Below are 70,365 nucleotides of genomic sequence, written 5' to 3'. Positions count from 1 at the left end.
TTCTTAAATAGAGTGACAATTTCAGATCTAAGGTTTAACAACTTATCACACTCCCACCAAATGTGTATCATTGAGCCCAGTTCTAGTTTACATCTCCAACATTTGTTGGAGGTAGTATTATACATTTTATGGAGTAAGGTTGGAACATAGTACCATCTGTGAAGGAGTTTGTAATATTGTTCTTGAAGATTTATACAATGTATTGCTTTCCGTACTTTATTCCAGGAGTCACACCAAATATCAAAAGAGTAGGAGGCACCCAAATCTCTTTCCCATTTCAGAATAGTGTTTGGTTTATCTAACATTTCTTCTTGATCCAAAATGTTCCTTAATCGTGTAATTAAGTTTTTTTATGGTGAGCATGTATAAACCTATCTAAATTAGTGGAAGGAGTTAATGGGTTACTTTTAATGAAATTTCTAATTCTTAAATAAGAAAATAGTTCTTTACTTGATAAATTATACTTAATTTGAATTTCATTAAATGGAACCAACTGAGAAGTAGTGCATATATCTGAAATCGTATCTATACCCTGGAGAAACCAGGATTTCAGATCTATATCCTTGATCATGTTTTGCACAGCCATCAATGGAGAAGATAGCGAACAAAGTTCCGTATTACCAAATTTCCCCTTAAAAATAATCATATTGCTTAATACGTTAGAAACAATTGGGTTAAGAATATTAAGTCTGTTTATATCTTTTTTGTTAAACCAATATAAGAGGAATGGATCTAAATTTTGACATTTCCACCTCTCATAATTATACCAAGGTAGTTCCGAATTCCTTTTTATATCCCAAGCTAAAAAATGGTTAAATAAGCAAATTTGTTGTAAAGTACTCAAATTAGGAAAGTTAAGTCCAGAACTTGTAAGGTTTCTAATAAGAATAGCACGTGAAAGTCTAGGTTTTTTACCCATCCATACATATGATAAGAAAACTTTTTCGAATTGGTTTAGAATTTTCAATGGAACTGATAGAGGAATAGTTCTGAATAGATAGATCAATTTTGGCAAAATATATGCCTTTAATGTATTAAGTCTGCCCATCCAGGAAATTTCCAAATTCCTCCATTGAGTAAATTGATTTTTAAAGGAATCTAAAAGAATCAAATAATTATTAGTTATGATAGCTGAGAGGTTCTGATATATTTTAATTCCCAAATAATCAATATACTTTTGGTTCCAATGTATTGCAGATTTAGTCTTAAGAAACTCAAATCGAGAATTTTCCATATTAAACTCAATGATTTGTGATTTATCTAAGTTTAATTTATAATTAGAGTATAATGTATATTTATTAATGCATTCCAAAACCTCCAAAAGAGAGTTTTCAGGAGAAGCTAAAGTAAGTAAAATGTCATCAGCATACAAAGAAATCTTGTGCTCATACGGACCAGTATTTATTCCTATAATTTTATTTGATCGACGTATTAATGTCGCAAGAGACTCTATTGTGAGGACATATAATAAAGGAGCTAAAGGGCATCCCTGTCTTGTTCCATTATTAATGGGGAAACTCATGGAATTTAGATTAGGACCTGAGATTTTTGCGTACAAATTCTTATAAAGCGCCATAGTGAGAGTTAAAAATTGGCCAGTCAGACCAAAAGAAATTAAAGTTTGTTCTAAAAAGGGCCAACTCACGCGGTCAAACGCTTTTTCGGCGTCGAGCGCAAGAAAGATAGCTGGTGTTTTACTTAAGTGTATCTCATAAATTAAATTTAGTATTCTACGCGTGTTATCTTCCCCGTTTCTGCCCAATAAGAATCCTGTTTGGTCTGAATGAATTAACTCACCCATAACAGAACTAAGTCTGTCAGCTAAAACTTTGGAAAATATTTTGATATCTTGATTTATCAGTGATATCGGACGATAATTCGTGACTTTAGTTAAGTCTTTCCCACTTTTCGGGATAGGAGTAATTATGGTCTGTAACATTTCAGATGGAAAGTTATTCCCTAAGGATATTCCATTAAATAATCTCAGTAATAAAGGAGAGACAATGGGTTCCAAAATTTGAAAAAAACAAGACGAGAATCCATCTGGGCCTGGAGTTTTGTGCAAAGGTAAATGTTTTATAGTTTTATTTATCTCAAATAAATTAATCGGCGAGTTTAGTTCTTGTAATTTTATTTCAGAGATTTTCGGTAGATTGAGAGTATTAAGAAAACAATTAATTTGCGTTTTATCTTTCGATAATACTGGTAAATTGTATAGTGTGCAATAATACTCTCTGAAAGCTTCACTGATTAATTTTGGAGTTATTTTTTTACCGTTTAGCACTATCTTGTTTATTCTATTTTTGGCATTTTTGTTTTTAATTTTATTCGTTAGATGTTTACTAGCTCTATTACTGCTATAATACCATTCCTGTTTCAAAGATGTTAGGTTTCTGTTAATCTTCTCCGTTAGTCTTTCCTTAATCTTAAATTGGATTTCCTTAATCTCATCGTAAATCTACGAGGTAGAGGGTTTAGTTTATTGGCAGCCTCTAATTGTGCTAGTTTGATATAGAGATCAGTAAGAGGTGCCCCTTTTAATTTCTTAATATATGCACCTTGTTTTATAAGATGACCCCTCATAGTACTTTTAAAGGCGCACCACAAAGTTGCATCTGAGACCATACCGTTGTCGTTCATCTCTATGAATTCTATGGCTAGCTTTCGAAGTTGTTCTTTAAAATCTCTAGAGGACAAAAGAGATTCGTTTAGCCTCCAATTGGATCTTATATTAAAGTCCTCATTATTTTTGATTATTATAAAAATAGGAGAGACCAGGAGAGATTTCCTATGCTAGAGGATTCACAGCTTTCAATAGACTTAATATCTGACAAAAACATGTCAATTCTTGAGTAGGAATGATGCACAGCAGAATAATAAGTAAACTCCTTCACAGATGGATTTTGTGTCCTCCAAATGTCATATATTTTGTTTCGAGCAAGACAAAGAGAGAAGGATCTAGCCAAAGATTTCAAAGTTGAATTTGGATAAAAACCATACGGGAAACTTTTATCTAGTTTAACATCTGAAATGCAATTCATATCTCCACCTATCAATAAAGAACCTTTTGAGATATTTTGAACTCTCAAAAATCTTTTCCAAAAATTTTACTGTATGTACATTAGGAGCGTATATGTTAACGAGTGTATATAGTACATCGTTCAGTCTACAAAGAAGAATATTATATCTTGCCTCATGATCATTTTCCAAATATATCTGTTCAAATTTGATTTTTTGGTTTATCAAAATTGCAACACCTCTTTTCTTTATCCCGCATAAGCTAGCTTGGGCAATAATGGGGAATCTCTTATATTTCCAGCAGTAAGAATCATCCTTCTTCCAATGGGTTTCTTGCGCTAGACATATATCCACTTGCTCTCGAATTAACATATCATATAGGAAACCTCTTTTATATGGAGAGTTTAATCCTTGGCAATTGATAGATACTAATTTAAGTGTCATACATATTAAATACAATTAGTCCCTCCTTCTCCCCCCCTAGATCTGGTCTACCGTCAAGACATAAACATCTACATACACAAAAAAACATAAACATTACATTTACATTCGTACTATTTACACAAGAAAACATACCATGTGTTTGTTGCCCCATATAGTGTATTGGGCTATATCATGCGTAAGTGCCGACGGGTGGAGACGCCGCAAACATAAGAATAAATTAAATATACTTTGAATATATAATAATATTAATAAAATTATAAAAATAAAAATAAAAAAAAAATAAAAAAAAAAAGAAAGAAAATTAAATAAATATTTAAATAAATTATTTCATAATAATGGGAATGCCATTTCCAAAAATATGCGTGCGACGTAACTACGCCTGCGGCTAGTGCCGGCCTTTGGAGACGCAGCAGCTACTGACTGATGCTACTTACCGCGAACGGGGGAATTTGATGAATCCAAAACGCATAACAGCGTCTTTTTGCTCCTGTGAATCCCTTCGTCTCTGACTGCAATTGGATTACTTATCCCCCCCCATCCTTACCGGACTCCCTCTCTCCTGCTACTCATCCTAATGATGATGGATTCTATGCTCTCATATTGGGCAAAGAGAGTTTGACTCCTAGAAATTCTTCGAAGCCTCCACGCCATGGAGAATTCAGAAATACGGACCGTCTGTACACGTGGCTTTTTACCAAGATAAGTGATTTCAGTGACTTTATTTATAACTCTATTTATTATTTGGATCCTTATCGTTTGATTGGTATAATATATCAGCTCACATAGCTAACACGTGATTGTATGGTTAAATATCATCTATTGGAGATATTCTGATGACTATTGGCTTTATTGGCTATATAACTATACAAAATATACAAAACAATAAAGCTGAGAAGGAAAATAAGATACAAGATACAAGATAAGACAAATATCTCTCAAAGAGGGGACGGATTGTAGATTGGAGGGAGATTGGAGGGAGGATAGGAGAAGGAGTGGAGTGAAGTAGACGAAGATACACAGAACATAGAAGAAATATAATTGGAAATACACATAAAGAGCCCTAGAAGAGGCTTAGTAGAGGCGAAGTTCATATTTAAAGGACAAGCCACGACGTCCTAAGTCATATCAGAAATAATGCCGCCCAAAAAAGAAAAAGATCGAGAAAAGGAAAGAGAAAAGGAAAGGAGGATAAGCTTGGACAAATCTAAAGCCTTGACAACATATTATTCTCCTAAATCTGTAACTTCCACCGCTTCCCATATAACTAAACGCCCTTCAAAGGACTCTTCGGATGTTTCAGTAGATCTCTCTTTGGACATTTGTCCAGATACTATACAATCCGATTTAATTCATCCTACCAAAATTGAAAATATAAATGATTTATATTTAAAACTCACGGCAGAAATGAAATCTAACACAGTTTCTTTGAAACAGGATATTGCCTCCATTTTTGCTACACTCACTTCTCAGGCAAATTCCATTCAGACATTACAGCTTGAATTGGGAACTGCTAGGAACGAGACTAAGGTCTTGAAAGACAAAATTCAAGCTATGGAAACGAAACTTACATACTTGGAGGACAGATCAAGGTGTAAAAATCTTAGGATAAGAGGGATTCCTGAAAATATTATTAATTTAGGCGAATATTTAAATGGTCTTGTATCCACCTTTGTAAAACAAGACTGTCCACCCAACCATTTGTTCGACAATTATCATAGGATCCCGAAGCCGAAAGACCTGAATACTGAGACCCCTAGGGATGTAATGCTTCGTTTTAATAATATGTATTTTAAGAATCTCTTTATAAGAGAATTTAACAAAAGTAAGCCACAAATGGAACAATATAAGGAACTGAGATTGCTTCCAGATTTCTCCATAGTAACACGCAACTTCAGGCAACAATTTTCTACAGGTGTCAAGAAACTCCGCGATTTGAATATAAGATATAAATGGGGTTCCCCCTCTAAACTGATTGTGTTTAAGGAGGGTGGACCGCACATAATTAACAATCCTTTGGAACTTGACGACCTTCTAAATAATCTAATCTCAACTGAAAGCCAATAATGGACTGAGTAGCTAATTTATTATATAATTTATCTGTACTGTATGTTTGGTTTTTTTTTGTTTTTTTTTTTGTATTGAATATTAATTATTTTGCACTAAGTTCACTTTATTTGTGGAAATTGCACTTCAGTGCTGGTTGATGAGTTCTTATTTATTTATTTATTTATTTATTTATTTTTTCTGTACTTTTGCATTTTATATTATGTGATTTTATACACTAATTTATGTAAAATGGGAATCTTTATTTATTTTATTTATTAATAATTATATACAGAATACCAATTGTTTTGCACTAAAGCCACTTTATTTGTGGAAATGGCACTTTAATATTGGTTGATTAGCACAATTTACTACTATGGAACAGATTTTCTTTTTTTTTTTTTTTTGTATTGAATATTAATTATTTTGCACTAAGTTCACTTTATTTGTGGAAATTGCACTTCAGTGCTGGTTGATGAGTTCTCATTTATTTATTTATTTATGTTTTTTTTTTTTTATATATTTTTGCATTTTATATTATGTGATTTTATATACTAATTCATGTACAATGGGAATCTTTATTTACTTAATTTATTTATTAATAATTAGATATATAGTCCAAATATTGCACTTATATATATATAGAATACTGTCACGCCACCGGCAGGGAGACCCGCTGGGTCCCCCGGCCGGCAACAGCAACCGCCGCGAGGCAGGGGGAGACCCCCCGCTTCGGTCCGGCAGCCGCAGCTGCCGCGAAGAAGAGGGAGACCCCCCGCTTCTGAACGGCAGCAGCAGCCGCCGCGAGGTAGGGGAAGACCCCCTGCTCCCGCACGGCAACCTCGGTCCCCGCGCAGAAGGGGGAGACCCCCCACTTCTGCACAGCAGACGCGGCCGCCGCGGAGAAGGGGGAGACCCCCCGCTTCTGCAGGGCAGGCGCAGCCGCCGCGGAGAAGGGGGAGACCCCCCGCTTCTGCAGGGCAGGCGCAGCCGCCGCGGAGAAGGGGGAGACCCCCCGCTTCTGCGCAGCAGAGACAGCCGCTGCAGATGGAAGGGGAACTTACCTCTTCCACGTCGCGTTCCCAGCAGCTTCACAGGTCCAGCTCTGGTGTCCGGACGCGTTCTTCTTCACGCCACCTAGTGGCGCCCGAGGAAACTGCACCTGCTTATATAGGACGATTACGCAATCGCCAACCACAAGATGGCCGCGCAGGAAGTGACGTAACGGCACTTTGAAATTTTGGCGGGAGATCTCCAATTAGTGCCTAACTTCCTGTGCCTACTTAAGAGACTTCAGAACACTAAGACCTTGCCTTCTGATGGTCGTCTATGCCCTGTGCTAGCACCCAGATAGCGTTCCTCTGCTTGATTCCTGTATTTGACCTCGGCTTGTTTTTGACTATTCTGATCTCTGGTATCCTGACCTCGGCTTGCTCCTCGTTTATCCTGCTCTCCGGTATCCTGACCTCGGCTTGCTCCTCGTTTTTCCTGCTCTCCGGTATCCTGACCTCGGCTCTCTGGACCATCCCTGCAGTCCTACCTGACTACGGAGTCTCCTCTGTACGCTGTGCCGTGACAGAATCAGAAGGCCATCATGAGACCCGCTTCGGTAGGACAAGGGTCCACTGAGGCTCGACTTGACGAGATGGATCATCGTCTGGATCAATTTGCTCAAGCTCTTCAGACCTTGCTTCAGCGTACTGATCCTTCGCAGCAAGCACCTCAACCTGTGGCGGCTCCTACTCCACCGCCGTTACCAGTGGCCACGGTTCCTGCTCACCTGCCTCCACCCCAACGCTACAATGGGGATCCAGCAACCTGTCGAGGTTTTTTGAACCAGTGTGAGATACACTTTGAACTGTCTCCTTATGCCTTTCCCACTGAACGTGCCAAGGTGGGATACGTCATTTCACTCCTTACGGATAAAGCCTTGGCATGGGCTTCACCGCTTTGGGAGAGAAACGTCTCTACAGTGCGCTCCTATGCTGAATTTGTTTCCAGTCTACGTGCCGCATTTGATACTCCGGGTAGAAGGGCCACTGCTTCTAATTCGCTCTTTACCATCCGTCAGGGTTCCCGTCCGCTTCTGGAATACGCTATAGAGTTCCGGACCCTGATGGGAGAGGTGAACTGGACTAATGAGGCATTAGTGGCTGCCTTTCTGAATGGACTTTCTGAGACCCTCAAAGACGAGACTGCTGCCAGAGAATTGCCCACAGAACTAGACTCCGTGATTTCGTATATTTCTCAAATTGATCTGCGTCTCCGCCAAAGGCAAGCACAACGGGAGAGTTTGAAGTTACGTGACAAGGGTGAGAGATCTACTACACGCTTCTTACCACAGTTTTCTTCTGCCGATCCCTCGAACGAACCATCTGAGGAACCCATGCAGTTGGGAGCCACTCGACTCTCTGATCGAGAGAGGAACAGACGGAGACGGGAGGGATTATGCTTTTACTGTGGACTCTCGGGTCACTTTATCGGACACTGTCCTAGCAGGCCGGGAAACGCCCGCACCTAGGTAGGCCAGGGGAACCTACCATAGGTGTGGTGAACTATTCCCCTAACCTGTTCACCACTCGAATGACTGTTCCGGTTCGTCTAGTCTGGGATTCTGGATTCATTGACACTGAGGCTTTCCTGGATTCCGGCGCTGCCGGCAACTTTATTGATTCTGTGTTTTGTGAGCAGCAACGCATTCCCACCCTATCCCTGCCCGTACCGTTAGCTATTGAAGCTATTGATGGTAGACCGCTTCGTCCTGATCAGATTTCTCGTTCTACAGCTCCACTCAACCTTGCCGTCGGGATTGTACACAAGGAACGTTTACAACTACTCGTCATCCGCTCGCCCTCCATTCCCATTATATTGGGATTTCCGTGGCTACAGGTACATAATCCTGTTATTGATTGGACTACGACTCAGATCACGTCCTGGAGTGCGTCCTGTAAGGCACATTGCCTCACTCCTCTAAAGCTTGCCACGGTTACAGCCTCTTCGAGGGAGGCCTCTTCCCTGCCGAAACAGTACCAGGACTTCGCGGACGTATTTGATAAGAAAGAGGCTGAGAAACTACCACCACACAGACCGTACGATTGCCCGATTGACTTGCTTCCGGGGACCATGCCACCCCGGGGGCGGGTTTACCCACTCTCCATTCCGGAGACCCAAGCTATGGAATCGTACATAGAGGAGAATCTTCGCCGAGGATTTATCCGCCGGTCTGTATCACCCGCTGGCGCAGGGTTCTTCTTCGTGAAAAAGAAGAATGGGGAGCTTCGTCCATGCATCGATTATCGGGGCCTGAACAAGATTACCAGGCGTAACACTTACCCTATTCCACTGATTTCCGAACTTTTCGACAGGCTACGTGGGGCTACTATCTACACCAAGCTGGATCTCCGGGGAGCGTACAATCTTGTCCGAATCCGTGCTGACGATGAATGGAAGACCGCCTTCAATACTCGTTCAGGACACTATGAATATACCGTTATGCCATTTGGGCTATGCAACGCCCCGGCGGTCTTCCAGGAGTTCATTAATGACTGCCTTCGAGACTTCCTTCAACAGTTTGTGGTGGTGTACCTCGACGACATTCTGATATACTCTTCCGATTTGCAGTCACACCGCACCCATGTTAAGCGCGTTTTGTCCCGACTACGGCTCCATGGACTATACGCTAAACTCGAGAAGTGCGAATTTGAGATCCAGAGGGTGATATTTCTTGGATACGTTATTACGCCCTCAGGCTTTGAGATGGACCCATCCAAGGTGCAGGCCATCAGAGACTGGCCTCAACCACTGGGCCTCAAACCCCTACAGCGTTTTTTGGGGTTTGCTAATTATTATAGACGTTTCATCCGTGACTACTCCAAGGTCGCTGCTCCCCTGACGGCCCTTACTAAGAAAGGGGCCAATACCCTGGAGTGGTCTCCCGAAGCCATTTCCGCTTTTTCCCGACTCAAGACCAAGTTTACCACCGCGCCTGTGTTACGTCATCCTGATCCTCGGTTACCGTTTGTTTTGGAGGTCGATGCATCTGAGTCTGGAGTCGGGGCTGTGCTTTCACAGAGGGCTTCCTATAGTGGTCCTCTCCATCCTTGCGGGTACTTCTCCAGGAGATTCTCCCCGGCGGAGAGGAACTATGATGTGGGAAACAAGGAACTTCTGGCTGTCATCCTCGCGCTGGAGGAGTGGCGTCATCTTCTGGAGGGTGTTCCTATTCCCACGCTGATTTTGACAGATCATAAGAATCTTCAGTATATAGAGACTGCCAAGTGCCTGAATCCCCGGCAGGCCAGATGGGCCTTGTTTCTTTCCCGCTTCTCGTTTGTCCTGACCTATCGTCCAGGCTCCAAGAACGTCAAGGCGGACGCTCTCTCCCGTATGCATGTGTCCCCCGAGGAGGAGGGTCGTGCGCCCGAACCCATCATACCTGCTACCAAGGTCCTGGCGGCTCTACATACTTGTTGCCGAACTCCCTTGCTTGACCGGATCGCTGGTTTTCAAGCCCGAGCTCCAGCCTCCTTGCCAGCTGGGAGACTGTTTGTTCCCGCGCACCTCCGTACCCGCGTGCTTCGCCTGTCCCATGGGTCCAGAACCGCCGGCCACCCTGGGCTAGCACGTACCAAGGACCTTGTTTCGAGGACATTTTGGTGGCCAGAATGGACTAAGGATACTGCCCTGTTTGTCCGCTCCTGTCTCAAGTGCGCCGCCAATAAGTCCTCCAGGAGACACCCTGCCGGGTTGCTTCTCCCATTGCCCCGTCCTTCAAGGCCTTGGACTCACCTTGCCATGGACTTTATAGTGGACTTGCCCAACTCTAAGGGGCATACCGTGATTCTGATGATCATTGATCGTTTTTCAAAGATGGCGCACATGATACCTTTGAGGAAACTTCCCACGGCATCAGTATTGGCGGACATATTCTTGCGGGAGATAGTCCGTCTTCATGGAGTACCCACCGAGATCGTCTCCGACCGCGGTACCCAATTTATTGCACGTTTTTGGCGCGAGTTCACGAGGGCATTGGGTGTTACACTAGCGTTTTCATCGGCCTATCACCCACAGTCTAACGGCGCTGCAGAGAGGGCTAACCAGCACCTTGAACAATATCTGCGCATTTTCATCAACCAACATCAGGATGATTGGGTTGACCTGCTTCCTTTGGCGGAGTTTGCTCGGAACAATGCGGTACAAGAGTCTACGGGAGAGTCCGCCTTCTATTGTGTCTACGGTCTTCATCCGCAACCCTTCCCTGGAGCCTTTCCGAATTCTACTGATCCTGCTTTGGAGGAACGACTGACTAATATACAGTCCACCTGGGCTTCGGTGCAGAGAACTCTGGAACTGGCTGGTAGACGACAGGAACTCCAAGCCAACAAGAGACGTTCCGGTACTCCTGCGTATTCTCCGGGGGACCGCGTTTGGTTGTCTACGAGATACCTGCGACTCCGCGTGCCCAGCATGAAGCTGGCACCGCGTTTCATCGGTCCCTTTTCGATCGTCCGTCGGGTGAATCCTGTTGCCTACGAACTTTCTCTGCCTAGGACACTCCGTATCCCTCGAGTCTTTCATGTGTCCCTATTGAAGCCACTGGTCTGCAACCGTTTTTCTACTAGACCCCCTGTCGCGGGGACTTCAGGGCGTATTCCTCAAGCCATCCTGGACTGTCGCAGACAACAAGGGAGTCTTCAGTATCTTGTTCATTGGAGAGGACATGGCCCAGAGGATCGTTCCTGGGTTCCTGAAGCTCGCTTCCACGCCCCTCATCTCGTGCGTGCATTCCATGCTAAGAGGCAGCGTGGTTCGGGCAGGGGTCGCCCTGAGGTCGCCCCTTTAAGGAGGGGTACTGTCACGCCACCGGCAGGGAGACCCGCTGGGTCCCCCGGCCGGCAACAGCAACCGCCGCGAGGCAGGGGGAGACCCCCCGCTTCGGTCCGGCAGCCGCAGCTGCCGCGAAGAAGAGGGAGACCCCCCGCTTCTGAACGGCAGCAGCAGCCGCCGCGAGGTAGGGGAAGACCCCCTGCTCCCGCACGGCAACCTCGGTCCCCGCGCAGAAGGGGGAGACCCCCCACTTCTGCACAGCAGACGCGGCCGCCGCGGAGAAGGGGGAGACCCCCCGCTTCTGCAGGGCAGGCGCAGCCGCCGCGGAGAAGGGGGAGACCCCCCGCTTCTGCAGGGCAGGCGCAGCCGCCGCGGAGAAGGGGGAGACCCCCCGCTTCTGCGCAGCAGAGACAGCCGCTGCAGATGGAAGGGGAACTTACCTCTTCCACGTCGCGTTCCCAGCAGCTTCACAGGTCCAGCTCTGGTGTCCGGACGCGTTCTTCTTCACGCCACCTAGTGGCGCCCGAGGAAACTGCACCTGCTTATATAGGACGATTACGCAATCGCCAACCACAAGATGGCCGCGCAGGAAGTGACGTAACGGCACTTTGAAATTTTGGCGGGAGATCTCCAATTAGTGCCTAACTTCCTGTGCCTACTTAAGAGACTTCAGAACACTAAGACCTTGCCTTCTGATGGTCGTCTATGCCCTGTGCTAGCACCCAGATAGCGTTCCTCTGCTTGATTCCTGTATTTGACCTCGGCTTGTTTTTGACTATTCTGATCTCTGGTATCCTGACCTCGGCTTGCTCCTCGTTTATCCTGCTCTCCGGTATCCTGACCTCGGCTTGCTCCTCGTTTTTCCTGCTCTCCGGTATCCTGACCTCGGCTCTCTGGACCATCCCTGCAGTCCTACCTGACTACGGAGTCTCCTCTGTACGCTGTGCCGTGACAAATACCAATTGTTTCGCAATAAAGCCACTTTATTTGTGGAAATGGCACTTTAATATTGGTTGATTAGCACAATTTACTACTATGGAACAGATTTTTTTTTTTCCCTTTTCATTATACTATGCGATTTTGCACATTAATTTATGTAAATTATTAGCACATTTTATTGTGAAATAGTTTTCATTATACTATGCGATTTTGCACATTAATTTATGTAAATGATTAGCACATTTTATTGTGAAATAGGTTTTTTTTTTTTTCCTCTATTTTAACACTTTATGCGATTTTGCACAGTAATTTAGGTACAATGGACTTAATTTATATATTATTAATTATATATATTGTGCAATTATTACACTTACAGGTATTGAATACCAATTGTTTCACACTAATGTCACTTTATCTGTGGAAATAGTACTTTAATATTGGTCGATTAGTACACATTTATTATTATTATTATTTTTTTTTTTTCTCTTTTTCCGTTTAGATACTTTACATTATATACTATGTGACTCTGTACACTAATCTATTAACTTTTTTATTTAATTATTTATTTATCTACTTCATTCTCCTTTTATATATGTATAATGGGAATCTTTATCTACTTAATCTTTATTTAATTTTTATATTATTAATTAGATATATACTAAGGTATTGAATACCAATTGTCTTGCACCATGTTATTTTATTTTTGGAAATGGCAAAGGGGTTTTTCAAATGATTGATTAGCCTTTTAAAGTTAAACTTGGATTAGCAAACACAACGTGCCGTTGGAACGCAGGAATGATGGGAGTGATAAAGAGCCTCTGAAAAATCAGCCGTTTTCAGCTACAATCATTCAGTCATTTATAACATTAATTATGCCTGTGCTGTATTTCTGATGCATTTCATGTCATTTTAATAGACAACATTTGTTTTCAGAGACAGTTCTATGTGACCTCATACTTTTGGATGGTGGAGTTAGATATGTATATATATATATATATATATATATATATATATATATATATATATATATATATATATATATAGAGAGAGAGAGAGAGAGAGAGAGAGAGAGATAGATAGATAGATAGATAGATAGATAGATAGATAGATATAATGCCAAGTATTTCATAAGTGGTAATATAAACAAAACTCTTGGGGACTCTTATCAAGAGAATCTAAGAGTAATAAAGTAACAGAGTAATAAAGTGACATTTAAAGAAGGGACCTGATTAAGGGTTAAAAATTGTGTAGAAAGGGCACGAGAAGACAAGCAGTCGCAGGGTCAACCCTTGAACACTGAACAAGATGGCTCCGGATATAAAAACATCAAATCCATGGCATGTAGCTGTATGTCCTAGCTAGGTCTTGGGATAAGAACGGGATCGGCATATTGTTATCCCGACGACTGAGTGAAGATGCGACCAAGGACTGATTAAGGTCGGAGTCTGCAGTCAAACTCTATTCCTATGTTTCCTGTACAAAATTAAATATGATTTAATGATCTCTTTTTTTTCCCAGTGTGATACAGTGTTAGCTAATGCATACACACATATATAACCCTGGGGACGGTCACCTGTGGGATCCACAAGGTCCTCCATGATGACCTAATTTTAATGAGAATATACACTAACATTAATCTAAATGCCTATATTATGTGTTTCAATCGTCAACGTGTGCATGCCCAAAGCGCTTTTCATAGGAGTGTGTACTTATGCAGGTTCTGGTACCCTAAACACCTACTTAATGAGTAGACCATCAGGCTACGAGTTATTCTTTTTCTGCTTGTAACAAATACGTGTTTTTTTTCTTGCAAGGGTTCAAAAACCTACTTTCTTGTTTGTTATAAATATAAAAACGTGTCTGTATTTTATGAATCTTACTATAATTATTGAATAACATTTACTGTATGAATATATATATATTTACACTGTTATGCTATCAATAACTACTATCGAGTGTAAAGTCAGAGTCCACACTCCTTGTTTTCTGCAATTAACAATATTTATTAAGAGAGGCTAAACAAACTAACAATACATATACAAATTACTATAAGTTAGTATATGCTGTTACCAAACTAACTATTCATTGATTGAATGGAAATAACAAAGAAACAGCAGGATAAGCCTGTAAACACGTGATACAATTACCACTCCCTTGTGATCATCTCCACGCAGACTCAGAGAGAGAGAGAGAGAGAGAGAGAGAGAGAGAGAGAGAGTTGGCAGGACTTTATAAACACAATAAGTCCTCCTTCTGCTGGACACTCCCCTGGTAACCTATCTTCTCCAGTGACCCTTAGAGACCAAGGTGATAGAAAAGGGAAAGGACATTGCACTGGGGGAGGGAGTGGAAGGTGACCAAATGTCCTAACTGATTTGCCATGTGCTCTGCAGAGAAGAATCTCCATTAATGTTTGAGACCATTTTAAGGTCTTGTATAGAGAGGCTTTGCCCATTGGATCTCTGCATCATAACACCATTACACTTCATTGGCATACAGTTGGTTGTCAATCATGCCTTCCTTTTTACATTGTTACCATCCGGTTTCAGCTCAGTCATTTTGTGACATAACATTGTAACAGCAGCGGCTCCAGACATACCGTGAACTCCTTGTGGATGATCGCAATGTAGGGGACACATTTTGTGTTATCCCAATGGGCAATAAAACCACCGTACATAACTATCACACTATGCAATGAAGAGATGCATACAACATACATCATACACTGCGCATCAGGCAAGCCCCAACTCTTCAACCAGCGACATCATTAATTAAGAGACATAATCAGAAGCTTTGGGAAGAAAAAGGTACAACCAGGGTTCATGGAATTTTATTAAGAAGAAAAACGACACAAAATCCTGATCCGTTTCATACATTTATAATACATCTATAATAACACAAGACAGGTGGAATTAATATAATCATTGAAAACTGTTCATCGGACTTTTAGTCACAAGCCACGTATTGATAGCCAAGTCACTATAAAAACAAAGGGGTAAACTAGCAGTTTTAATGGGTTAACAACTTCCATGTCTGCTTACGGTGAATACTTCACTCGCACACACATAGCTCTTTTAAGTAGCTCCTCACTAATTTCCCTTTAGGTGCCCCTCTAAAAACTATATTGGGATGTTCTTCCAAAATATCTCTTAAGTCATCATCCTTCCTCAGGAGATGCCAACGACGCTTAATAATCCTTTTCATTTTCTCACCTGCTCCGTTATAATTTCAAACAAGAGGAATGCTTCTCATTCTCCACTGATCTTTTTTCTTGCGTTCAACATATAAAAGATCTTTCTGGATCATACTTCTTTTCAATAAAAGAATTCTTAATTGTTTGGGCTTGTTTGACATATTGTTTTTTATTCGTACAGTTTCTTTTTTTTTACTATAATTAATGTAACTATTTACATCGACTGATTTCAAGGTCTTTACATTAGAATTTACAACATAAATGTTTAGGTCCAAAAAACCAACTTCATCACCACAAAAGATAGAAGTTAACTTATTTGGTGTAGACAAAGAGATGTTCCCCGAGCGACTGTCCTGTATATGTATATATTGATCCAAATCTAGTTACCTATAAAAGATATATTGATTACATGTTCTTTATGACTATTAATGAACTTAACATCTTTTAGTTTTTTTTTTACCATCCTTAAAAACAATAATAAAATACGTCCATTAGGAACAGTATAAGATTTTGAGGTTTTTATTATACCCCAGCAAGGGATATCTAAATGCCTCAATTCCTTTAATAATTTGTATCTTTAAATTATTTTCAAGAAATTCATTTCCATCAGATTTTCTGTAAACGTTATACCTAAATATCATCTATGTTTTTAGTTTGTACGACTGATTTATTTGTGCTTAATTTATATTTTGTGATTTTCCTATAATCTTCAATCTCTTTCAATAAATAAGGCAAAAGATGATGATGCATGAAGATCATTTTTTACACTCTCTTTACTGTTTGGGAATCCTTTTATATTTCGATTATTTCTTACCTTTTATTTTTCGATTATTTCTTATATTAATTGCTAATGATTCAATAGTCATATTAGATGAAAGCAATTAGAGCATATGTTGGGGGCCACAGTTCTAGCTGATGAGGGAAAATACAATGCCATTATTGCTTAATATTATTGTTTTATTAAGAAATCTCCCACCCACCCTGTCAAAGGCCTTCTCGGCATCTAATGACAGGGTAAGCGAGGGGAGCATCTATTTTTCTCTGTTAAATTTAAAATATCAGTTCATCTTCTTGTATTTTGATCTTTTTAGAACATAACCTATTTGATATGCAGGTATAACTGAGGGGTTTTTTTTTTTTACTCCTCTGAGCTAGGATGGCTGCATATTTTTTCATATCATTAAGAAGGGAAATTGTTCTGTAGCCCACCATGCCTCATTTGGCTTCGAAAGGGATAAACTATTCGTTCCCAAAGAGCTGCTGAAAACTATCTTAGAATTAGCTATTTCATTGCGATGTGGTGTGATTTTATGTTTAAAAATGATATAGATTAATGAGGTAAAGTAAGAGGGATTGTGTGTAGAAGATTACATATCAATGGCTGATACGTATGGTTGTGATTGATGGGTTCAACAACCTGTGGGAGTTTGTCCCTCACCTTTTTCACTCTGGCCAATCAGCATTTACCAGGGGAGGGGCAAGCATTAGTGCCGACACCACTTTAAACTGTCAGTTGCCACAGTTACAAACTGATAAGAGGTGTAGCGTGACACATCGGCAGTTAGCTCATATACAATAATGCAAGTTAATAGTTTATTAGCGCAGGACATGTACCGTTATGAGGTGGATTTGAGAAGCAGTAGTGGCTATTGTAGTGTTTTACAGGGACTGCAGCAGACATTTTGTCCCCTGCTCCTGAGTAGAGTCCTGCCCAGGCCTAGTGCCCCACTACTACTACCCCACTACTACTACTACTACTACTACTACAGCACCTCTTTGACCATCCTTATTCTGGGGGAACCTTTTTTTCTTATAATATTGGGGGAAATTCAGTCCTCCACAGGGCTGCATGTGTGTATCATCTGCCAGTGCCTGCCTGCCCAGGTCCAGTGCCCTACTAATGCTGCTGCTGCACCTTATTTTAGGGGGGAACCATTTTAATAAATTTCTATAATATTGGCGAAATTCAGTCCTGCTCCACAGGGCTGCATGCGGCTTTCATCTGCCAGAGTCTGCCTGCTCAAGCCTACTGCTGCACCTCTGACAGTCCCTATTTTGGGGGATCCTTTTTTTAAAAAAAAAAAAAAAAAATTCTATAATACTGGGGAAATTCAGTCCTTCTCCATGGGGGTGCGTGTGCCTATTACCTGCCAATCTCTGCCAGCTCAATGCTCTTCTATTGCTACTTCTTTTTCACCGTCCTACCTCCGGGGCGGGGAGAACCTTTTTTTCTTTAAAATGTATATAATGAAAGTTGAGTCCAGAAGGTGTCACGAACCTCCCTCTTTGGGAACGCACCCCCGAATGTCATTCCTGAAACAAAAACAATTTTGAACACTGTAATATATTAACTGGGTAAATCTTTTGTTTCCTCAATACATTATTGTTGTGTTTTGGAGGAACATAATCTTAAACACGTATCTCAAATTACACTTTCTGGTTAAAAGATACAAAGATTCATATCACTTAACATATGTAATTCAAATTAATAGAAGACACTAATGCGTTTTAAAAATGTATTGACATATTAAGTGGGTAAAGGCTATTTGTAATTTCCACAATATCATAGGACTTTGACGGCACCGTGGCATGCGGTGGTGGTGGTGGCGGCGGCGTTAATTCTTCTATATTTCTAAAACACAGATTTCGTCTCCAATTATCTTAATTTGACTTCTAAGGCTTGATTTTTGTCAGTTAACAGATAAAAATTGTTAATCGTCATCCAGATTTGTTTTTCAACAATTGTATTCTGTTTACTAATAAATTAATATCTGCCTTAATTTATTTTGAGTTAGTTATGAATTCTTTCATTTCAACCAATATACCATTTAAACAGCTTTTTTAACAGCTCTGGAGGGACTATTGCTTTCAACCTAAATAATGGATGTGTGAATTAATGAAATTTCCATTAATGATCCATCTTCCCCTTCTTCAGAGACTGGAGAATCCTTGCTTTTGATCTTTATTTCCTTTTGGAGAAGCCTTTCTCTGCTGCAACTTTTTAGATTACATTTTAAGACAGATTTATTTGAGCAGACACGGATGTAACAATATCGTGAATCAACCTTGAATGTAACCACTGTGGGCCTAGTTATTCCGTGCAACACTGAGTCAGCTTTCATCAAATCTCAGATAGTGAACTTATAGTTTCACAGCTACTACAGACCCTCAGTTGATTCGGGTTTAATTTAGCGCTTTAGGCAAATATTGGGACTCTTTAATGTTTGAGAATAGTTCCTTATGTCCTAATTTCTACAGTTACAACATGCAAGGTATTTCAAAACAGAAGAAAGAAAAGAGAAAAGAAGATAAGCCTAATATCTTAACTATCATACCAAATTTGTATTTGAATTTCTTTTAAGACCATGAGACTTTTGTAAAATAAAACAGAAAAGAAAAGTTATTTTGCTAAACATTTAATGAAACTCTATTTACATGTCAAAAACAGGTCAACTGAATCTTTTTAGTAGAAATGACTGAACTAAAACCAGCATGCCCATAACCGCTACAATAGCCACACTCATTATCACCGCCATTGACATAGATTGAGGGACCAGAATGGATGAGGTGTTCCGAAAGTCTACACTTGGAAAGGCAGCTCTTAAGCATGAGTTGCTTTTTTCCCAGAACAGGCAGTGACATTGTAAGTCAAAATCAGATCTGAATACGCTTTTTTGGGGGTGCTCACAATTGTTATGAGGCACTTTCTTTGAGGCTGCGTTGTCTCCCATGTTTCGGCCAGCTCCACTACTCGTCCAGCATGCAAGAGTCCGTAGCCGAAATAGTGGCTCACTTTTCTTCCCACTCCATTTATGACCCAATCGTCAGCCATTAGGTGGGCAGGACTGGACGCTCTAACCACGAGATGTTGTACATCCCTCCATGTAAGAGCTGGGTTTGCCTCCAATGCCAAAGCAAGGATCCTGGCAGCAAGTGGAGCGGCGGCTAAAGTCCCGGTGTGTTGATCTGTACACGTGTGGCGTATATCAGTGGTGATAAAAGTCCCTTCCTGACCACCACCGCTGCTGTAAGTGCTTGTAAGTTTGCATGCACACGCCTCACTGTACCAAGGGACCGTTCCACGTTTTGTGACACCCCCAACAGCAATAGTGTAAATACTGTTGGAGTAGCCGTCACTGTTGCAGTGGTCATTATTCCTGCCACCGTTTCCAGATGCTTTGACAGATCCAAAGCCACCGCGGCCATTTAATATTCCTTTTTAAAAAGCCTCAGAAGACAACACTCCTGGTCCATCCAGTACCTTTCCATCATCAGAGGGACCCCAGCTGGCGCTATAAATGTCAATATGCTGTGGGTTCAAACTCAACGACTGAGCTTCAACAATGTCTGTGTCTATCCCATCCAGCATTCGCACACCTCCTATTCTAGCGTTGTATGCTACTCCAGCGCCGCAGATGCCATTATTGGCAACCGCAGCCACCTCGCCTGCACAGCGGGTCCCGTGGTCCTCATTAGATGGGTTATATCGGGGCTGAGGGTCAGGATCATTGTCATTAAAATCGTAACTCGCCTCCGGATCATAGTTTAATGCGAGATCGGGGTGGTCCTTTTCAAGCCCATCATCCAGAACGGTCACCACCACACCTCGTCCGGGATATCCACGGTTCCAAGCAGTCTGGACATCATGTGTTCATCTGTCCCGTACAAAATCAACGTGATGTGACGTAGAAATCCATGGTTGGTGTAGCTTCCTCTGTTCTAAGGTCCAAAGGCCCAATGGATTTTCATCCCAAGATTGTATGGTCATGAAGGACCAATCTTTGTACCGATCAGTGTTGGTATCATGTGGTCTCTTGCCCATTAGCACAGAACGGGTGCCCATAGGACTGGTAAGATAGATTTCCAGGTCACCTCTGGGACTGTAGCTGAGGGGCATTTGGGCTTGGACATGCTCCAGGGATATTATGTGATTGGGGGACCCAGAACAGGCAGTGACATTGTAAGTCAAAATCAGATCTAAATACACTTTCTTGGGGGTGCTCACAATTGTTATGATGCACTTTCTTTGAGGCTGCGTTGTCTCCCATGTTTCAGCCGGCTCATCCAGAATTCCATGCATGCAAGAGCCCATAGCCGTGGTAGTTCTCATTAGATGAGTTATATCGGGGCTGAGGGTCAGGATCATTGTCATCAAAATCGCAACTCGTCTCCGGATCATAGTTTAATGCGAGATCGGGGTGGTCCTTTTCAAGCCAGTCATCCAGAATGGTGACTACCACACCTCGTCCGGTATATCCACGGTTCCAAGCAGTCTGGATGCCTAAGTCAAGATTTTCATCCTTATGCAGGTACCACTGCAAGCTGAAGAGGGGGTCTGTGGGAACCATATCAGGCTGTCTTTTCTCCCTTCTCTTCAGCGTCTGCTGCTCAAACCAGCTAACCTTGGGTTCTTTTTCCAGTTGAATGTTTCTACCCCAGTGAGGGCTGAAGGATTTCCTTTGAATGCCACGATGAGATAGATGGTAGAAATCACTGCCAAGCACCACCTGCAAAACAGTTAATGCTCATAAAACAAATACATCATTTGAATAATAAATTCAATTTGTATAAAACACGGCGTGGTCTTTTATTTAGCGTTATAAAATATTACAAATCAACTTATTACTTATGAACATAAACAAATTGTAACCACATAAACACTCTTGTCCCAAACCAAACTTTAAACTAGTCCCAGGCCATCCGCCCTAAAGCCAACTAAACAACAACCATTTGTGGTCCATCCCATACAAACCATGTCCTGCTCCACCATACTTTGCAGATTCAAATTGAAAATATCATAACCGATGTCTGACAAATGTATTCCATTACTTTTCTAAAGACCTTCACAGTCACCTTCTAGGTCCACATGCTTTAAACTTAACCCCCCCCCTTCCAGAGCCATAACTCTCTGCATAGACCTATTTAGCTTACACCTAACCCTATCTAGCGTTCTAAATTCTGGCCTTTTGAGCGAAATAAGCCTGTGAACCATTTCAGACGATATAATTACAGCCTCACTAAAATAGACTAAGAAATAAGAGCAGCAACAGCTCAACAGATTTAACCCCAAGTTGTTGTCACCACAATGGATAATGATCACATTTGGCCATGGAAAAATATTCACATGTTCAAACAGAATACTCTCCATTTGACAAATTTCCAAGCCCCGAAGTCCTAACCAAAAAATATCAACTTTGTCATTTTCAAACCCAAGGTTTCCTCCACATCTCCTTATTTCCGCTCTCCTCTGAGCCCAGAAAATAAAGGAATGTCCCACAACCCCAGCCATTTTCGGATGGTGACCTAAAAAAAAAAAACATTAGCATTCTACAAAAGATTAGGTCTGACATAAATCTTAAAATGATCCGTTTTCCATCTCCAAATTGAAAATTCGTTAAAGGTTGTCCAGGTTGACCACGTACCAACCAATTCCTTGCCACCTTAGGACGCAGAGCCATAAAAGCCTCTGACATCTTCACTGGACACTTGCAATTCCCATCAACTCTTTGCAACTCTATCCAGCATCCTTTTGCTGTCTGTTTTAAATGAATTCAAAAACAGTCGTAAATTATCACCGCGAACCACATCTTCCACTTGTAAGCCCGAGCCGCCCATGCCTTTTTATAGATATCCAAATAATAGATAAAGATCTAGCAATTAAAACACTTATCTGGGTGAAGTCAATTCTCAAATATTCTTTGGAAAGTTCAACCCTTTCTTCTACGCTTGAGGTACCAGCTTCCCGAAGAGCTGAAAATCAAAGCATGACAAGGCGTTAGCTAGAACGTTCTTCTTCCCCAGGATATGCTTAGCTTTTAACCAAATACGATTGAACAAATGTAAAGTAAATCTCTTAATACATTAACCACGGGCACAGATTTAGCCTTCAATGTGTTAACAACCCAAACAATCCCATATTATCGCAGTTTAATAATAATATTTTATTGCATCATAAGTGTCCCCAAGATTCCAAAGCTGCCACCACCACCTGCAACCATTTTTGGGGTCACTTAATTGCCACCCAAAAAATACCAAAAGAAAAAAAAGAGAAAAGGATGAGCTACTCGGTACGGTCATGACATCGATATAGTTTCTCACCTGTAAATGCAAAAACATCTTCTCATTAAATACATAACTATTAAGTCACTTAAATGCAAAAATACATTTGTCAGCGGTGACGTTAAATCACACAAAAACTATATATTCTCTGATCAAATATGAGACAAACTGATTAAAGAGTTATTTCTGTAATGGGTAAAATTCAGCAAGCGAGACAGCAGCCCCAAACAAAAAGCCAAAATGTAATTATTATAGAAACGGCACAAATTCTTAGTTGATGTCAGCCAGCGTCTCCAAACGTCAGGTTAGCTTGATTTTTGGTTTTGGAATCCTCACAACATATGAAATCTGAGTCTATGCTTTTCCATCCTTCAAGCATGCTGTCAAACGGGCACGCTTTAATTGTTTTATTATTGAAAATTTTCAGGTAGTAAAAATCCAAATTTATAAAATAAAACGAGGAAAAGGTATTTTTGCCAAATAGTAAAAGGAATTTTATTGGTGTAACAGTGCTATCCGCGTCAGGTTGGGTCTCTGCTCTTCCTTGTTGAATTTGTCCTCATCAGCGTTCAAAAGCAGAGGAAATCTCCTCCCTGCGCAGATTCCAGATCTGATTTAGAGCACGGTGGTTGCCCATCAGACAGGACTGGGGTCTACTCGTGATCTTTTTCGTAGATACCAGTGAATGAAAACCACCAGCGTTCCCATAACCATTACAATGGCGTAGAAACCCGTGGTTGGTGTAGCTTCCTCTGTTCCTAAATTCTAAGGTCCAAAGGCCCAATGGATTTTCATCCCAAGATTGTGTGGTCATGAAGGACCAATCTTTGTACCGATCAGTGCTGGTATCATGTGGTCTCTTGCCCATTAGCACAGAACGCGTGCCCATAGGACTGGTAAGATAGATTTCCAGGTCACCTCTGGGACTGTAGCTGAGGGACATTTGGGCTTGGACATGCTCAAGGGATGTTATGTGATTGGGGGACCCAGAACAGACAGTGACATTGTAAGTCAAAATCAGATCTGAATACACTTCTTTGGGGGTGCTCACAATTGTTATGAGGCACTTTCTTTGAGGCTGCGTTGTCTCCCATGTTTCAGCCGGCGCATCCAGAATTCCATGCATGCAAGAGCCCATAGCCGTGGTGGTTCTCATTAGATGGGTTATATCGGGGCTGAGGGTCAGGATCGTTGTCATTAAAATCGTAACTCGTCTCCGGATCATAGTTTAATGCGAGATCGGGGTGGTCCTTTTCAAGTCCGTCATCCAGAATGGTGACCACCACGCCTCGTCCGGTATATCCACGGTTCCAAGCAGTCTGGATGCATAAGTCAAGATTTATATCCTTATGCAGGTACCACTGCAAGCTGAAGAGGGGGTCTGTGGGAACCACATCAGGCTGTCTTTTCTCCCTTCTCTTCAGCGTCTGCTGCTCAAACCAGCTAACCTTGGGTTCTTTTTTCAGTTGAATGTTTCTACCCCAGTGAGGGCTGAAGGATTTCCTTTGAATGCCACGATGAGATAGATGGTAGAAATCACTGCCAAGCACCACCTGCCCAAGGTTGATGAAACCGAATTTCTGTGCAATACGTTCTGCCTCTACAGAGCCATCAGGTATGTGCACAGCCCAGCTATTTGTGTAAATCTCCAAAGAGAAGATCGCATGGATCAAAACAGTTAATAATCAAACACAAATACATAATTTGAATAATAAACAAACACAAACAAATTCAATTGGGATAAAACAGGCAGTGTTTTTTTATTTAGCTTTACATAATACTAAAAACTTATGAACTTATGAACACAAACAAATTGTAACCACATTAAAACTCTTGTCTCAATCCCAGAGTGAAAGCAAACTTTAACTAATCCCAGGTCATCAGCCCTAAAGCCAGAAAGCCAACTAAAAAAACAGCCACAAATGGATAAACAACAACCATTTGTGGTCCATCCCATAAAAACCACGGCCTGCTCCACCAGAAAGATCTTCACAGTCCCCTTCTAGGTCCACATGCTTAAAACTAAATCCCCCCTCCTTCCAGCCCCATAACTTTCTGCATGGACCTATTTAGCTTACGCCTAACCCTAGCGTTCTAAACTCTGGCCTTTTGAGCCAAATAAGCCCGTGTACCATTTCAGACGATATAATTACAGCCTCACTAAAATAACTTCTAATATCAGGAATTAAGAACAGCAACAGCTCAACAGATTTAACCTTCCCCAAATCATTGCCACCACAATGGATAATAATCACATTTGGCCATGGAAAAATATTCACATGTTCAAACAGAATACTCTCCATTTGACAAATTTTTATGCCCCGAATTCCTAACCAAAAAATATCAACTTCGTCATTTTCAAACCCAAGGTTTCCTCCACATCTCCTTATTTCCTCTCTCAGAAAATAAAGAAATGTCCTACAATCCAAACCACTTTCAGATGGTGATCTAAATAAAAAAAAAAAACCTCAGCATTCTACAAAAGATTAGGTCTAACATACATCTTAAAATGGTCTGTTTCCCATCTCCAGACTCTCCTAATGACCGATTTACGTGGAATAATTTTCTTTCTCCAAAACAAGAGTCGATAAACATTTTACGTCTAAATTGAAAATTTGTTAAAGGTTGACCGGAACCATGTGCCAACCAATTCCCTGCAACCTTAGGACGCAGAGCCATTTGTTTTTGTTTTTTTTAGGTGATGTCAAAAACAGCCTAAAATTATCACCACAAACCACATCTTCCACTTGTAAACCTGAGCCGCCCTGCTTGTTGAAAAAGCTCCAAAAAGGCAATAACAAAAGCAGTTTTAAACAGACGCGCTTCAAAACGGTTTCAACAAATTTTACCTAAACATCAACTCATGCAGTAACTCATATAGAGGTCTCCTAGAGTCCTGTGTTTAATACAACCAGAACCCTTTAAAATCAGTCTTAAAAAGAAGTCTTTAAAAACATTGCTTACCTAACAATTTAAAGAAAAAAAAACATAATAAACACCTATTAATAAAACCCTTCTTCATTATGTCCAAAACAAACTCCAATGTCTTCTCAATGCTAGCATCCACAATATTCGTAAAACACGATCACCATTTCCATGCCTTTTTATAGATATCCCAAATACTCCCAATAGATAAAGATCTAGCAATTAAAACACTTATCTGGGTGAAGTCAATTCTCAAATACTCTTTGGAAAGTTCAACCCTTTCTTCTACGCTTGAGGTACCAGCTTCCCGAAGAGCTGAAAATCAAAGCATGACAAGGCGTTAGCTAGAACGTTCTTCTTCCCCGGGATATGCTTAGCTTCTAACCAAATATGATTGAACAAATGTAAAGTAAATCTCTTAATACATTAACCACGGGCACAGATTTAGCCTTCAATGTGTTAACAACCCAAACAATCCCATATTATCGCAGTTTAATAATAATATTTTATTGCACCATAAGTGTCCCCAAAATTCCAACGCTGCTCCACCACCACCTGCAACCATTTTTGGGGTCATTTAATTGCCACCCATTTACTCTGCCAAAATATATACCGTATTGGCTCGGATATAGGCCGCCCCTGTATATAGGCCGCACCCTAAAAGTTTGGTGCTTTTTTAAAGAAAAAGTTTTTTTCTTTAAAAAAGCACCAAAAAAAACATGCTGCCACTCTGTCCCCCTCCCCCGAGATATGCTGCCACTGTCCTCCCCCCCCCGAGATATGCTGCCACTGTCCTACCCCCCGAGATATGCTACCACTGTCCTCCCCCCCGAGATATGCTACCACTGTCCTCCCTCCCCGAGATATGCTACCACTGTCCTCCTCTGCCCTGCGGGGCCTGCGGGGGACATCTACGCAATACAACTTCCGGTGCCGGCACTGGATGTTCCGGCACCGGAAGTTGTATACGCGTATTGCGTAGACGTCCCCCGCTGGCCCCGCAAGACGCCCGGCAAGTCTGCTCCGGTAAGTCCGGGGGGGGGGCTCCGCACGATGCGCTTAGACAACCTCCCGTGCTGGCACCCCCCCCGTGGGAAGTGCTGGCAAGGGAGGCTGTCTGAGCGTATCGGGGAGTAGGATGCAGGTCCCCTGCACCGCTGCGGGGGATCTGTATCCTGACCCCGCTGCCTGCCCGGCGCCCGGGACTGCATATCCCGGGCGTCAGGCGCTAGACCCCGAATATAGGCCGCACCCCCACTTTAAAGACTTAAAGTGGGGGAAAAAAGTGCGGCCTATATTCGAGCCAATACGGTATATATATTTTATATATCCACTGAAATGCAAAAAGTTAAAAAGAAGGCGGTTTAAATCCCAGTCTGTCGATGTATGCTGCGCAGCCTGCCGGGTCCCGCAACACAAGGGTCTTGCTGTTAGCAAAACACTATCACTGTTTGATGTAGCGCCATCGTATTCCACAGCGCTACACAATGGGCACAGAGCTCCCTCTGGTGGAGCCAGGCAGGAATGCACCATCAACCAATTCCCAGAGCTCCCTCTGCTGGAGGCAGGCGGGGGATGCACCCTCACCCAGTTTTACGGTACCGTTTTAGTTTATGGGACGGTTCCCCCGCCAGACTCTCAATTTACATGCGTGAGATCAGAGATTATTCGGGACATTAAAAAGGAAAATATAGCACTGTGGGTGCAAGAAGCGGATATATATATTAATGGGATTGTTAGCAAAATAAAGCTAATATATGTATTTTTTTACATATATATATCCACTGAAATGCAGAAAGATAAAAAGAAGCTACTTCTAAAGTTGCGATGAAAACATTCACTAGGTCACAGGAGTAACTTCATGTATCCTTTACATATTAGGTTGAGATTAAAGTTAGGTAGGATACACTTTTAATGTAAATATCTTTTCAATGCATAATGCCACCTCCATACAGAAAATACATTGTGACTCCCAAACACCAAAGATGAAATGTACACTCACGAGTAACGTATCCAGAGCATCAATTAATGTCAAAGAAAAACTGAAAGACAAAAACAGAACGGTAGAGAGAGAGAGAAAGCTATTTTCACTGATTTTTATTTGGTCAAATTTATGTCATGCCGGTCACTACTTAAGTGAGTTATATTTTACTTTCTATCTTTCTGCTCCAATAACCCCTTATCTCCTATATCTGCCCCTGTCCAGTATGTAACTCTCTCTATTACAGCCCTCATATCCTGCAATACCCATCTTCATATTCCTCACAATCAACTAAATTTATTCTGGGTGACTAACATTCCTTCTTCATTCCTATTTAATCTTTCTCTATTGTCTGGTACTCTCCTACAATATTCGGCAATTTACTACTTAATCATGTTTTTCTCGATGCAGTCTAATCACCTGCCCCACGTATCTTGTCCATCACAGGTAAGAGGTCGCAACTCATCATACGGAAAGGCATTCTCCAGGTAATTGTTGTAAGCGTGATAAAACATGGACTTCACTCGATCCCTGAGGATGACAAAGGAAAAAAAGAAACATTAATCGCCGAATGTTTAACTAGACTCAGACTCAGAATAAAAGTATTTGGTGGTACTACAGACTTCCACAATGATGACTCCGGTAGGAGCCCCAACACCGGCCCATTTAAACATAAAGGAACGCGGTCACCGGCAGCGCCATCTCTACCTGTAATGCGCCGCGTCATGCTGACTAAACCGGCTCTCCTTGGCATTCTGTACCGGCGGCAGGGCGACCACGAACCCCAAACACACAGGGAGCAGGAGCGGGTTCATGTCCTGTCACTCGTACCGGAGTCCCTCACAGCATTCTAACACAACGTCGCTTCCTGCTTCCTGCTCAGCTGGCGAGAAAAGAGCATTGTGATTGGTCCACGCATTCTAGCGGCTGAATGCTCGCTCAGTATTGGTCAAACTGATGACACGTCCTTCCAATAGCAATGCGTATCCCCCATCTTTACTCCTGGCAGTGATTACGCTAGTTTCGTGATCCGTCGCTTTTTTATTTATATGTTTTGTGTACGGAATTCGTGTGGATTCTCATAACACTGTCTATATGTTTATTATCTGAAGCAAAATGATTGTTGAATAAAATAAATATTGTTTCCAATATATAATACTTTATCCATGCTCCCTCACCCTTACACATAGACATTCATGCTCACATACACTGTTACAGAGACATTCATGCTCACTCACCCTTACACATAGACATTCATGCTCAAAATATATTTTCTGTAAGATATAACAAAATATTTTTCTGTATGATTACGTGTGATGTAAAGTGGAATAGCCTCTGGGCTATTACATAACTTTTAAGTCACTTAAATGCAAAAAAAAAAAACATGTCAGTGGTGACATTAAGTCACATAAAAATGATGTATTTCCAATCTTTAATCAATGTGCATTGCTATAGAATGCTTGATTCTTGTTTTGGAATCCACACAAGATATGAAATCTGAGATTGGTCTAAGCTTTTCCTTCAAGCATGCGAGCACGGTTTAGTTGTTTTATTATTCAACATAAAATTTCCAGGTACTTAAAATCTAAATTTGTAAAATATAGCAAGGAAAAGGTATTTTTGCCAAATAGTAAAAGGAATTTTATTGGTGTAACAGTGCTATCCGCGTCAGGTTGGGTCCCTGCGCAGATTCCAGATCTGATTTAGAGCACGGTGGTTGCCCATCAGACGGGACTGGGGTCTACTCGTGATCTTTTTCGTAGATACCAGTGAATGAAAACCATTAGCGGTCCCATAACCATTACAATGGCCGCACTCATTATCACTGCCACTAATGTCGTTTGAGGGATCCGGATGAATGAGGCGTTCTGTAAGTCTACACTTGGGGAGTCAGATCTTACGCATGAGTTGTCTTTTCCATTATATTCGTATAAAGGGGAACAGGAAGTGCAATTATTGGCAGACGACCCTTTACACGTAAAGCAGGATGGGTGGCAAGCGGCACAAGAACGAACAAGGTGAAAGCTGCTGGGCTCTGACACCTCCGCTCTCTGCGTAGACTTAAAGTATTTGGCAGGGCAGTAAGATAGACAGAGCTTTCCAAAGGTATAATATGGTGCCAAACATTCTATGCACGACCCATTTCTATCCCGCCTCAGACACTTTCTCATGACAGACTTCTTGATTTTCCTGGACATCATGTGTTCATCTGTCCCGTACAAAATCAACGTGACATGACGTAGAAATCCGTGGTTGGTGTAGCTTCCTCTGTTCCTAAATTCTAAGGTCCAAAGGCCCAATGGATTTTCATCCCAAGATTGTGTGGTCATGAAGGACCAATCTCTGTACCCATCAGTGCTGGTATCATGTGGTCTCTTGCCCATCAGCACAGAACGGGTGCCCATAGGACTGGTAAGATAGATTTCCAGGTCACCTCTGCGACTGTAGCTGAGGGACATTTGGGCTTGGACATGCTCAAGGGATGTTATGTGATTGGGGGACCCAGAACAGGCAGTGACATTGTAAGTCAAAATCAGATCTGAATGCACTCTTTTGGGGGTGCTCACAATTGTTATGAGGCACTTTCTTTGAGGCTGCGTTGTCTCCCATGTTTCGGCCAGCTCCACTACTCGTCCAGCATGCAAGAGTCCGTAGCCGAAAAAGTGGCTCACTTTTCTTCCCACTCCATTTATGACCCAATCGTCAGCCATTAGGTGGGCAGGACTGGACGCTCTTACCACGATATGTTGTATATCCCTCCATGTAAGAGCTGGGTTTGCCTCCAATGCCAAAGCAAGGATCCCGGCAACAAGTGGAGTGGCGGCTGAAGTCCCGGTGTGTTGATCTGTACACGTGTGGCGTATATCAGTGGTGATAAAAGTCTCTTCCTCACCACCACTGCTGCTGTAAGTGCTTGTAAGTTTGCATGCACACGCCTCACTGTACACAGGGACTGTTCCATGTTTTGAGACACCCCCAACAGCAACAGTGTAGATACTGTTGGAGAAGCCGTCACTGTTGCAGTTGTCATCCCTGCCACCGTTTCCAGATGCCCAAACAAAGATAGATCCAAGGCCACCGCGGCCATTTAGTATTCCATTGTAAAAGGCCTCAGAAGATAACTCATCTGGTCCATCCAGAAACATTCCATCATCAGGGGGACCCCAGCTGGCGCTATAAATGTCAATATGCTGTGGGTTCAAACTCAACGACTGAGCTTGAACAATGTCTGTGACTATCCCATCCAGCATTCGCACACCTCCTATTCTAGCGTTGTATGCTACTCCAGCGCCGCAGATATCATTATTGGCAACCGCAGCCACCTCGCCTGCACAGCGGGTCCCGTGGTTCTTCTCATTAGATGAGTTATATCGGGGCTGAGGGTCAGGATCGTCGTCATTAAAATCATAACTCGCTTCCGGATCATAGTTTAATGCGAGATCGGGGTGGTCCTTTTCAAGCCCATCATCCAGAACGGTCACCACCACGCCTCGTCCGGTATATCCACGGTTCCAAGCAGTCTGGATGCCTAAGTCAAGATTTTTACCCAGGTACCACTGCAAGCTGAAGAGGGGGTCTGTGGGAACCATATCAGGCTGTCTTTTCTCCCTTCTCTTCAGCGTCTGCTGCTTAAACCAGCTAACCTTGGGTTCTTTTTTCAGCTGAATATTTCTACCCCAGTGAGGGCTGAAGGATTTCCTTTGAATGCCACGATGAGATAGATGGTAGAAATCACTGCCAAGCACCACCTGCCCAAGGTTGATGAAACCGAATTTCTGTGCAATACGTTCTGCCTCTACAGAGCCATCGGGTATGTGCACAGCCCAGCTATTTGTGTAAATCTCCAAAGAGAAGATCGCATGGATCAGAACAGTAACAACGAAAACCAGAGCTATGCTCCTCATCTTGTACTGTCAGCTTACAAAAGCATCTGTTGGCCTAACGGCCAGTGCTTTTATGACCTACACTATGTCACAGTAGAAGGGCGTGGCACCTATGTTACATCACAATAGCAGGGCGGGGCTGCGTACTCTCAGCGACAAGCCTGCTAGAAAATGCTTACAGTTATAATGTCAATATATAATTCTGAAACAGTAGTGTGTGATTATATATATATATATATATAAACACGGTATATATACACACACATATATATATATCACACACAGACTACCATTCTAAAATGTGGGGTCACTTGGAAAATAAATGTCTAGCTGTAACAATTGCAAAGGGGTTTTTCTTTTCTTTTTTTTTTTTCTTTTTCTTTTTTTTTTTATAACAAAAAATAAAAAGACATAACATATAACCTTTCATCCTTATAATATACCAAGCAATATCAAAAGGTTAAATTTATAACATTCACATACGAGACGGTATCAAGACCAGGATGTTTTCTTTATCGTCTAGGGGGGAGAGAAGAAAGAGAGACATTGATAGTATTTATATATTAATATAATGATTTAATTAGTATTGCCAGGATTATGTAATAGTTTGATATGAATAACCAGTTCCAGAGAGCCATCTTTTCCATGGAGACCAAATTACTTCATAATCTTTTATATTGTTATGAGTTCGGTAAAAGTGCCTCTCCATTGTATATTGATAGTTTATTTGAGCTATAACTTGAGACCAGGTTGGAACCTGGTCTGTTTTCCAAGATCGAGCTATACATATTTTGGCTGCTGCCAAAACATTAATAGCCAAAAACAGTTTCGATTTATTTTTCCAAGGAAGATCGATATGAAAAAGAAAAGATTGCGGATTCAAAACTATGGCAGTATCAAATAGATTCTTAAATAGAGTGACAATTTCAGATCTAAGGTTTAACAACTTATCACACTCCCACCAAATGTGTATCATTGAGCCCAGTTCTAGTTTACATCTCCAACATTTGTTGGAGGTAGTATTATACATTTTATGGAGTAAGGTTGGAACATAGTACCATCTGTGAAGGAGTTTGTAATATTGTTCTTGAAGATTTATACAATGTATTGCTTTCCGTACTTTATTCCAGGAGTCACACCAAATATCAAAAGAGTAGGAGGCACCCAAATCTCTTTCCCATTTCAGAATAGTGTTTGGTTTATCTAACATTTCTTCTTGATCCAAAATGTTCCTTAATCGTGTAATTAAGTTTTTTTATGGTGAGCATGTATAAACCTATCTAAATTAGTGGAAGGAGTTAATGGGTTACTTTTAATGAAATTTCTAATTCTTAAATAAGAAAATAGTTCTTTACTTGATAAATTATACTTAATTTGAATTTCATTAAATGGAACCAACTGAGAAGTAGTGCATATATCTGAAATCGTATCTATACCCTGGAGAAACCAGGATTTCAGATCTATATCCTTGATCATGTTTTGCACAGCCATCAATGGAGAAGATAGCGAACAAAGTTCCGTATTACCAAATTTCCCCTTAAAAATAATCATATTGCTTAATACGTTAGAAACAATTGGGTTAAGAATATTAAGTCTGTTTATATCTTTTTTGTTAAACCAATATAAGAGGAATGGATCTAAATTTTGACATTTCCACCTCTCATAATTATACCAAGGTAGTTCCGAATTCCTTTTTATATCCCAAGCTAAAAAATGGTTAAATAAGCAAATTTGTTGTAAAGTACTCAAATTAGGAAAGTTAAGTCCAGAACTTGTAAGGTTTCTAATAAGAATAGCACGTGAAAGTCTAGGTTTTTTACCCATCCATACATATGATAAGAAAACTTTTTCGAATTGGTTTAGAATTTTCAATGGAACTGATAGAGGAATAGTTCTGAATAGATAGATCATTTTTGGCAAAATATATGCCTTTAATGTATTAAGTCTGCCCATCCAGGAAATTTCCAAATTCCTCCATTGAGTAAATTGATTTTTAAAGGAATCTAAAAGAATCAAATAATTATTAGTTATGATAGCTGAGAGGTTCTGATATATTTTAATTCCCAAATAATCAATATACTTTTGGTTCCAATGTATTGCAGATTTATTCTTAAGAAACTCAAATCGAGAATTTTCCATATTAAACTCAATGATTTGTGATTTATCTAAGTTTAATTTATAATTAGAGTATAATGTATATTTATTAATGCATTCCAAAACCTCCAAAAGAGAGTTTTCAGGAGAAGCTAAAGTAAGTAAAATGTCATCAGCATACAAAGAAATCTTGTGCTCATACGGACCAGTATTTATTCCTATAATTTTATTTGATCGACGTATTAATGTCGCAAGAGACTCTATTGTGAGGACATATAATAAAGGAGCTAAAGGGCATCCCTGTCTTGTTCCATTATTAATGGGGAAACTCATGGAATTTAGATTAGGACCTGAGATTTTTGCGTACAAATTCTTATAAAGCGCCATAGTGAGAGTTAAAAATTGGCCAGTCAGACCAAAAGAAATTAAAGTTTGTTCTAAAAAGGGCCAACTCACGCGGTCAAACGCTTTTTCGGCGTCGAGCGCAAGAAAGATAGCTGGTGTTTTACTTAAGTGTATCTCATAAATTAAATTTAGTATTCTACGCGTGTTATCTTCCCCGTTTCTGCCCAATAAGAATCCTGTTTGGTCTGAATGAATTAACTCACCCATAACAGAACTCTGTCAGCTAAAACTTTGGAAAATATTTTGATATCTTGATTTATCAGTGATATCGGACGATAATTCGTGACTTTAGTTAAGTCTTTCCCACTTTTCGGGATAGGAGTAATTATGGTCTGTAACATTTCAGATGGAAAGTTATTCCCTAAGGATATTCCATTAAATAATCTCAGTAATAAAGGAGAGACAATGGGTTCCAAAATTTGAAAAAAACAAGACGAGAATCCATCTGGGCCTGGAGTTTTGTGCAAAGGTAAATGTTTTATAGTTTTATTTATCTCAAATAAATTAATCGGCGAGTTTAGTTCTTGTAATTTTATTTCAGAGATTTTCGGTAGATTGAGAGTATTAAGAAAACAATTAATTTGCGTTTTATCTTTCGATAATACTGGTAAATTGTATAGTGTGCAATAATACTCTCTGAAAGCTTCACTGATTAATTTTGGAGTTATTTTTTTACCGTTTAGCACTATCTTGTTTATTCTATTTTTGGCATTTTTGTTTTTAATTTTATTCGTTAGATGTTTACTAGCTCTATTACTGCTATAATACCATTCCTGTTTCAAAGATGTTAGGTTTCTGTTAATCTTCTCCGTTAGTCTTTCCTTAATCTTAAATTGGATTTCCTTAATCTCATCGTAAATCTACGAGGTAGAGGGTTTAGTTTATTGGCAGCCTCTAATTGTGCTAGTTTGATATAGAGATCAGTAAGAGGTGCCCCTTTTAATTTCTTAATATATGCACCTTGTTTTATAAGATGACCCCTCATAGTACTTTTAAAGGCGCACCACAAAGTTGCATCTGAGACCATACCGTTGTCGTTCATCTCTATGAATTCTATGGCTAGCTTTCGAAGTTGTTCTTTAAAATCTCTAGAGGACAAAAGAGATTCGTTTAGCCTCCAATTGGATCTTATATTAAAGTCCTCATTATTTTTGATTATTATAAAAATAGGAGCATGATCAGACCAGGAGAGATTTCCTATGCTAGAGGATTCACAGCTTTCAATAGACTTAATATCTGACAAAAACATGTCAATTCTTGAGTAGGAATGATGCACAGCAGAATAATAAGTAAACTCCTTCACAGATGGATTTTGTGTCCTCCAAATGTCATATATTTTGTTTCGAGCAAGACAAAGAGAGAAGGATCTAGCCAAAGATTTTAAAGTTGAATTTGGATAAAAACCATACGGGAAACTTTTATCTAGTTTAACATCTGAAATGCAATTCATATCTCCACCTATCAATAAAGAACCTTTTGAGATATTTTGAACTCTCAAAAATCTTTTCCAAAAATTTTACTGTATGTACATTAGGAGCGTATATGTTAACGAGTGTATATAGTACATCGTTCAGTCTACAAAGAAGAATATTATATCTTGCCTCATGATCATTTTCCAAATATATCTGTTCAAATTTGATTTTTTGGTTTATCAAAATTGCAACACCTCTTTTCTTTATCCCGCATAAGCTAGCTTGGGCAATAATGGGGAATCTCTTATATTTCCAGCAGTAAGAATCATCCTTCTTCCAATGGGTTTCTTGCGCTAGACATATATCCACTTGCTCTCGAATTAACATATCATATAGGAAACCTCTTTTATATGGAGAGTTTAATCCTTGGCAATTGATAGATACTAATTTAAGTGTCATACATATTAAATACAATTAGTCCCTCCTTCTCCCCCCCTAGATCTGGTCTACCGTCAAGACATAAACATCTACATACACAAAAAACATAAACATTACATTTACATTCGTACTATTTACACAAGAAAACATATCATGTGTTTGTTGCCCCATATAGTGTATTGGGCTATATCATGCGTAAGTGCCGATGGGTGGAGACGCCGCAAACATAAGAATAAATTAAATATACTTTGAATATATAATAATATTAATAAAATTATAAAAATAAAAATAAAAAAAAATAAAAAAAGAAAGAAAATTAAATAAATATTTAAATAAATTATTTCATAATAATGGGAATGCCATTTCCAAAAATATGCGTGCGACGTAACTACGCCTGCGGCTAGTGCCGGCCCTTGGAGACGCAGCAGCTACTGACTGATGCTACTTACCGCGAACGTGGGAATTTGATGAATCCAAAACGCATAACAGCGTCTTTTTGCTCCTGTGAATCCCTTCGTCTCTGACTGCAATTGGATTACTTATCCCCCCCCCTCCTTACCGGACTCCCTCTCTCCTGCTACTCATCCTAATGATGATGGATTCTATGCTCTCATATTGGGCAAAGAGAGTTTGACTCCTAGAAATTCTTCGAAGCCTCCACGCCATGGAGAATTCAGAAATACGGACCGTCTGTACACGTGGCTTTTTACCAAGATAAGTGATTTCAGTGACTTTATTTATAACTCTATTTATTATTTGGATCCTTATCGTTTGATTGGTATAATATATCAGCTCACATAGCTAACACGTGATTGTATGGTTAAATATCATCTATTGGAGATATTCTGATGACTATTGGCTTTATTGGCTATATAACTATACAAAATATACAAAACAATAAAGCTGAGAAGGAAAATAAGATACAAGATACAAGATAAGACAAATATCTCTCAAAGAGGGGACGGATTGTAGATTGGAGGGAGATTGGAGGGAGGATAGGAGAAGGAGTGGAGTGAAGTAGACGAAGATACACAGAACATAGAAGAAATATAATTGGAAATACACATAAAGAGCCCTAGAAGAGGCTTAGCAGAGGCGAAGTTCATATTTAAAGGACAAGCAACGACGTCCTAAGTCATATCAGAAATAATGCCGCCCAAAAAAGAAAAAGATCGAGAAAAGGAAAGAGAAGAGGAAAGGAGGATAAGCTTGGACAAATCTAAAGCCTTGACAACATATTATTCTCCTAAATCTGTAACTTCCACCGCTTCCCATATAACTAAACGCCCTTCAAAGGACTCTTCGGATGTTTCAGTAGATCTCTCTTTGGACATTTGTCCAGATACTATACAATCCGATTTAATTCATCCTACCAAAATTGAAAATATAAATGATTTATATTTAAAACTCACGGCAGAAATGAAATCTAACACAGTTTCTTTGAAACAGGATATTGCCTCCATTTTTGCTACACTCACTTCTCAGGCAAATTCCATTCAGACATTACAGCTTGAATTGGGAACTGCTAGGAACGAGACTAAGGTCTTGAAAGACAAAATTCAAGCTATGGAAACGAAACTTACATACTTGGAGGACAGATCAAGGCGTAAAAATCTTAGGATAAGAGGGATTCCTGAAAATATTATTAATTTAGGCGAATATTTAAATGGTCTTGTATCCACCTTTGTAAAACAAGACTGTCCACCCAACCATTTGTTCGACAATTATCATAGGATCCCGAAGCCGAAAGACCTGAATACTGAGACCCCTAGGGATGTAATGCTTCGTTTTAATAATATGTATTTTAAGAATCTCTTTATAAGAGAATTTAACAAAAGTAAGCCACAAATGGAACAATATAAGGAACTCAGATTGCTTCCAGATTTCTCCATAGTAACACGCAACTTCAGGCAACAATTTTCTACAGGTGTCAAGAAACTCCGCGATTTGAATATAAGATATAAATGGGGTTCCCCCTCTAAACTGATTATGTTTAAGGAGGGTGGACCGCACATAATTAACAATCCTTTGGAACTTGACGACCTTCTAAATAATCTAATCTCAACTGAAAGCCAATAATGGACTAAGTAGCTAATTTATTATATAATTTATCTGTACTGTATGTTTGTTTTTTTTTTGTTTTTTTTTTTGTATTGAATATTAATTATTTTGCACTAAGTTCACTTTATTTGTGGAAATTGCACTTCAGTGCTGGTTGATGAGTTCTTATTTATTTATTTTTTCTGTACTTTTGCATTTTATATTATGTGATTTTATACACTAATTTATGTAAAATGGGAATCTTTATTTATTTTATTTATTAATAATTATATACAGAATACCAATTGTTTTGCACTAAAGCCACTTTATTTGTGGAAATGGCACTTTAATATTGGTTGATTAGCACAATTTACTACTATGGAACAGATTTTCTTTTTTTTTTTTTTTGTATTGAATATTAATTATTTTGCACTAAGTTCACTTTATTTGTGGAAATTGCACTTCAGTGCTGGTTGATGAGTTCTCATTTATTTATTTATTTATGTTTTTTTTTTATATTTTTGCATTTTATATTATGTGATTTTATATACTAATTCATGTACAATGGGAATCTTTATTTACTTAATTTATTTATTAATAATTAGATATATAGTCCAAATATTGCACTTATATATATATAGAATACCAATTGTTTCGCAATAAAGCCACTTTATTTGTGGAAATGGCACTTTAATATTGGTTGATTAGCACAATTTACTACTATGGAACAGATTTTTTTTTTTTTCCCTTTTCATTATACTATGCGATTTTGCACATTAATTTATGTAAATGATTAGCACATTTTATTGTGAAATAGTTTTTTTTTTTCTCTATTTTAACACTTTATGCTATTTTGCACAGTAATTTAGGTACAATGGACTTAATTTATATATTATTAATTATATATATTGTGCAATTATTACACTTACAGGTATTGAATACCAATTGTTTCACACTAATGTCACTTTATCTGTGGAAATAGTACTTTAATATTGGTCGATTAGTACACATTTATTATGCAATTTTTTTTTTCTCTTTTTCCGTTTAGATACTTTACATTATATACTATGTGACTCTGTACACTAATCTATTAACTTTTTTATTTAATTATTTATTTATCTACTTCATTCTCCTTTTATATATGTAAAATGGGAATCTTTATCTACTTAATCTTTATTTAATTAAGTAAACACAACGTGCCGTTGGAACGCAGGAATGATGGGAGTGATAAAGAGCCTCTGAAAAATCAGCCGTTTTCAGCTACAATCATTCAGTCATTTATAACATTAATGATGCCTGTGCTGTATTTCTGATGCATTTCTTGTCATTTTAATAGACAACATTTGTTTTCAGAGAGAGTTCTATGTGACCTCATACTTTTGGATGGTGGAGTTAGATATGTATATATATATATATATATATATATAGAGAGAGAGAGAGAGAGAGAGAGAGAGAGAGAGAGAGAGAGAGAGATAGATAGATAGATAGATAGATAGATAGATAGATAGATAGATAGATAGATAGATATAATGCCAAGTATTTCATAAGTGGTAATATAAACAAAACTCTTGGGGACTCTTATCAAGAGAATCTAAGAGTAATAAAGTAACAGAGTAATAAAGTGACATTTAAAGAAGGGACCTGATTAAGGGTTAAAAATTGTGTAGAAAGGGCACGAGAAGACAAGCAGTCACAGGGTCAACCCTTGAACACTGAACAAGATGGCTCCGGATATAAAAACATCAAATCCATGGCATGTAGCTGTATGTCCTAGCTAGGTCTTGGGATAAGAACGGGATCGGCATATTGTTATCCCGACGACTGAGTGAAGATGCGACCAAGGACTGATTAAGGTCGGAGTCTGCAGTCAAACTCTATTCCTATGTTTCCTGTACAAAATTAAATATGATTTAATGATCTCTTTTTTTCCCCAGTGTGATACAGTGTTAGCTAATACATACACACATATATAACCCTGGGGACGGTCACCTGTGGGATCCACAAGGTCCTCCATGATGACCTAATTTTAATGAGAATATACACTAACATTAATCTAAATGCCTATATTATGTGTTTCAATCGTCAACGTGCGCATGCCCAAAGCGCTTTTCATAGGAGTGTGTACTTATGCAGGTTCTGGTACCCTAAACACCTACTTAATGAGTAGACCATCTACTGATGAGTAGACCATCAGAGTTATTCTTTTTCTGCTTGTAACAAATACGTGTTTTTTTTCTTGCAAGGGTTCAAAAACCTACTTTCTTGTTTGTTATAAATATAAAAACGTGTCTGTATTTTATGAATCTTACTATAATTATTGAATAACATTTACTGTATGAATATATATATATTTACACTGTTATGCTATCAATAACTACTATCGAGTGTAAAGTCAGAGTCCACACTCCTTGTTTTCTGCAATTAACAATATTTATTAAGAGAGGCTAAACAAACTAACAATACATATACAAACTACTATAAGTTAGTATATGCTGTTACCAAACTAACTATTCATTGATTGAATGGAAATAACAAAGAAACAGCAGGATAAGCCTGTAAACACGTGATACAATTACCACTCCCTTGTGATCATCTCCACGCAGACTCAGAGAGAGAGAGAGAGAGAGAGAGAGAGAGAGAGTTGGCAGGACTTTATAAACACAATAAGTCCTCCTTCTGCTGGACACTCCCCTGGTAACCTATCTTCTCCAGTGACCCTTAGAGACCAAGGTGATAGAAAAGGGAAAGGACATTGCACTGGGGGAGGGAGTGGAAGGTGACCAAATGTCCTAACTGATTTGCCATGTGCTCTGCAGAGAAGAATCTCCATTAATGTTTGAGACCATTTTAAGGTCTTGTATAGAGAGGCTTTGCCCATTGGATCTCTGCATCATAACACCATTACACTTCATTGGCATACAGTTGGTTGTCAATCATGCCTTCCTTTTTACATTGTTACCATCCGGTTTCAGCTCAGTCATTTTGTGACATAACATTGTAACAGCAGCGGCTCCAGACATACCGTGAACTCCTTGTGGATGATCGCAATGTAGGGGACACATTTTGTGTTATCCCAATGGGCAATAAAACCACCGTACATAACTATCACACTATGCAATGAAGAGATGCATACAACATACATCATACACTGCGCATCAGGCAAGCCCCAACTCTTCAACCAGCGACATCATTAATTAAGAGACATAATCAGAAGCTTTGGGAAGAAAAAGGTACAACCAGGGTTCATGGAATTTTATTAAGAAGAAAAACGACACAAAATCCTGATCCGTTTCATACATTTATAATACATCTATAATAACACAAGACAGGTGGAATTAATATAATCATTGAAAACTGTTCATCGGACTTTTAGTCACAAGCCACGTATTGATAGCGAAGTCACTATAAAAACAAAGGGGTAATGGGTTAACAACTTCCATGTCTGCTTACGGTGAATACTTCACTTGCACACACATAGCTCTTTTAAGTAGCTCCTCACTAATTTCCCTTTAGGTGCCCCTCTAAAAACTATATTGGGATGTTCTTCCAAAATATCTCTTAAGTCATCATCCTTCCTCAGGAGATGCCAACGACGCTTAATAATCCTTTTCATTTTCTCACCTGCTCCGTTATAATTTCAGACAAGAGGAATGCTTCTCATTCTCCGCTGATCTTTTTTCTTGCGTTCAACATATAAAAGATCTTTCTGGATCATACTTCTTTTCAATAAAAGAATTCTTAATTGTTTGGGCTTGTTTGACATATTGTTTTTTATTCGTACAGTTTCTTTTTTTTTACTATAATTAATGTAACTATTTACATCGACTGATTTCAAGGTCTTTAAATTAGAATTTACAACATAAATGTTTAGGTCCAAAAAACCAACTTCATCACCACAAAAGATAGAAGTTAACTTATTTGGTGTAGACAAAGAGATGTTCCCCGAGCGACTGTCCTGTATATGTATATATTGATCCAAATCTAGTTACCTATAAAAGATATATTGATTACATGTTCTTTATGACTATTAATGAACTTAACATCTTTTAGTTTTTTTTTTACCATCCTTAAAAACAATAATAAAATACGTCCATTAGGAACAGTATAAGATTTTGAGGTTTTTATTATACCCCAGCAAGGGATATCTAAATGCCTCAATTCCTTTAATAATTTGTATCTTTAAATTATTTTCAAGAAATTCATTTCCATCAGATTTTCTGTAAACGTTATACCTAAATATCATCTATGTTTTTAGTTTGTACGACTGATTTATTTGTGCTTAATTTATATTTTGTGATTTTCCTATAATCTTCAATCTCTTTCAATAAATAAGGCAAAAGATGATGATGCATGAAGATCATTTTTTACACTCTCTTTACTGTTTGGGAATCCTTTTATATTTCGATTATTTCTTACCTTTTATTTTTCGATTATTTCTTATATTAATTGCTAATGATTCAATAGTCATATTAGATGAAAGCAATTAGAGCATATGTTGGGGGCCACAGTTCTAGCTGATGAGGGAAAATACAATGCCATTATTGCTTAATATTATTGTTTTATTAAGAAATCTCCCACCCACCCTGTCAAAGGCCTTCTCGGCATCTAATGACAGGGTAAGCGAGGGGAGCATCTATTTTTCTCTGTTAAATTTAAAATATCAGTTCATCTTCTTGTATTTTGATCTTTTTAGAACATAACCTATTTGATATGCAGGTATAACTGAGGGTTTTTTTTTTTTTACTCCTCTGAGCTAGGATGGCTGCATATTTTTTCATATCATTAAGAAGGGAAATTGTTCTGTAGCCCACCATGCCTCATTTGGCTTCGAAAGGGATAAACTATTCGTTCCCAAAGAGCTGCTGAAAACTATCTTAGAATTAGCTATTTCATTGCGATGTGGTGTGATTTTATGTTTAAAAATGATATAGATTAATGAGGTAAAGTAAGAGGGATTGTGTGTAGAAGATTACATATCAATGGCTGATACGTATGGTTGTGATTGATGGGTTCAACAACCTGTGGGAGTTTGTCCCTCACCTTTTTCACTCTGGCCAATCAGCATTTACCAGGGGAGGGGCAAGCATTAGTGCCGACACCACTTTAAACTGTCAGTTGCCACAGTTACAAACTGATAAGAGGTGTAGCGTGACACATCGGCAGTTAGCTCATATACAATAATGCAAGTTAATAGTTTATTAGCGCAGGACATGTACCGTTATGAGGTGGATTTGAGAAGCAGTAGTGGCTATTGTAGTGTTTTACAGGGACTGCAGCAGACATTTTGTCCCCTGCTCCTGAGTAGAGTCCTGCCCAGGCCTAGTGCCCCACTACTACTACCCCACTACTACTACTACTACTACTACTACAGCACCTCTTTGACCATCCTTATTCTGGGGGAACCTTTTTTTCTTATAATATTGGGGGAAATTCAGTCCTCCACAGGGCTGCATGTGTGTATCATCTGCCAGTGCCTGCCTGCCCAGGTCCAGTGCCCTACTAATGCTGCTGCTGCACCTTATTTTAGGGGGGAACCATTTTAATAAATTTCTATAATATTGGCGAAATTCAGTCCTGCTCCACAGGGCTGCATGCGGCTTTCATCTGCCAGAGTCTGCCTGCTCAAGCCTACTGCTGCACCTCTGACAGTCCCTATTTTGGGGGATCCTTTTTTTAAAAAAAAAAAAAAAAAAAATCTATAATACTGGGGAAATTCAGTCCTTCTCCATGGGGGTGCGTGTGCCTATTACCTGCCAATCTCTGCCAGCTCAATGCTCTTCTATTGCTACTTCTTTTTCACCGTCCTACCTCCGGGGCGGGGAGAACCTTTTTTTCTTTAAAATGTATATAATGAAAGTTGAGTCCAGAAGGTGTCACGAACCTCCCTCTTTGGGAACGCACCCCCGAATGTCATTCCTGAAACAAAAACAATTTTGAACACTGTAATATATTAACTGGGTAAATCTTTTGTTTCCTCAATACATTATTGTTGTGTTTTGGAGGAACATAATCTTAAACACGTATCTCAAATTACACTTTCTGGTTAAAAGATACAAAGATTCATATCACTTAACATATGTAATTCAAATTAATAGAAGACACTAATGCGTTTTAAAAATGTATTGACATATTAAGTGGGTAAAGGCTATTTGTAATTTCCACAATATCATAGGACTTTGACGGCACCGTGGCATGCGGTGGTGGTGGTGGCGGCGGCGTTAATTCTTCTATATTTCTAAAACACAGATTTCGTCTCCAATTATCTTAATTTGACTTCTAAGGCTTGATTTTTGTCAGTTAACAGATAAAAATTGTTAATCGTCATCCAGATTTGTTTTTCAACAATTGTATTCTGTTTACTAATAAATTAATATCTGCCTTAATTTATTTTGAGTTAGTTATGAATTCTTTCATTTCAACCAATATACCATTTAAACAGCTTTTTTAACAGCTCTGGAGGGACTATTGCTTTCAACCTAAATAATGGATGTGTGAATTAATGAAATTTCCATTAATGATCCATCTTCCCCTTCTTCAGAGACTGGAGAATCCTTGCTTTTGATCTTTATTTCCTTTTGGAGAAGCCTTTCTCTGCTGCAACTTTTTAGATTACATTTTAAGACAGATTTATTTGAGCAGACACGGATGTAACAATATCGTGAATCAACCTTGAATGTAACCACTGTGGGCCTAGTTATTCCGTGCAACACTGAGTCAGCTTTCATCAAATCTCAGATAGTGAACTTATAGTTTCACAGCTACTACAGACCCTCAGTTGATTCGGGTTTAATTTAGCGCTTTAGGCAAATATTGGGACTCTTTAATGTTTGAGAATAGTTCCTTATGTCCTAATTTCTACAGTTACAACATGCAAGGTATTTCAAAACAGAAGAAAGAAAAGAGAAAAGAAGATAAGCCTAATATCTTAACTATCATACCAAATTTGTATTTGAATTTCTTTTAAGACCATGAGACTTTTGTAAAATAAAACAGAAAAGAAAAGTTATTTTGCTAAACATTTAATGAAACTCTATTTACATGTCAAAAACAGGTCAACTGAATCTTTTTAGTAGAAATGACTGAACTAAAACCAGCATGCCCATAACCGCTACAATAGCCACACTCATTATCACCGCCATTGACATAGATTGAGGGACCAGAATGGATGAGGTGTTCCGAAAGTCTACACTTGGAAAGGCAGCTCTTAAGCATGAGTTGCTTTTTTCCCAGAACAGGCAGTGACATTGTAAGTCAAAATCAGATCTGAATACGCTTTTTTGGGGGTGCTCACAATTGTTATGAGGCACTTTCTTTGAGGCTGCGTTGTCTCCCATGTTTCGGCCAGCTCCACTACTCGTCCAGCATGCAAGAGTCCGTAGCCGAAATAGTGGCTCACTTTTCTTCCCACTCCATTTATGACCCAATCGTCAGCCATTAGGTGGGCAGGACTGGACGCTCTAACCACGAGATGTTGTACATCCCTCCATGTAAGAGCTGGGTTTGCCTCCAATGCCAAAGCAAGGATCCTGGCAGCAAGTGGAGCGGCGGCTAAAGTCCCGGTGTGTTGATCTGTACACGTGTGGCGTATATCAGTGGTGATAAAAGTCCCTTCCTGACCACCACCGCTGCTGTAAGTGCTTGTAAGTTTGCATGCACACGCCTCACTGTACCAAGGGACCGTTCCACGTTTTGTGACACCCCCAACAGCAATAGTGTAAATACTGTTGGAGTAGCCGTCACTGTTGCAGTGGTCATTATTCCTGCCACCGTTTCCAGATGCTTTGACAGATCCAAAGCCACCGCGGCCATTTAATATTCCTTTTTAAAAAGCCTCAGAAGACAACACTCCTGGTCCATCCAGTACCTTTCCATCATCAGAGGGACCCCAGCTGGCGCTATAAATGTCAATATGCTGTGGGTTCAAACTCAACGACTGAGCTTCAACAATGTCTGTGTCTATCCCATCCAGCATTCGCACACCTCCTATTCTAGCGTTGTATGCTACTCCAGCGCCGCAGATGCCATTATTGGCAACCGCAGCCACCTCGCCTGCACAGCGGGTCCCGTGGTCCTCATTAGATGGGTTATATCGGGGCTGAGGGTCAGGATCATTGTCATTAAAATCGTAACTCGCCTCCGGATCATAGTTTAATGCGAGATCGGGGTGGTCCTTTTCAAGCCCATCATCCAGAACGGTCACCACCACACCTCGTCCGGGATATCCACGGTTCCAAGCAGTCTGGACATCATGTGTTCATCTGTCCCGTACAAAATCAACGTGATGTGACGTAGAAATCCATGGTTGGTGTAGCTTCCTCTGTTCTAAGGTCCAAAGGCCCAATGGATTTTCATCCCAAGATTGTATGGTCATGAAGGACCAATCTTTGTACCGATCAGTGTTGGTATCATGTGGTCTCTTGCCCATTAGCACAGAACGGGTGCCCATAGGACTGGTAAGATAGATTTCCAGGTCACCTCTGGGACTGTAGCTGAGGGGCATTTGGGCTTGGACATGCTCCAGGGATATTATGTGATTGGGGGACCCAGAACAGGCAGTGACATTGTAAGTCAAAATCAGATCTAAATACACTTTCTTGGGGGTGCTCACAATTGTTATGATGCACTTTCTTTGAGGCTGCGTTGTCTCCCATGTTTCAGCCGGCTCATCCAGAATTCCATGCATGCAAGAGCCCATAGCCGTGGTAGTTCTCATTAGATGAGTTATATCGGGGCTGAGGGTCAGGATCATTGTCATCAAAATCGCAACTCGTCTCCGGATCATAGTTTAATGCGAGATCGGGGTGGTCCTTTTCAAGCCAGTCATCCAGAATGGTGACTACCACACCTCGTCCGGTATATCCACGGTTCCAAGCAGTCTGGATGCCTAAGTCAAGATTTTCATCCTTATGCAGGTACCACTGCAAGCTGAAGAGGGGGTCTGTGGGAACCATATCAGGCTGTCTTTTCTCCCTTCTCTTCAGCGTCTGCTGCTCAAACCAGCTAACCTTGGGTTCTTTTTCCAGTTGAATGTTTCTACCCCAGTGAGGGCTGAAGGATTTCCTTTGAATGCCACGATGAGATAGATGGTAGAAATCACTGCCAAGCACCACCTGCAAAACAGTTAATGCTCATAAAACAAATACATCATTTGAATAATAAATTCAATTTGTATAAAACACGGCGTGGTCTTTTATTTAGCGTTATAAAATATTACAAATCAACTTATTACTTATGAACATAAACAAATTGTAACCACATAAACACTCTTGTCCCAAACCAAACTTTAAACTAGTCCCAGGCCATCCGCCCTAAAGCCAACTAAACAACAACCATTTGTGGTCCATCCCATACAAACCATGTCCTGCTCCACCATACTTTGCAGATTCAAATTGAAAATATCATAACCGATGTCTGACAAATGTATTCCATTACTTTTCTAAAGACCTTCACAGTCACCTTCTAGGTCCACATGCTTTAAACTTAACCCCCCCCCTTCCAGCGCCATAACTCTCTGCATAGACCTATTTAGCTTACACCTAACCCTATCTAGCGTTCTAAATTCTGGCCTTTTGAGCGAAATAAGCCTGTGAACCATTTCAGACGATATAATTACAGCCTCACTAAAATAGACTAAGAAATAAGAGCAGCAACAGCTCAACAGATTTAACCCCAAGTTGTTGTCACCACAATGGATAATGATCACATTTGGCCATGGAAAAATATTCACATGTTCAAACAGAATACTCTCCATTTGACAAATTTCCAAGCCCCGAAGTCCTAACCAAAAAATATCAACTTTGTCATTTTCAAACCCAAGGTTTCCTCCACATCTCCTTATTTCCGCTCTCCTCTGAGCCCAGAAAATAAAGGAATGTCCCACAACCCCAGCCATTTTCGGATGGTGACCTAAAAAAAAAAACATTAGCATTCTACAAAAGATTAGGTCTGACATAAATCTTAAAATGATCCGTTTTCCATCTCCAAATTGAAAATTCGTTAAAGGTTGTCCAGGTTGACCACGTACCAACCAATTCCTTGCCACCTTAGGACGCAGAGCCATAAAAGCCTCTGACATCTTCACTGGACACTTGCAATTCCCATCAACTCTTTGCAACTCTATCCAGCATCCTTTTGCTGTCTGTTTTAAATGAATTCAAAAACAGTCGTAAATTATCACCGCGAACCACATCTTCCACTTGTAAGCCCGAGCCGCCCATGCCTTTTTATAGATATCCAAATAATAGATAAAGATCTAGCAATTAAAACACTTATCTGGGTGAAGTCAATTCTCAAATATTCTTTGGAAAGTTCAACCCTTTCTTCTACGCTTGAGGTACCAGCTTCCCGAAGAGCTGAAAATCAAAGCATGACAAGGCGTTAGCTAGAACGTTCTTCTTCCCCAGGATATGCTTAGCTTTTAACCAAATACGATTGAACAAATGTAAAGTAAATCTCTTAATACATTAACCACGGGCACAGATTTAGCCTTCAATGTGTTAACAACCCAAACAATCCCATATTATCGCAGTTTAATAATAATATTTTATTGCATCATAAGTGTCCCCAAGATTCCAAAGCTGCCACCACCACCTGCAACCATTTTTGGGGTCACTTAATTGCCACCCAAAAAATACCAAAAGAAAAAAAAGAGAAAAGGATGAGCTACTCGGTACGGTCATGACATCGATATAGTTTCTCACCTGTAAATGCAAAAACATCTTCTCATTAAATACATAACTATTAAGTCACTTAAATGCAAAAATACATTTGTCAGCGGTGACGTTAAATCACACAAAAACTATATATTCTCTGATCAAATATGAGACAAACTGATTAAAGAGTTATTTCTGTAATGGGTAAAATTCAGCAAGCGAGACAGCAGCCCCAAACAAAAAGCCAAAATGTAATTATTATAGAAACGGCACAAATTCTTAGTTGATGTCAGCCAGCGTCTCCAAACGTCAGGTTAGCTTGATTTTTGGTTTTGGAATCCTCACAACATATGAAATCTGAGTCTATGCTTTTCCATCCTTCAAGCATGCTGTCAAACGGGCACGCTTTAATTGTTTTATTATTGAAAATTTTCAGGTAGTCAAAATCCAAATTTATAAAATAAAACGAGGAAAAGGTATTTTTGCCAAATAGTAAAAGGAATTTTATTGGTGTAACAGTGCTATCCGCGTCAGGTTGGGTCTCTGCTCTTCCTTGTTGAATTTGTCCTCATCAGCGTTCAAAAGCAGAGGAAATCTCCTCCCTGCGCAGATTCCAGATCTGATTTAGAGCACGGTGGTTGCCCATCAGACAGGACTGGGGTCTACTCGTGATCTTTTTCGTAGATACCAGTGAATGAAAACCACCAGCGTTCCCATAACCATTACAATGGCGTAGAAACCCGTGGTTGGTGTAGCTTCCTCTGTTCCTAAATTCTAAGGTCCAAAGGCCCAATGGATTTTCATCCCAAGATTGTGTGGTCATGAAGGACCAATCTTTGTACCGATCAGTGCTGGTATCATGTGGTCTCTTGCCCATTAGCACAGAACGCGTGCCCATAGGACTGGTAAGATAGATTTCCAGGTCACCTCTGGGACTGTAGCTGAGGGACATTTGGGCTTGGACATGCTCAAGGGATGTTATGTGATTGGGGGACCCAGAACAGACAGTGACATTGTAAGTCAAAATCAGATCTGAATACACTTCTTTGGGGGTGCTCACAATTGTTATGAGGCACTTTCTTTGAGGCTGCGTTGTCTCCCATGTTTCAGCCGGCGCATCCAGAATTCCATGCATGCAAGAGCCCATAGCCGTGGTGGTTCTCATTAGATGGGTTATATCGGGGCTGAGGGTCAGGATCGTTGTCATTAAAATCGTAACTCGTCTCCGGATCATAGTTTAATGCGAGATCGGGGTGGTCCTTTTCAAGTCCGTCATCCAGAATGGTGACCACCACGCCTCGTCCGGTATATCCACGGTTCCAAGCAGTCTGGATGCATAAGTCAAGATTTATATCCTTATGCAGGTACCACTGCAAGCTGAAGAGGGGGTCTGTGGGAACCACATCAGGCTGTCTTTTCTCCCTTCTCTTCAGCGTCTGCTGCTCAAACCAGCTAACCTTGGGTTCTTTTTTCAGTTGAATGTTTCTACCCCAGTGAGGGCTGAAGGATTTCCTTTGAATGCCACGATGAGATAGATGGTAGAAATCACTGCCAAGCACCACCTGCCCAAGGTTGATGAAACCGAATTTCTGTGCAATACGTTCTGCCTCTACAGAGCCATCAGGTATGTGCACAGCCCAGCTATTTGTGTAAATCTCCAAAGAGAAGATCGCATGGATCAAAACAGTTAATAATCAAACACAAATACATAATTTGAATAATAAACAAACACAAACAAATTCAATTGGGATAAAACAGGCAGTGTTTTTTTATTTAGCTTTACATAATACTAAAAACTTATGAACTTATGAACACAAACAAATTGTAACCACATTAAAACTCTTGTCTCAATCCCAGAGTGAAAGCAAACTTTAACTAATCCCAGGTCATCAGCCCTAAAGCCAGAAAGCCAACTAAAAAAACAGCCACAAATGGATAAACAACAACCATTTGTGGTCCATCCCATAAAAACCACGGCCTGCTCCACCAGAAAGATCTTCACAGTCCCCTTCTAGGTCCACATGCTTAAAACTAAATCCCCCCTCCTTCCAGCCCCATAACTTTCTGCATGGACCTATTTAGCTTACGCCTAACCCTAGCGTTCTAAACTCTGGCCTTTTGAGCCAAATAAGCCCGTGTACCATTTCAGACGATATAATTACAGCCTCACTAAAATAACTTCTAATATCAGGAATTAAGAACAGCAACAGCTCAACAGATTTAACCTTCCCCAAATCATTGCCACCACAATGGATAATAATCACATTTGGCCATGGAAAAATATTCACATGTTCAAACAGAATACTCTCCATTTGACAAATTTTTATGCCCCGAATTCCTAACCAAAAAATATCAACTTCGTCATTTTCAAACCCAAGGTTTCCTCCACATCTCCTTATTTCCTCTCTCAGAAAATAAAGAAATGTCCTACAATCCAAACCACTTTCAGATGGTGATCTAAATAAAAAAAAAAAACCTCAGCATTCTACAAAAGATTAGGTCTAACATACATCTTAAAATGGTCTGTTTCCCATCTCCAGACTCTCCTAATGACCGATTTACGTGGAATAATTTTCTTTCTCCAAAACAAGAGTCGATAAACATTTTACGTCTAAATTGAAAATTTGTTAAAGGTTGACCGGAACCATGTGCCAACCAATTCCCTGCAACCTTAGGACGCAGAGCCATTTGTTTTTGTTTTTTTTAGGTGATGTCAAAAACAGCCTAAAATTATCACCACAAACCACATCTTCCACTTGTAAACCTGAGCCGCCCTGCTTGTTGAAAAAGCTCCAAAAAGGCAATAACAAAAGCAGTTTTAAACAGACGCGCTTCAAAACGGTTTCAACAAATTTTACCTAAACATCAACTCATGCAGTAACTCATATAGAGGTCTCCTAGAGTCCTGTGTTTAATACAACCAGAACCCTTTAAAATCAGTCTTAAAAAGAAGTCTTTAAAAACATTGCTTACCTAACAATTTAAAGAAAAAAAAACATAATAAACACCTATTAATAAAACCCTTCTTCATTATGTCCAAAACAAACTCCAATGTCTTCTCAATGCTAGCATCCACAATATTCGTAAAACACGATCACCATTTCCATGCCTTTTTATAGATATCCCAAATACTCCCAATAGATAAAGATCTAGCAATTAAAACACTTATCTGGGTGAAGTCAATTCTCAAATACTCTTTGGAAAGTTCAACCCTTTCTTCTACGCTTGAGGTACCAGCTTCCCGAAGAGCTGAAAATCAAAGCATGACAAGGCGTTAGCTAGAACGTTCTTCTTCCCCGGGATATGCTTAGCTTCTAACCAAATATGATTGAACAAATGTAAAGTAAATCTCTTAATACATTAACCACGGGCACAGATTTAGCCTTCAATGTGTTAACAACCCAAACAATCCCATATTATCGCAGTTTAATAATAATATTTTATTGCACCATAAGTGTCCCCAAAATTCCAACGCTGCTCCACCACCACCTGCAACCATTTTTGGGGTCATTTAATTGCCACCCATTTACTCTGCCAAAATATATACCGTATTGGCTCGGATATAGGCCGCCCCTGTATATAGGCCGCACCCTAAAAGTTTGGTGCTTTTTTAAAGAAAAAGTTTTTTTCTTTAAAAAAGCACCAAAAAAAACATGCTGCCACTCTGTCCCCCTCCCCCGAGATATGCTGCCACTGTCCCCCCCCCCCCGAGATATGCTGCCACTGTCCTACCCCCCGAGATATGCTACCACTGTCCTCCCCCCCGAGATATGCTACCACTGTCCTCCCTCCCCGAGATATGCTACCACTGTCCTCCTCTGCCCTGCGGGGCCTGCGGGGGACATCTACGCAATACAACTTCCGGTGCCGGCACTGGATGTTCCGGCACCGGAAGTTGTATACGCGTATTGCGTAGACGTCCCCCGCTGGCCCCGCAAGACGCCCGGCAAGTCTGCTCCGGTAAGTCCGGGGGGGGGGGCTCCGCACGATGCGCTTAGACAACCTCCCGTGCCGGCACCCCCCCCGTGGGAAGTGCTGGCAAGGGAGGCTGTCTGAGCGTATCGGGGAGTAGGATGCAGGTCCCCTGCACCGCTGCGGGGGATCTGTATCCTGACCCCGCTGCCTGCCCGGCGCCCGGGACTGCATATCCCGGGCGTCAGGCGCTAGACCCCGAATATAGGCCGCACCCCCACTTTAAAGACTTAAAGTGGGGGAAAAAAGTGCGGCCTATATTCGAGCCAATACGGTATATATATTTTATATATCCACTGAAATGCAAAAAGTTAAAAAGAAGGCGGTTTAAATCCCAGTCTGTCGATGTATGCTGCGCAGCCTGCCGGGTCCCGCAACACAAGGGTCTTGCTGTTAGCAAAACACTATCACTGTTTGATGTAGCGCCATCGTATTCCACAGCGCTACACAATGGGCACAGAGCTCCCTCTGGTGGAGCCAGGCAGGAATGCACCATCAACCAATTCCCAGAGCTCCCTCTGCTGGAGGCAGGCGGGGGATGCACCCTCACCCAGTTTTACGGTACCGTTTTAGTTTATGGGACGGTTCCCCCGCCAGACTCTCAATTTACATGCGTGAGATCAGAGATTATTCGGGACATTAAAAAGGAAAATATAGCACTGTGGGTGCAAGAAGCGGATATATATATTAATGGGATTGTTAGCAAAATAAAGCTAATATATGTATTTTTTTACATATATATATCCACTGAAATGCAGAAAGATAAAAAGAAGCTACTTCTAAAGTTGCGATGAAAACATTCACTAGGTCACAGGAGTAACTTCATGTATCCTTTACATATTAGGTTGAGATTAAAGTTAGGTAGGATACACTTTTAATGTAAATATCTTTTCAATGCATAATGCCACCTCCATACAGAAAATACATTGTGACTCCCAAACACCAAAGATGAAATGTACACTCACGAGTAACGTATCCAGAGCATCAATTAATGTCAAAGAAAAACTGAAAGACAAAAACAGAACGGTAGAGAGAGAGAGAAAGCTATTTTCACTGATTTTTATTTGGTCAAATTTATGTCATGCCGGTCACTACTTAAGTGAGTTATATTTTACTTTCTATCTTTCTGCTCCAATAACCCCTTATCTCCTATATCTGCCCCTGTCCAGTATGTAACTCTCTCTATTACAGCCCTCATATCCTGCAATACCCATCTTCATATTCCTCACAATCAACTAAATTTATTCTGGGTGACTAACATTCCTTCTTCATTCCTATTTAATCTTTCTCTATTGTCTGGTACTCTCCTACAATATTCGGCAATTTACTACTTAATCATGTTTTTCTCGATGCAGTCTAATCACCTGCCCCACGTATCTTGTCCATCACAGGTAAGAGGTCGCAACTCATCATACGGAAAGGCATTCTCCAGGTAATTGTTGTAAGCGTGATAAAACATGGACTTCACTCGATCCCTGAGGATGACAAAGGAAAAAAAGAAACATTAATCGCCGAATGTTTAACTAGACTCAGACTCAGAATAAAAGTATTTGGTGGTACTACAGACTTCCACAATGATGACTCCGGTAGGAGCCCCAACACCGGCCCATTTAAACATAAAGGAACGCGGTCACCGGCAGCGCCATCTCTACCTGTAATGCGCCGCGTCATGCTGACTAAACCGGCTCTCCTTGGCATTCTGTACCGGCGGCAGGGCGACCACGAACCCCAAACACACAGGGAGCAGGAGCGGGTTCATGTCCTGTCACTCGTACCGGAGTCCCTCACAGCATTCTGACACAACGTCGCTTCCTGCTTCCTGCTCAGCTGGCGAGAAAAGAGCATTGTGATTGGTCCACGCATTCTAGCGGCTGAATGCTCGCTCAGTATTGGTCAAACTGATGACACGTCCTTCCAATAGCAATGCGTATCCCCCATCTTTACTCCTGGCAGTGATTACGCTAGTTTCGTGATCCGTCGCTTTTTTATTTATATGTTTTGTGTACGGAATTCGTGTGGATTCTCATAACACTGTCTATATGTTTATTATCTGAAGCAAAATGATTGTTGAATAAAATAAATATTGTTTCCAATATATAATACTTTATCCATGCTCCCTCACCCTTACACATAGACATTCATGCTCACATACACTGTTACAGAGACATTCATGCTCACTCACCCTTACACATAGACATTCATGCTCAAAATATATTTTCTGTAAGATATAACAAAATATTTTTCTGTATGATTACGTGTGATGTAAAGTGGAATAGCCTCTGGGCTATTACATAACTTTTAAGTCACTTAAATGCAAAAAAAAAAAACATGTCAGTGGTGACATTAAGTCACATAAAAATGATGTATTTCCAATCTTTAATCAATGTGCATTGCTATAGAATGCTTGATTCTTGTTTTGGAATCCACACAAGATATGAAATCTGAGATTGGTCTAAGCTTTTCCTTCAAGCATGCGAGCACGGTTTAGTTGTTTTATTATTCAACATAAAATTTCCAGGTACTTAAAATCTAAATTTGTAAAATATAGCAAGGAAAAGGTATTTTTGCCAAATAGTAAAAGGAATTTTATTGGTGTAACAGTGCTATCCGCGTCAGGTTGGGTCCCTGCGCAGATTCCAGATCTGATTTAGAGCACGGTGGTTGCCCATCAGACGGGACTGGGGTCTACTCGTGATCTTTTTCGTAGATACCAGTGAATGAAAACCATTAGCGGTCCCATAACCATTACAATGGCCGCACTCATTATCACTGCCACTAATGTCGTTTGAGGGATCCGGATGAATGAGGCGTTCTGTAAGTCTACACTTGGGGAGTCAGATCTTACGCATGAGTTGTCTTTTCCATTATATTCGTATAAAGGGGAACAGGAAGTGCAATTATTGGCAGACGACCCTTTACACGTAAAGCAGGATGGGTGGCAAGCGGCACAAGAACGAACAAGGTGAAAGCTGCTGGGCTCTGACACCTCCGCTCTCTGCGTAGACTTAAAGTATTTGGCAGGGCAGTAAGATAGACAGAGCTTTCCAAAGGTATAATATGGTGCCAAACATTCTATGCACGACCCATTTCTATCCCGCCTCAGACACTTTCTCATGACAGACTTCTTGATTTTCCTGGACATCATGTGTTCATCTGTCCCGTACAAAATCAACGTGACATGACGTAGAAATCCGTGGTTGGTGTAGCTTCCTCTGTTCCTAAATTCTAAGGTCCAAAGGCCCAATGGATTTTCATCCCAAGATTGTGTGGTCATGAAGGACCAATCTCTGTACCCATCAGTGCTGGTATCATGTGGTCTCTTGCCCATCAGCACAGAACGGGTGCCCATAGGACTGGTAAGATAGATTTCCAGGTCACCTCTGCGACTGTAGCTGAGGGACATTTGGGCTTGGACATGCTCAAGGGATGTTATGTGATTGGGGGACCCAGAACAGGCAGTGACATTGTAAGTCAAAATCAGATCTGAATGCACTCTTTTGGGGGTGCTCACAATTGTTATGAGGCACTTTCTTTGAGGCTGCGTTGTCTCCCATGTTTCGGCCAGCTCCACTACTCGTCCAGCATGCAAGAGTCCGTAGCCGAAAAAGTGGCTCACTTTTCTTCCCACTCCATTTATGACCCAATCGTCAGCCATTAGGTGGGCAGGACTGGACGCTCTTACCACGATATGTTGTATATCCCTCCATGTAAGAGCTGGGTTTGCCTCCAATGCCAAAGCAAGGATCCCGGCAACAAGTGGAGTGGCGGCTGAAGTCCCGGTGTGTTGATCTGTACACGTGTGGCGTATATCAGTGGTGATAAAAGTCTCTTCCTCACCACCACTGCTGCTGTAAGTGCTTGTAAGTTTGCATGCACACGCCTCACTGTACACAGGGACTGTTCCATGTTTTGAGACACCCCCAACAGCAACAGTGTAGATACTGTTGGAGAAGCCGTCACTGTTGCAGTTGTCATCCCTGCCACCGTTTCCAGATGCCCAAACAAAGATAGATCCAAGGCCACCGCTGCCATTTAGTATTCCATTGTAAAAGGCCTCAGAAGATAACTCATCTGGTCCATCCAGAAACATTCCATCATCAGGGGGACCCCAGCTGGCGCTATAAATGTCAATATGCTGTGGGTTCAAACTCAACGACTGAGCTTGAACAATGTCTGTGACTATCCCATCCAGCATTCGCACACCTCCTATTCTAGCGTTGTATGCTACTCCAGCGCCGCAGATATCATTATTGGCAACCGCAGCCACCTCGCCTGCACAGCGGGTCCCGTGGTTCTTCTCATTAGATGAGTTATATCGGGGCTGAGGGTCAGGATCGTCGTCATTAAAATCATAACTCGCTTCCGGATCATAGTTTAATGCGAGATCGGGGTGGTCCTTTTCAAGCCCATCATCCAGAACGGTCACCACCACGCCTCGTCCGGTATATCCACGGTTCCAAGCAGTCTGGATGCCTAAGTCAAGATTTTTACCCAGGTACCACTGCAAGCTGAAGAGGGGGTCTGTGGGAACCATATCAGGCTGTCTTTTCTCCCTTCTCTTCAGCGTCTGCTGCTTAAACCAGCTAACCTTGGGTTCTTTTTTCAGCTGAATATTTCTACCCCAGTGAGGGCTGAAGGATTTCCTTTGAATGCCACGATGAGATAGATGGTAGAAATCACTGCCAAGCACCACCTGCCCAAGGTTGATGAAACCGAATTTCTGTGCAATACGTTCTGCCTCTACAGAGCCATCGGGTATGTGCACAGCCCAGCTATTTGTGTAAATCTCCAAAGAGAAGATCGCATGGATCAGAACAGTAACAACGAAAACCAGAGCTATGCTCCTCATCTTGTACTGTCAGCTTACAAAAGCATCTGTTGGCCTAACGGCCAGTGCTTTTATGACCTACACTATGTCACAGTAGAAGGGCGTGGCACCTATGTTACATCACAATAGCAGGGCGGGGCTGCGTACTCTCAGCGACAAGCCTGCTAGAAAATGCTTACAGTTATAATGTCAATATATAATTCTGAAACAGTAGTGTGTGATTATATATATATATATATATAAACACGGTATATATACACACACATATATATATATCACACACAGACTACCATTCTAAAATGTGGGGTCACTTGGAAAATAAATGTCTAGCTGTAACAATTGCAAAGGGGTTTTTCTTTTCTTTTTTTTTTTTCTTTTTCTTTTTTTTTTTATAACAAAAAATAAAAAGACATAACATATAACCTTTCATCCTTATAATATACCAAGCAATATCAAAAGGTTAAATTTATAACATTCACATACGAGACGGTATCAAGACCAGGATGTTTTCTTTATCGTCTAGGGGGGAGAGAAGAAAGAGAGACATTGATAGTATTTATATATTAATATAATGATTTAATTAGTATTGCCAGGATTATGTAATAGTTTGATATGAATAACCAGTTCCAGAGAGCCATCTTTTCCATGGAGACCAAATTACTTCATAATCTTTTATATTGTTATGAGTTCGGTAAAAGTGCCTCTCCATTGTATATTGATAGTTTATTTGAGCTATAACTTGAGACCAGGTTGGAACCTGGTCTGTTTTCCAAGATCGAGCTATACATATTTTGGCTGCTGCCAAAACATTAATAGCCAAAAACAGTTTCGATTTATTTTTCCAAGGAAGATCGATATGAAAAAGAAAAGATTGCGGATTCAAAACTATGGCAGTATCAAATAGATTCTTAAATAGAGTGACAATTTCAGATCTAAGGTTTAACAACTTATCACACTCCCACCAAATGTGTATCATTGAGCCCAGTTCTAGTTTACATCTCCAACATTTGTTGGAGGTAGTATTATACATTTTATGGAGTAAGGTTGGAACATAGTACCATCTGTGAAGGAGTTTGTAATATTGTTCTTGAAGATTTATACAATGTATTGCTTTCCGTACTTTATTCCAGGAGTCACACCAAATATCAAAAGAGTAGGAGGCACCCAAATCTCTTTCCCATTTCAGAATAGTGTTTGGTTTATCTAACATTTCTTCTTGATCCAAAATGTTCCTTAATCGTGTAATTAAGTTTTTTTATGGTGAGCATGTATAAACCTATCTAAATTAGTGGAAGGAGTTAATGGGTTACTTTTAATGAAATTTCTAATTCTTAAATAAGAAAATAGTTCTTTACTTGATAAATTATACTTAATTTGAATTTCATTAAATGGAACCAACTGAGAAGTAGTGCATATATCTGAAATCGTATCTATACCCTGGAGAAACCAGGATTTCAGATCTATATCCTTGATCATGTTTTGCACAGCCATCAATGGAGAAGATAGCGAACAAAGTTCCGTATTACCAAATTTCCCCTTAAAAATAATCATATTGCTTAATACGTTAGAAACAATTGGGTTAAGAATATTAAGTCTGTTTATATCTTTTTTGTTAAACCAATATAAGAGGAATGGATCTAAATTTTGACATTTCCACCTCTCATAATTATACCAAGGTAGTTCCGAATTCCTTTTTATATCCCAAGCTAAAAAATGGTTAAATAAGCAAATTTGTTGTAAAGTACTCAAATTAGGAAAGTTAAGTCCAGAACTTGTAAGGTTTCTAATAAGAATAGCACGTGAAAGTCTAGGTTTTTTACCCATCCATACATATGATAAGAAAACTTTTTCGAATTGGTTTAGAATTTTCAATGGAACTGATAGAGGAATAGTTCTGAATAGATAGATCAATTTTGGCAAAATATATGCCTTTAATGTATTAAGTCTGCCCATCCAGGAAATTTCCAAATTCCTCCATTGAGTAAATTGATTTTTAAAGGAATCTAAAAGAATCAAATAATTATTAGTTATGATAGCTGAGAGGTTCTGATATATTTTAATTCCCAAATAATCAATATACTTTTGGTTCCAATGTATTGCAGATTTATTCTTAAGAAACTCAAATCGAGAATTTTCCATATTAAACTCAATGATTTGTGATTTATCTAAGTTTAATTTATAATTAGAGTATAATGTATATTTATTAATGCATTCCAAAACCTCCAAAAGAGAGTTTTCAGGAGAAGCTAAAGTAAGTAAAATGTCATCAGCATACAAAGAAATCTTGTGCTCATACGGACCAGTATTTATTCCTATAATTTTATTTGATCGACGTATTAATGTCGCAAGAGACTCTATTGTGAGGACATATAATAAAGGAGCTAAAGGGCATCCCTGTCTTGTTCCATTATTAATGGGGAAACTCATGGAATTTAGATTAGGACCTGAGATTTTTGCGTACAAATTCTTATAAAGCGCCATAGTGAGAGTTAAAAATTGGCCAGTCAGACCAAAAGAAATTAAAGTTTGTTCTAAAAAGGGCCAACTCACGCGGTCAAACGCTTTTTCGGCGTCGAGCGCAAGAAAGATAGCTGGTGTTTTACTTAAGTGTATCTCATAAATTAAATTTAGTATTCTACGCGTGTTATCTTCCCCGTTTCTGCCCAATAAGAATCCTGTTTGGTCTGAATGAATTAACTCACCCATAACAGAACTCTGTCAGCTAAAACTTTGGAAAATATTTTGATATCTTGATTTATCAGTGATATCGGACGATAATTCGTGACTTTAGTTAAGTCTTTCCCACTTTTCGGGATAGGAGTAATTATGGTCTGTAACATTTCAGATGGAAAGTTATTCCCTAAGGATATTCCATTAAATAATCTCAGTAATAAAGGAGAGACAATGGGTTCCAAAATTTGAAAAAAACAAGACGAGAATCCATCTGGGCCTGGAGTTTTGTGCAAAGGTAAATGTTTTATAGTTTTATTTATCTCAAATAAATTAATCGGCGAGTTTAGTTCTTGTAATTTTATTTCAGAGATTTTCGGTAGATTGAGAGTATTAAGAAAACAATTAATTTGCGTTTTATCTTTCGATAATACTGGTAAATTGTATAGTGTGCAATAATACTCTCTGAAAGCTTCACTGATTAATTTTGGAGTTATTTTTTTACCGTTTAGCACTATCTTGTTTATTCTATTTTTGGCATTTTTGTTTTTAATTTTATTCGTTAGATGTTTACTAGCTCTATTACTGCTATAATACCATTCCTGTTTCAAAGATGTTAGGTTTCTGTTAATCTTCTCCGTTAGTCTTTCCTTAATCTTAAATTGGATTTCCTTAATCTCATCGTAAATCTACGAGGTAGAGGGTTTAGTTTATTGGCAGCCTCTAATTGTGCTAGTTTGATATAGAGATCAGTAAGAGGTGCCCCTTTTAATTTCTTAATATATGCACCTTGTTTTATAAGATGACCCCTCATAGTACTTTTAAAGGCGCACCACAAAGTTGCATCTGAGACCATACCGTTGTCGTTCATCTCTATGAATTCTATGGCTAGCTTTCGAAGTTGTTCTTTAAAATCTCTAGAGGACAAAAGAGATTCGTTTAGCCTCCAATTGGATCTTATATTAAAGTCCTCATTATTTTTGATTATTATAAAAATAGGAGCATGATCAGACCAGGAGAGATTTCCTATGCTAGAGGATTCACAGCTTTCAATAGACTTAATATCTGACAAAAACATGTCAATTCTTGAGTAGGAATGATGCACAGCAGAATAATAAGTAAACTCCTTCACAGATGGATTTTGTGTCCTCCAAATGTCATATATTTTGTTTCGAGCAAGACAAAGAGAGAAGGATCTAGCCAAAGATTTTAAAGTTGAATTTGGATAAAAACCATACGGGAAACTTTTATCTAGTTTAACATCTGAAATGCAATTCATATCTCCACCTATCAATAAAGAACCTTTTGAGATATTTTGAACTCTCAAAAATCTTTTCCAAAAATTTTACTGTATGTACATTAGGAGCGTATATGTTAACGAGTGTATATAGTACATCGTTCAGTCTACAAAGAAGAATATTATATCTTGCCTCATGATCATTTTCCAAATATATCTGTTCAAATTTGATTTTTTGGTTTATCAAAATTGCAACACCTCTTTTCTTTATCCCGCATAAGCTAGCTTGGGCAATAATGGGGAATCTCTTATATTTCCAGCAGTAAGAATCATCCTTCTTCCAATGGGTTTCTTGCGCTAGACATATATCCACTTGCTCTCGAATTAACATATCATATAGGAAACCTCTTTTATATGGAGAGTTTAATCCTTGGCAATTGATAGATACTAATTTAAGTGTCATACATATTAAATACAATTAGTCCCTCCTTCTCCCCCCCTAGATCTGGTCTACCGTCAAGACATAAACATCTACATACACAAAAAAACATAAACATTACATTTACATTCGTACTATTTACACAAGAAAACATATCATGTGTTTGTTGCCCCATATAGTGTATTGGGCTATATCATGCGTAAGTGCCGACGGGTGGAGACGCCGCAAACATAAGAATAAATTAAATATACTTTGAATATATAATAATATTAATAAAATTATAAAAATAAAAATAAAAAAAAATAAAAAAAGAAAGAAAATTAAATAAATATTTAAATAAATTATTTCATAATAATGGGAATGCCATTTCCAAAAATATGCGTGCGACGTAACTACGCCTGCGGCTAGTGCCGGCCCTTGGAGACGCAGCAGCTACTGACTGATGCTACTTACCGCGAACGTGGGAATTTGATGAATCCAAAACGCATAACAGCATCTTTTTGCTCCTGTGAATCCCTTCGTCTCTGACTGCAATTGGATTACTTATCCCCCCCCTCCTTACCGGACTCCCTCTCTCCTGCTACTCATCCTAATGATGATGGATTCTATGCTCTCATATTGGGCAAAGAGAGTTTGACTCCTAGAAATTCTTCGAAGCCTCCACGCCATGGAGAATTCAGAAATACGGACCGTCTGTACACGTGGCTTTTTACCAAGATAAGTGATTTCAGTGACTTTATTTATAACTCTATTTATTATTTGGATCCTTATCGTTTGATTGGTATAATATATCAGCTCACATAGCTAACACGTGATTGTATGGTTAAATATCATCTATTGGAGATATTCTGATGACTATTGGCTTTATTGGCTATATAACTATACAAAATATACAAAACAATAAAGCTGAGAAGGAAAATAAGATACAAGATACAAGATAAGACAAATATCTCTCAAAGAGGGGACGGATTGTAGATTGGAGGGAGATTGGAGGGAGGATAGGAGAAGGAGTGGAGTGAAGTAGACGAAGATACACAGAACATAGAAGAAATATAATTGGAAATACACATACGAGAAAAGGAAAGAGAAGAGGAAAGGAGGATAAGCTTGGACAAATCTAAAGCCTTGACAACATATTATTCTCCTAAATCTGTAACTTCCACCGCTTCCCATATAACTAAACGCCCTTCAAAGGACTCTTCGGATGTTTCAGTAGATCTCTCTTTGGACATTTGTCCAGATACTATACAATCCGATTTAATTCATCCTACCAAAATTGAAAATATAAATGATTTATATTTAAAACTCACGGCAGAAATGAAATCTAACACAGTTTCTTTGAAACAGGATATTGCCTCCATTTTTGCTACACTCACTTCTCAGGCAAATTCCATTCAGACATTACAGCTTGAATTGGGAACTGCTAGGAACGAGACTAAGGTCTTGAAAGACAAAATTCAAGCTATGGAAACGAAACTTACATACTTGGAGGACAGATCAAGGCGTAAAAATCTTAGGATAAGAGGGATTCCTGAAAATATTATTAATTTAGGCGAATATTTAAATAGTCTTGTATCCACCTTTGTAAAACAAGACTGTCCACCCAACCATTTGTTCGACAATTATCATAGGATCCCGAAGCCGAAAGACCTGAATACTGAGACCCCTAGGGATGTAATGCTTCGTTTTAATAATATGTATTTTAAGAATCTCTTTATAAGAGAATTTAACAAAAGTAAGCCACAAATGGAACAATATAAGGAACTGAGATTGCTTCCAGATTTCTCCATAGTAACACGCAACTTCAGGCAACAATTTTCTACAGGTGTCAAGAAACTCCGCGATTTGATATAAATGGGGTTCCCCCTCTAAACTGATTGTGTTTAAGGAGGGTGGACCGCACATAATTAACAATCCTTTGGAACTTGACGACCTTCTAAATAAGCTAATCTCAACTGAAAGCCAATAATGGACTGAGTAGCTAATTTATTATATAATTTATCTGTACTGTATGTTTGTTTTTTTTTTTGTTTTTTTTTTTGTATTGAATATTAATTATTTTGCACTAAGTTCACTTTATTTGTGGAAATTGCACTTCAGTGCTGGTTGATGAGTTCTTATTTATTTATTTATTTATTTTTTCTGTACTTTTGCATTTTATATTATGTGATTTTATACACTAATTTATGTAAAATGGGAATCTTTATTTATTTTATTTATTAATAATTATATACAGAATACCAATTGTTTTGCACTAAAGCCACTTTATTTGTGGAAATGGCACTTTAATATTGGTTGATTAGCACAATTTACTACTACTATGGAACAGATTTTCTTTTTTTTTTTTTTTTTTGTATTGAATATTAATTATTTTGCACTAAGTTCACTTTATTTGTGGAAATTGCACTTCAGTGCTGGTTGATGAGTTCTCATTTATTTATTTATTTATGTTTTTTTTTTTTTTTATATTTTTGCATTTTATATTATGTGATTTTATATACTAATTCATGTACAATGGGAATCTTTATTTACTTAATTTATTTATTAATAATTAGATATATAGTCCAAATATTGCACTTATATATATATAGAATACCAATTGTTTCGCAATAAAGCCACTTTATTTGTGGAAATGGCACTTTAATATTGGTTGATTAGCACAATTTACTACTATGGAACAGATTTTTTTTTTTCCCTTTTCATTATACTATGCGATTTTGCACATTAATTTATGTAAATTATTAGCACATTTGTCACGCGCGCCGCTGTACCTACCTCTGACGCCAGGGCTGCCTCGCCTGGTCCCGACTCCTCCGTCGCTGCGGTTCCCGCCGTGCGCACACGGCGGTGTCGCGGTCCCGCATCTTCTACCTCTGCTGGGACCGCGTCTGCTCGCCGTGGGCGCGTCAGTGCGTCTCCCTCGCGTACCGAAGGGGACGCGGGTATGACGCGGCGCAGGTCCGCATCGGGCGTACCGCTGCGTACACTGCGTACGCGGCGTACGCAATCTACGCAGCGTACGCAATCTACGCAGCGTACGCAATCTATGCAGCGTACTCAGCCTGTGCAGCGTACGCGACGTACGCAACGTACGTAGCGTGCGCTACACAGCTGTTTGCAATTACTCTCCTATTTAAACGCCACTTTTCTCCCCTGTCTTCACCCGTTCAAAGTGTAATACTTTTTGGGTGTGCTGATTGCGTTATATTATCTTGAATTCCTTGTGTACCGACCTTTGCCTGTTTTTTGACTACGATTCTCGCTACCTGCCTACGACCTCGGATCTGTTTACCCGTTTTGCTCCTATTCTGCCTGCCTCGACCTCGGAAACGTTTGACCTCGCTGCCTGCCTTTGCCCTTTTGATTACGGACTGTATACTGGACTTCTCTACAGTGCTTATCTGCATAGTAGGATCCTTCCTCTCTCCCTGACCCCGTGACAGTTTTGAACGGGTCATAACATGGATCCCGCGGATATGGCGCGGTTGCAAGCCCGCCAAGACCTACAGGACCAGCGTCTGGCGGCGCAAGCCACCCGCGCATTCATAGATTCCGGGGCTGCGGGCATATTCATGGATCACCAGTGGGCGAAGGAGCAGCACATACCGCTTCGTACCAAGACAGCTCCCTCACTGGTCGCTTCCGTTGATGGCTCACTTCTGGGATCAGGACTCGTGACACAGGAAACCGTACCTCTGACCCTACTGGTAGGGGTAACCCACCAGGAACAGCTCACGTTTGAGATAATCAAGTCTCCTCATGCCCCTCTAATCTTGGGACATCCCTGGCTGCGACAGCACAACCCACACATCGATTGGGTAAAAGGAGACATACTAGCGTGGAGCAATTACTGTCAAGAGTCTTGTGTCATGCCTTGTCGACGACTCAATCTCGTCCTCGAGATCACACCCACAGATCCCAAAACCATAGTACCTAGACACTACTGGGATTATCTGGATGTATTCTCCAAAAAAGATGCGGAGAGGCTACCACCACACCGTTCCTACGATTGTGCTATCGATCTGTTGCCTGGAACCGATCCGCCACGGGGACGTACTTATCCCCTCTCCGAACCGGAGAACAAAGCTCTGGAACGTTATATCCAAGAAAGCCTGGAGAAAGGCTTCATCCGCCCATCCTCTTCTCCTGCTGGAGCTGGATTTTTCTTCGTGGCCAAGAAAGAGGGTTCCCTACGGCCATGCATCGATTATAGGGGGTTAAACCGTATCACCATAAAAAACCGGTACCCCCTTCCTCTCATCACAGAGATTTACGACCTCCTGAAAGGAGCCAAATACTTCACAAAGCTAGACCTCAGGGGTGCTTACAATCTGATCCGTATCAAGTCCGGGCATGAATGGAAAACGGCCTTCAACACCCGCTTCGGGCACTATGAATATAAAGTCATGCCCTTCGGGTTATGCAACGCTCCTGCAGTATTTCAGTCCTTCATAAATGACGTCTTCAGGGACATGCTCTTATCTCATGTCATCGTGTATTTGGACGATATTCTCGTTTATTCTCCAACACTCGAAAAACATCGACACCACCTACGAGCTGTTCTACAAAGACTAAGGGAGAACGGGTTGTATGCCAAGGCTGAAAAATGCTTATTCGAGAAGACACGTCTACCCTTCCTTGGCTATATCGTCTCCTCCGAAGGACTTCACATGGATCCTGCCAAACTCGAGGCCATCACAGCCTGGCCCCTCCCTAGAACACTCAAAGCCGTCCAAAGGTTCCTGGGCTTTGCTAATTATTACAGGCGATTCATCAGAAACTACGCTACCATAGCAGCCCCTATTACCGCCTTGACGAAAAAAGGAGCCGATCCGTCTCAGTGGTCCACACACGCCCGACAGGCGTTCGAACGGCTAAAACAAGCTTTTGTCTCAGCTCCCCTGTTACGTCGGCCGGATCCTACCAAACAGTTTCTCCTGGAAGTAGATGCATCCGAAACCGGAGCAGGGGCTGTCCTATCACAACGCCATGATCAAACCACAAAATATCATCCATGTGCCTTCTTTTCTAAGGGTTTCTCCGCAGCCGAACGGAATTACGACGTCGGTAACCGTGAACTCCTAGCCATCAAAATGGCACTTGAGGAGTGGCGCCATCTTCTAGAGGGTACAGAACAACCCGTGATCATCCTAACAGACCACAAGAACCTGCTGTATATCGAGAACGCCAAGAGATTAAGCCCTCGACAAGCACGGTGGTCGCTATTTTTCAACCGGTTCAATTACTATATCACCTACAGACCAGGCTCCAAAAACATCAAAGCTGATGCCCTCTCTAGACAACACGATAACCACAGGGATCAGCACATCAACGAACCCATCATTCCATCCACACGTCTTGTTGCCAGTCTGTCCATACGCACGATGAGCAGGATCCGTATGTCCCAAAGGGCCATCCCGCCTTCTGAACGTCCTCCTCCGGGACGCCTCTACGTTCCTCCCGGTCTTCGTACGGATGTTCTTCACTGGGGACATAAATCCTTCCTCGCTGGTCATTCTGGGTTCCGGAAGACAGAATACCGCATCCGCAGGTCATTCTGGTGGCCATCACTCACCAGAGACGTCCGAACATATCTGGCCGCCTGTCACACCTGTGCATGCCAGAAGACCTCTCGGAGTCGACCTCAAGGTCTCCTGCATCCTCTTCCCGTTCCCACGGCTCCCTGGACACACGTGTCGATGGACTTTATCGTGGATCTCCCCAAATCACAGGGTAACACGACTGTCTTGGTGGTCGTCGACCGTTTTTCCAAGCAAGCTCATTTCGTCGCCTTACCACGCCTGCCATCCTCTTCACAACTTGCCGATGTTTTTATCAATCACATCGTCCGTCTTCACGGTCTTCCGCTCCACATGGTGTCCGATCGCGGTACACAATTCATATCCCGCTATTGGAGACACCTCTGCCAGAGACTCGGAATACAACTCCACTTATCGACTGCTTATCATCCGCAGACCAATGGACAAACCGAAAAGACTAACCAAACACTCAAACAATACTTGCGAATGTTCAGCAACGATAGCCAGGACAATTGGTCGTCTCTCCTGCCGCTCGCAGAGATGACCTATAATGGCTCTCTGCATGAGTCCATTGGATGTACCCCATTTTTTGCTGCCCTGGGCTATCACCCTGTCATACTGCCTCCTCCGTCTTCTCGTTCCTCGTCCATGGTACCCGCGGTAGACAAGCGTGTATCTGACATGGACGCTCACTGGAAGAAACTCCGGGAGGTTCTCCTGAAAGCCCAACTTCGCTATAAACGCTTTGCTGATGCCAAGAGGACTCCACCTCCGGACTATCAAGTGGGCGACCGTGTCTGGTTATCTACGCGAAACATCCGTTTGCGGCAACCTTCCCGGACCCTGGGGCCTCGTTTTATTGGGCCTTTCCGCGTTCGTGCCAAGCTTAACGACGTGACGGTGTCCCTTGCCTTGCCACCTACCATGCGGATTCCGCGGTCCTTCCATGTCTCCCTGCTGAAACCCTATGTATCCAATCAGTTTACCGTTCCTTTCAAGCCTCCAGCCCCGCTTGCCGTCCATGGTCATGAGGAATACGTCGTCGACAGAATCCTTGATTCACGTAGGGTTCGTAACGGCCTTCAGTATCTCGTGGCTTGGAAGGGGTACGGTCCTGAGGAACGGACGTGGGTGCCCGCTCGCTTCGTTCATGCTCCCCTTCGCGTCGCTCGGTTTCATGCGCTCCACCCTCTTCGTCCGGCTCCGTCTCGCTCGGGACGCGCTCCTGGAGGGGGGGGTACTGTCACGCGCGCCGCTGTACCTACCTCTGACGCCAGGGCTGCCTCGCCTGGTCCCGACTCCTCCGTCGCTGCGGTTCCCGCCGTGCGCACACGGCGGTGTCGCGGTCCCGCATCTTCTACCTCTGCTGGGACCGCGTCTGCTCGCCGTGGGCGCGTCAGTGCGTCTCCCTCGCGTACCGAAGGGGACGCGGGTATGACGCGGCGCAGGTCCGCATCGGGCGTACCGCTGCGTACACTGCGTACGCGGCGTACGCAATCTACGCAGCGTACGCAATCTACGCAGCGTACGCAATCTATGCAGCGTACTCAGCCTGTGCAGCGTACGCGACGTACGCAACGTACGTAGCGTGCGCTACACAGCTGTTTGCAATTACTCTCCTATTTAAACGCCACTTTTCTCCCCTGTCTTCACCCGTTCAAAGTGTAATACTTTTTGGGTGTGCTGATTGCGTTATATTATCTTGAATTCCTTGTGTACCGACCTTTGCCTGTTTTTTGACTACGATTCTCGCTACCTGCCTACGACCTCGGATCTGTTTACCCGTTTTGCTCCTATTCTGCCTGCCTCGACCTCGGAAACGTTTGACCTCGCTGCCTGCCTTTGCCCTTTTGATTACGGACTGTATACTGGACTTCTCTACAGTGCTTATCTGCATAGTAGGATCCTTCCTCTCTCCCTGACCCCGTGACAACATTTTATTGTGAAATAGTTTTCATTATACTATGCGATTTTGCACATTAATTTATGTAAATGATTAGCACATTTTATTGTGAAATAGGTTTTTTTTTTTCCTCTATTTTAACACTTTATGCGATTTTGCACAGTAATTTAGGTACAATGGACTTAATTTATATATTATTAATTATATATATTGTGCAATTATTACACTTACAGGTATTAAATACCAATTGTTTCACACTAATGTCACTTTATCTGTGGAAATAGTACTTTAATATTGGTCGATTAGTACACATTTATTATTATTTTTTTTTTTTTCTCTTTTTCCGTTTAGATACTTTACATTATATACTATGTGACTCTGTACACTAATCTATTAACTTTTTTATTTAATTATTTATTTATCTACTTCATTCTCCTTTTATATATGTATAATGGGAATCTTTATCTACTTAATCTTTATTTAATTTTTATATTATTAATTAGATATATACTAAGGTATTGAATACCAATTGTCTTGCACCATGTTATTTTATTTTTGGAAATGGCAAAGGGGTTTTTCAAATGATTGATTAGCCTTTTAAAGTTAAACTTGGATTAGCAAACACAACGTGCCGTTGGAACGCAGGAATGATGGGAGTGATAAAGAGCCTCTGAAAAATCAGCCGTTTTCAGCTACAATCATTCAGTCATTTATAACATTAATGATGCCTGTGCTGTATTTCTGATGCATTTCATGTCATTTTAATAGACAACATTTGTTTTCAGAGACAGTTCTATGTGACCTCATACTTTTGGATGGTGGAGTTAGATATGTATATATATATATATATATATATATATATATATATAGAGAGAGAGAGAGAGAGAGAGAGAGAGAGATAGATAGATAGATAGATAGATAGATAGATAGATAGATATAATGCCAAGTATTTGTCACGCGCGCCGCTGTACCTACCTCTGACGCCAGGGCTGCCTCGCCTGGTCCCGACTCCTCCGTCGCTGCGGTTCCCGCCGTGCGCACACGGCGGTGTCGCGGTCCCGCATCTTCTACCTCTGCAGGGACCGCGTCTGCTCGCCGTGGGCGCGTCAGTGCGTCTCCCTCGCGTACCGAAGGGGACGCGGGTATGACGCGGCGCAGGTCCGCATCGGGCGTACCGCTGCGTACACTGCGTACGCGGCGTACGCAATCTACGCAGCGTACGCAATCTACGCAGCGTACGCAATCTATGCAGCGTACTCAGCCTGTGCAGCGTACGCGACGTACGCAACGTACGTAGCGTGCGCTACACAGCTGTTTGCAATTACTCTCCTATTTAAACGCCACTTTTCTCCCCTGTCTTCACCCGTTCAAAGTGTAATACTTTTTGGGTGTGCTGATTGCGTTATATTATCTTGAATTCCTT

General features: G+C 40.5%; 7 protein-coding genes and 1 long non-coding RNA gene across 8 annotated transcripts; all 8 read right to left on the bottom strand.

Moving 5' to 3' along the window:
• Positions 1-18,863: 18,863 nt before the first annotated feature.
• On the bottom strand, positions 18,864-22,050 carry LOC128474686 (proprotein convertase subtilisin/kexin type 4-like). The gene is given in 2 exon segments (XM_053457075.1): positions 18,864-20,068; positions 20,706-22,050. Coding segments are annotated over 2 exon segments (1,110 nt in total). The 5' UTR covers positions 20,812-22,050; the 3' UTR covers positions 18,864-19,064.
• A 1,519-nt stretch (positions 22,051-23,569) lies between these two features.
• On the bottom strand, positions 23,570-24,201 carry LOC128473602 (proprotein convertase subtilisin/kexin type 4-like; the record flags this gene model as incomplete). The annotated part of the gene is made up of 1 exon (XM_053455855.1): positions 23,570-24,201. A coding segment is annotated over one exon (582 nt), but the record flags the coding sequence as incomplete, so codon positions are not given.
• Positions 24,202-27,748: 3,547 nt separating this feature from the next.
• LOC128474688 (uncharacterized) lies at positions 27,749-28,269 on the bottom strand. Its single transcript, XR_008346389.1, has 2 exons — positions 28,137-28,269; positions 27,749-27,959 (listed from the first exon to the last, which is right to left on the bottom strand). It is a non-coding gene; the product is annotated as an uncharacterized LOC128474688 (long non-coding RNA).
• Positions 28,270-29,152: 883 nt separating this feature from the next.
• On the bottom strand, positions 29,153-31,333 carry LOC128473601 (proprotein convertase subtilisin/kexin type 4-like). Its single transcript, XM_053455854.1, has 2 exons — positions 31,178-31,333; positions 29,153-31,072 (listed from the first exon to the last, which is right to left on the bottom strand). Exons 1-2 carry the CDS (start codon positions 31,331-31,333, stop codon positions 29,153-29,155), a joined length of 2,076 nt encoding a protein of 691 aa, XP_053311829.1.
• Positions 31,334-44,704: 13,371 nt separating this feature from the next.
• On the bottom strand, positions 44,705-47,616 carry LOC128474685 (proprotein convertase subtilisin/kexin type 4-like). Its single transcript, XM_053457074.1, is given in 2 exon segments — positions 44,705-45,909; positions 46,547-47,616. Coding segments are annotated over 2 exon segments (1,110 nt in total). The 5' UTR covers positions 46,653-47,616; the 3' UTR covers positions 44,705-44,905.
• A 1,793-nt stretch (positions 47,617-49,409) lies between these two features.
• LOC128473600 (proprotein convertase subtilisin/kexin type 4-like) lies at positions 49,410-50,041 on the bottom strand (the record flags this gene model as incomplete). Its single annotated transcript, XM_053455852.1, has 1 exon — positions 49,410-50,041. A coding segment is annotated over one exon (582 nt), but the record flags the coding sequence as incomplete, so codon positions are not given.
• Positions 50,042-51,572: 1,531 nt separating this feature from the next.
• LOC128473599 (ER degradation-enhancing alpha-mannosidase-like protein 2) lies at positions 51,573-54,127 on the bottom strand. The gene is made up of 4 exons (XM_053455851.1): positions 53,978-54,127; positions 53,690-53,800; positions 53,291-53,330; positions 51,573-51,602 (listed from the first exon to the last, which is right to left on the bottom strand). Exons 1-4 carry the CDS (start codon positions 54,082-54,084, stop codon positions 51,573-51,575), a joined length of 288 nt encoding a protein of 95 aa, XP_053311826.1. The 5' UTR covers positions 54,085-54,127.
• Positions 54,128-54,993: 866 nt separating this feature from the next.
• On the bottom strand, positions 54,994-57,174 carry LOC128473598 (proprotein convertase subtilisin/kexin type 4-like). Its single transcript, XM_053455850.1, has one exon. The coding sequence runs from the start codon at positions 57,172-57,174 to the stop codon at positions 54,994-54,996; it is 2,181 nt and encodes a 726-aa protein (XP_053311825.1).
• Positions 57,175-70,365: the final 13,191 nt, after the last annotated feature.

This window comes from Spea bombifrons, chromosome 2 (genome assembly GCF_027358695.1).
Source record: "Spea bombifrons isolate aSpeBom1 chromosome 2, aSpeBom1.2.pri, whole genome shotgun sequence".
NCBI classification, from domain to species: Eukaryota; Metazoa; Chordata; class Amphibia; order Anura; family Pelobatidae; genus Spea; species Spea bombifrons.
The sequence above is the reverse complement of the archived record's forward strand: the minus strand, read 5'-3'. Positions and strand labels throughout refer to the sequence as shown.

Excerpts from the sequence above, each read along its gene's own strand:
- LOC128473601 (XM_053455854.1), bottom strand. The coding sequence starts at position 31,333 with ATGAGGAGCATAGCTCTGGTTTTCGTTGTTACTGTTCTGATCCATGCG. Across the intron at positions 31,073-31,177 it reads GTTTCATCAACCTTGGGCAG|GTTAGCTGGTTTAAGCAGCA; the intron begins GTGGTGCTTGGC and ends AAAGAACCCAAG.
- LOC128473598 (XM_053455850.1), bottom strand. The coding sequence starts at position 57,174 with ATGAGGAGCATAGCTCTGGTTTTCGTTGTTACTGTTCTGATCCATGCG.
- LOC128473599 (XM_053455851.1), bottom strand. The coding sequence starts at position 54,084 with ATGAACCCGCTCCTGCTCCCTGTGTGTTTGGGGTTCGTGGTCGCCCTG. Across the intron at positions 53,331-53,689 it reads GGACAAGATACGTGGGGCAG|TTTTTCTTTGACATTAATTG; the intron begins GTGATTAGACTG and ends TTTGTCTTTCAG. Across the intron at positions 51,603-53,290 it reads ATGCTCTGGATACGTTACTC|CTCTTCGGGAAGCTGGTACC; the intron begins GTGAGTGTACAT and ends TTTGATTTTCAG.